Below are 70,065 nucleotides of genomic sequence, written 5' to 3'. Positions count from 1 at the left end.
TACACTCAAGACCCTGATACGCTCTGATAGCGGCAAACATAGCACTCATAGCATGGTTGTCGCTAGCCTGTCCCTCAGCTGGACCTCTGACCAAAGCACTTCCCTAAGGCTGAACCCAAATAGCATCACGAGGATCATCCCTAGGAAAGGTGCCAGCTAGAGCTAGTGCAAGCTCACTAGGAAATCTGCTCATGATGTCCCTGATGACGTGGAAAGCTGCTCCCTCTGCACCCTCAACAGGAGTGTGACCCTCAAACTCCAAGTGCCAACCATCCCACTCTGGAGCATCACCAAGAGTAGGAACTGTGATCTCTACCACTGCAAGTCCATCCTCTGCTAACTAGCTCCCATTCCAAGAGTACACCGGCTCTTGACCCTCTAGGTACCCCACATCATGGAGCACTCTCCAAAGCAAGGTTGGCATGCCAAACTCGCTCAAGAAGGTGTCCATGGTGCGGTGCTCCCTTAGGGCCAACTGACGTTGAGGTGCTCTTCCTTCGGTGGACTTACGGGCAGTCTGCCTCGTGCGGGCCATCTATAGCAAAATTTCTTTTATTACCCCATGAGAACATATTTTAGGTGATACAACTTTTATTAAAATGAGATAATCAATTTATAAGGGGAGGAATGCATGACATGAATGAAATGCACAAGTAATATGATGTATGTACGTGCCGTACGTTCTCATAAACTTATGAAATAAATAATTTCTAGTGACAAATTCGGTGGCATACAAACGATCTCTCAAATACGTATCTAATACGTTCTACACGATAACGTTGTTATGTACCTGTAGAAGATTCATTTCAGCTCAATTCCCAATGAATGCATAAAAGTAGTCAATTTTATCTACACGCTCTACACGAATCCCCAGATACGCGTACAACGGTAGTAACTACCCGAACCATCGTTCTATTGACGGCATCGCCTCAACAGACGGAATACCCACACATGAGATACCTTTGTAAAACATGTAATTACTCCAGCATCATATAAGCATTCACCCTAGATCGGCGGTGTATCCAATCATGCTCTCACAACTCACACTTACCGAGGCATAGAGGCAAATGATCCATACACTACCACTCAAACAAGTGGCACTCATACAATAGCACGCCGTATGAGCAACGAAAGAGAAATATGATGCAAGAACCCCAAGTCAGTACTTAATTAAGCCACCTAGAGTTCTTAACTGGGCATAAAGGATATGACCACTGGCACACTTTTTAGTTTGGAACTCACATTTTTCAAACGCCTTTTTATTTTAAATACACTTGTGAACAGTAACACGCTAAACCATGCTCTCATGCCAGCTGTAACAGAACCGACCAATTATACGAAATTAAGTAAGAAAATCACCTACCAGAGCAGACAATTTAGCAAACTTAAGCCCGTATAACCTGGTAGTCCATAAAATCACGAAGGATTTCAAACCAACTCACATACCAGCCAAGATCATAATAAGTTTAGCGGTCACCATCACATATTACATAAAAGTTCACATCACAGGTACATCAGAGTTTCAACATAGTTATTACAACACGAGTTTAAATAGAAGTAGCGGAAGCCATTTGTTCAAAACCACACACACTCACATGGAGTTCAAATACAGTGCCAGCTGATGATCATCTCCAACAAAAGCATTAGATGAGATGTAAGGAATGACCACTCCCATGGTCCTAAGCATCACCCATTGCAGGATAAAGGCAGTTGATACAGTAGCCATAATACATCTGCCCATCTGTAATAAGTGGGAACAAAACCCTGAGTACGAGAAGGTACTCAGCTAGACTTACCCGACATAACCGAAAATAAAGTGACACCAAGGATTATGAAGGGATTTATAGTAGGGTAGCTGACTCATTTGTAAAAAGGCATTTTTAGCATTTCAAGAACCTTTCCAAAAGCATTATTGTCAAGTTAATTATTATTAACCCGTCGACTACATTTGCACCTATACTAGAGCAAGCATGTGATTAAGCAAATAATGATAACCAATGATCACTAACAACTTCCATAATGTCATATCCATTATAACTGTCCAAGTGTTCCATCAACATTACTACGATGAAGTAACTCAAGTCAAGTGTTCACTATCCAGTGAACGATGGCGATTCGAATCGATTATTAACCAGCTAGTAATTTATTCCTTACACAAACCTCACTCACCCCCTAAAGTGAGGTATCGGTCACCGAGTCAACTATCCAGGAAAAATCTCGAGTTTGCTAGGAACCACATGTACCCGGGGGCTGACCGACTGCCTTTCGGTCTTATCATCGCGCCCTCGTGTCCTACCACACCTACTCCGGTATAGTGCGCTGCGGGCAATCCACTCGGCCCGAATAATCTCCCAGCTTTATGGTCGAAAGGTACGTTATTCGGCCAGCTAAATGTAAGGCATGCGTTCAACATGACCCGAGGCCCAACAACGGTCGGTCCTTAATCGACACAGATGGAAAGCACTACAGTCCAAAACCCTGTAAGTCTCCGTCCAGTCTCAACTTCAAATTAACACTTAGTTATACCATGACTACATAGTTATCCGAGCAGATCCAGGTAACCACCTATAGCTCGCAAGTGACAGGAAATCACTCGACTTCTACCGGTCTAAGCCAGCTAAGCATTGACTCGACTGTGGATACCAGGGTAACAAGGATATAGTATAACAAAGGTAAACAAGGTATAATGCAGCAACGGTTGCAAACAACTTTTGAACGTAATGCATCAATTAAAGTAAAGCGTTAATTAATATTCGCAAACTGAGGAGAAAAATGTTCTGGGGCTTGCCTCTCTCGAAGGAGCTCGGGCAGTGATCGGGGCACTCCAGAAGTTCCTCAACGTCCTCCTCGTCTGCTTCGGTCACTTCTTGCGGCTGCACCTCGAGCTGCTCCTCGGGCTCCTCGGGTATGATGACCAGGCTCTCGATTTGCGATCCTGTATGATGCAGGTGCGTAAGTGCTTATGCAAAAGGTGCATCGGATGAAATGAACACAATGAATATGCTTGCATGCAAGGTAATCAACATCATCCAAGAACATGTACTATAAGCACATGTCATCTACTGCATTCTCTTCTACTACTAATATGCTAAGTCAACACATCTCATTAAATGCTTCAAAGATACACCAAAGGTTCACTAATTTCTTAATCATGCATAAAGCAACATTTGATTAAACCCTAATTAATAATAGGTTTGAATAGCAACATCTATTTTTATAGCATAGAAAAATCTTAGAAAATTACCATAGCACAATACTACCCTAAGTAGTCTACCATCAAATTTTTTTATGGCATTTGGATAAGTGGAATAGCCTACACAAAAATGACAAGCTTGGACCTAAATATGAGCATGAAAATACTTTGTATTATCAAAAGTGTCAAACAATAGATTTAGTATTTTTCCCATGATCTTCATAGCATACAATCACTGTACAAAAATTATCACATGCATGTTTTATATAATTTTTGCTCTCTAGCAAAAATAACAAAAATCAGCCATTAAAGGAACTCGAACTACACCTCATAATTTTTCTACAGGACAAGCATGTCAAATATTTTTCCTAGAAAGTACATTACACAAGAAGAGTAACAAACTTGGAATCATATTTTTCTAATACATATAGGATTTACTAAATATTTCACAAGATATCAGCAATATCAAGAATTAAATAAAGCCCTACATTAAAGTATCTCAAAAATGATATGCAATATTTTTATCATGTAGATTTGGTGACAAGAAACACAACAAAATTTGTTTCATCAATTTTGGAGCAATATAACTCGAGATATACATTTTACAAGCTTTTTAAATCAATTTTTGAAATCATTTTCTTTAAAACTGAAATTCCACCGACCCAAAACTGCTAGGTGCACCCGGTGCAGTGCACCCGGAGGTGCTGCCAGGCGGGACCCATGGTCAATCCGGGCCCACGCGTCAGCCGGAGCTGAGCAGGGGCCGTCGCTAACCGACCGGCTTTCGCCGCTGGTGAGCTCACTGGCGGTGCGGTCACCACCAGGGGCTCCCCGCAACGAGGCGGACTCGATGCGCCAAGAATGGGCACTGGAGGAGCTCGAAAGGGAGCTCGACGGTGCGCATGGCAAAGCGGTGGCGCGGCTCATCGGCGGTACGCCGACTCCGGCCACGGCAGGGCACGGGGAGGCGCGCACAAGGTTCGCGGGGACAAGGCGGTGCTAATGCGCGCGAAAATGGAAAGAGAAAGGGAGCGAGAAGGGGAGATCCGTGGAGCCGTGCTGCTCCGGCGAGAATGGTCGTGCTCCGGCGAGCAATAGCGGCCGACTTGAGCCTTACCATGTCGAACGGAGACGAGCACAAGCTGCGCGGGGTGGAGGCGGAGCTGCTGGCGAGATGGAGCGGCCTACGGCGAGCAGTGGTGGCCGGGTGAGCCGATTCCGGCGAGGCAGCGCGGCGGTGGCAGAGGCGAGCGTGCGCTGCTGCCGTTGCTACTGCTGACCGAGCGAGAGAGCAAATGAAATGGAGGAGGGGTGGCAGACGCGGCGCGGTGGGTGTAGGCGTGACAGAAGGGGCGCGGGGCAGGCCGGCGGTGCCGCGCGGCGTGCTCGCTGGCGCATGGCGGCCACGCGGCGTGCGCGCTCTGTCGTGGTCGGGCGAGCGTGCGAGAGCAGGAGCGCGGCGCGGAGGTAGGCCGGGCCGGCCTGTGCGGCTGGGCCGAAAGCGAGGCGACGGCCCATTCAAGGTGAAAATGATTTTTTTTTCAATTTCTTTTCTCTCCCAAATTCATTCAAATGAATTTTTGAACTTTTTCAAAGTAGTTTCAAACTTTGGCCTAAAAATAAAAGTTGCTTAGAATTTAATCCTCTACAACTTTGCTTTAGGGACCAACTAAAAATTTTGAATAGATTTTGAATTGGGAAGTAAAAGCTAAATAGGGAGGATTTTTTACCATTTTCAATAATAATTTCAAAAGCATATTTTGTCAAAAGTTTGAATACAAACTTTGCTCCAAAAATTATGCTAAATATTTCTAGATGATTTACAATTATAGCCAAACATGTTTTATTAGCCTAGCAAACATAATTAGGGCAAAAATAACTCTAAACAAGTGTATGCAACATTCATGTTTCACGAGCATGTTTCATATGTTTCAAAGCATTGTTTTAGTTATTATTTACATGATCAGGCATGTATGATTAGGATGCTTGATGATGCATAATATGCATGATTTGCAGTGCCTAAATGCTTGCATAACTTCGGTGTGTTACATACTATATGCACTAACCGCATACTAGTAAGGGATGAAATGATCATGTACATTATAATGATGCATTTGCTATGTTGGAGTAGAGGATAGTCACATAGATTCCAATTCATTACTCCAATAGCAATGTGAAGTCCAATTATAAGCTTGGTGAAGACCAATAGATACCATGTTGAATTCCATTCTTCACCCATATAAAATGAATACCATTTATGATCAAGTGCACTTTCTTGTTGTGGTTGGTTTGTTTTATCTTTTGATCAATGCTTGCATGAGAGCTTTGACGTGAGAATGCCACTTGAAATATTAGACTAGCTCTCTTTTGGGTGTTGCTTCATTTTCTTGATCAACTCTTTTGATTGCTTCAACTAAGCATCTCAAATGTTCCTTGGATCACCACTTCCATGTTAGCCTTCCAAGTACCATACTTGGTTCACCTACACATAGGCGGTAAGCCCCTACACTAGGGAGAAGTGACCTCTCTCCAAAAACCAATCTTGACACTTACTTGAAATAACTTAATTTATTGATCCAAGTGATGGACTTAACTTGATGAGTAACCTTGATTCCTTCTTTAAGTCCTTTTTCTATCTACCAAATGGTCTCCAATCATATCTAGAACTTAAATTTCATCTTTAACTTGAGTTTGATCTTGATCTTCATCTTGAGTACCAAAAATGTGCAAAGTACACTTCACAATCAAATGGCCTTGTAATCTTTGCTTGTCATGCTTTTCACCGTTGCCTTCGTCCATCGGCGCCAAGTCTTGCTTAAGCTTCACCGCCACGCGGTCCATCGCTCCAAAGCCTCCAATTTGCCATTCACGCTTGCAACCGGTCCATCAAGCCAAGTCATGTCTTGATCTTCTCCACCTTGATCACATGACTCAATGTCATGTCTCATTTGCAATGAGCTCCTTCATCATCACACGTGTGAGCTTTGCAACATCTTCAATCCATTTTCACCTTCATGGCATATGTTGCTCACACACATGTTCCTGTGGACTAATCACCTGTGTATCTCACATAAACACAATTAGTCCCCCTAGATTGTCACTCAATTACCAAAACTACACGGACCTTTCAGTACCTACCGGGTAGTCATAATTTTTGTAATACCTCTAGATCTAAACCATTCAATACAACCTAGCCTAATGAAACGCTAGAATCTCAAGCCCCCCTCCACACACACTCAATTGCTCCCTAACCTTATCCCTTGTGGAACAACACACCACACCACACCACACATATGTTGCTTTTGACGCTTCGTGGCCTCTCTTGTTGCCTCCCTTCCCACCCTCCTCCCGACGCTCGGCCGACCCTCGCTCTCACCGGACCTCCTAATTCCACCCACAAGCAACATCTAGATGACCCTCTAAGGACCATGCCTGAGCGCAGGCCGTCTTGGTTATCTTCATGTATGGGGCCTTGCTGCCTCCTTCCCGACCGATGCCTGCATGGCCGGTGGAGCCAGTGATCATGCCCACAAGTGCCACATACTCAGCTCCCACTCACAGAGTTTCATATGTTATATTCCTATGTAATTCACTTTGCACTCTACCGCGCGGAGCCTCCGCGCATTTGTCCAAAACCTCCACGAGGATACTAATCAGCTTCAAATTAGCTATGAATTTTTAGAACCAAACATATTCACTCCCCTCTAGGTATTGCTAGATCCTTTCAATGTGGGGAAGACCCGTGGGCTATCCGTGAAGTTACCCGACTGTAGAGCTTGGCCCTTGCGAAGGCTTCAACAAGTATACTAGTGAAAAGCACGAGCTTTTCAATTCCTTGGGAAAAATCCTTGTGCACGAATTTGCATCCTCCAACTCAATTTACATTTCTGCATTTACTTTTGTATTCCTTGATGCGTGTGCACGTGCTTTACCTTCCTATTCTAGCTTGTTAGGTTAGTTGATAGGATTTAAACCTAGGGTGCATAATTTTTTTTTGTGTGGGAGATAGCAACACTTAGAAAAGTCTACTACACATCTAGATAGAACTTGTATAGGTTTTTATAAGAGGTTTTTTTAAAGTCTTAGTTTTAAGTAAGTAAATAACCTAATTCACCCCATCTTAGACGTCTCAATCCCTTCAAGATCAACAAATGCTCACCCGAAAAGGGAACTTACCAAGGCAAGCACACTTTGGATTGTCCTAGCATCCGCAAAAACCGTTAGGACACCTTCAAAAATCGTAGAGACGAAGGAAGAATAACATACTCTATGTATACTTGCATACTTACAAACATACTGCTCCAAATGGTCTAATATGATCACATGCTCCGTATACATATACTTCATCAGGTCATATCCACCTTAATCTTGAGATACGCACATGAGAGCAACTACACTCTAAAAGCAAAGAGTAAAAAGTATTTTCCATATATAAATAAATAAATAAAATAAGTAAAAAAATAAAACAAGAATAGAAGAGAAAAAGAAAGCGGGCTTATTCCTTCCCACGAGCTGGGTTGTTTTCATCCATAGGCCCGTTGCTTTTCTGCTGGGCCTATATAGGCTAGATCTCTCCCATAGGGAACATCCTCCCATTCGCCTCCACTGGCCACCACCGGTTACCTATAATTATACCTCTCTGCTCTCTCCCTCTCACGTGGCTTTTCTCCTGGCGGCGACAGCAGGCCGAGCGGTGCCGCCCTCTTCGCCGAGCCCTTCGCCGGTGACGAGTATGCACCTGGTACGCCATTCCCTTCCCTTCCCGCTGCACAAAACCGAGCACCCCAAACCCTAATATAAGTAATATGTATCTGGTTCTGTCCCAATTACATTACATTCATATGCATAATACCCAGTAACTTCGATTTTCCTTTTGTGCAAAAAAAAAAAAATCGGGTGTAGACATGTACACCCATGTTCTATACTTTATCCGCCCCTGAATCCATCTATTTGTTGGTCATTTTGATGTGGTTCAGTTAGTGCCTTATTTAGGGGAGCAAGTTTGATCTCAGTTAAGTTTTCAAAAAAGTTTGATCTCAGTTGAGGTATATATACGACTGGACCTGAGGTGTTGGTCCAGTTGGTCTGCCAAACCTGGGGTTTAACCTAATCAGTGCTCCCCATTCCTTGCGTTAAGACTAAAGTCTGCACCCAAATACATGATCGGCTGGATGCTTGCTACTGTATTGTTTTTAAACTGCAGTATATGTAAATGTGATGGAAGAAATGTCGCCTTGCTGTGGCTGTGTTACCATATCATTGTGTACACTATCTGCATATATGCTGATATGCCCCATGGTCACACGTCCATCACAAATTTTCTGTATTTTCTTATAGAGACACAAATAGATGTCTAATGCACTTCACCGATGAGATGGAACCGTTACGCTCCTCTCCTCCGCTCCCACCCCCGCCCCTGCCCCCGTACGCCGCCCACCAGCCCAGATCCGCCGCCGCCGGCCGCGGCCCCCGGTCCCCGCATGTTTCTACGCGCTCCCCTACCCGCGGCCGTCCTCCCCATCCCGCTAGCGCTGCTCGCGGTGGCTCATGGCCACAGATCGAACATCCCTCCCGCCGCTGCTCGTCCCGTACGCCATCTCCCCACCACCCAGGCCCCGGCGCGTCCGCCGCTGCATCCGCTGCGCCTCACGGGGAGTCCTCTGCCCCCTTTCCGAGGCCACACCTCCGCCTCAGCGCCACCACCGCCGGGTCTGCTGCTGTTGCTGTCGGGTCGGAAAGGACGGAAGGCACGTCGTCCAGACGTGTTAGGTTCGCCTCTACCCTCTTCTGCCGTCCGGTGAGGCGTTACTACCCCACCAGCGCCGCGCCTACAAGATCCTGCCTCAGATCCGCTTCGGGGAGGCGCAGCGCTCTTTCCGCCGGGCCGTCATCTCCAACTCTCCAGTCTCCGCCCGGCTTTGGGGGAGATTTCCCTTCCCGAGGGGGAAGACCCAGACCTGTCACCGGGGCGTGGCAGAGGGCCGGTGCGGCGCATTCAAGCGAAGGTGAGGAGGGCTGGTCAATGGTGCGCCCGCGATACTGGTGGCGTCTCCCCGGGTTCAAGACCAAGGCGCATTCAACACCCTCAACCACCCAGGTCATATCAGCGCGTCATCACCTCAGTGTGGAGCTGCTGCGGCGCTTGCGAGGTAAATGCTTCCGCTGCCTCTCCCCTAGCCACACCGCGGCGAGCTGCAGGGACCCTGTGCGCTGTTTCTCGTGCGGCCGCTGGGGACATAAAAGCAATGTGTGCGCTGCAAGATCTTCACCCGCCAGGCAGCAACCCACACCGCCCAAGGCTGCTCCTCCTCCCCTCGACGAAACAAACTTCCCACCTCTGCAAGTGAGCGGCATGGCCAGGCCTGGGGACCCCTCCGTTCGTCCCCTGGACACCTGTGCAGTGGCTCTCTCCGTAGACTCAATGGACCAGGAGCTCGACCGCCTCTCCATGCATGGCATGGTGGCCTGGCTAGGGGGGAACCGCCCGGTGGTCGAGCCGGAGCTCATCAAGCGGGCCATCTGCCACTAGTTTCCGGTTCGTCCGGAAGATGTCTCCATCGTCAGACACGCGCCCGAGGACTTCTTCGTCGACTTCAAGCACCGGCACCACCGCGACGAGGCGGTGTCGCGAGGGACCTTCCCCTATCGCAACCTCGACATCCACACAAGGCCATGGCAGCTGGTGACACACGGAGACATCTGCGACCTCAAGTTCCGCGTCCGCCTATGCCTTGATGGCATCCCCCTCCACGCCTGGAACGAGAGCATTGCCAAGAGGGCGGTCGCCAGAGCTTGCGACATCGACTACGTTGAGAAGACCTCGCTGGACCATGCCGACACCAGGGCACTCTGCGTCTGGGCCTAGACGCACAACCCGTCCGACATCCCAAAGGTAACCTGGCTGACTTTGTCATGCAGAAAGATGGAGGCCCACAGTTCGCAGGATGCCCGCGGCCACCGGGGACTCACCTTCAGGGTGCTGGTGCACCTAGACTTGGTGGAGGACACTCCGGGCAGAGATGGCCGGGCCGCTGCTCCCCGAGTCTTCACGTGGGACTACGGGATCGTGGATGGAGAAAGGATGCCGCGCGACCGCCACGACCCTCCACCGGCTGACACCCAAGGCGCCAACCGCGACGACGACAGCGACCATCGTGGGCGCCGTGAACGCCACGGGGACAGGTGGTACTCACGGCTCACCCGCAGCCTGTCGTGGGCGCCAAAGGAACGAGAGCGGGAACGCTCGGCGTCCAGGCACGGTGGACGCCGACACCACAGTCCGGAACGTGGGGGCCGCCGACGCCCACTGCACAACGACGGGGATCGCCAGACGACCACTGGTGGTGACGCGGCTCGCAAGGGTGCACGGCAACCGACCCAAGGCGATGCTACAGATGATGGCACGGGGGCTCGGCAGCAGCTCGTCATCCACCCGGCTGATGCCCACCGCAGAACCAGGGGACGAAGCAGGGAAAGGGCGACCCACCGAAGGCCGCACAGGCGCGCGCGCTCGGAGCCGAGGAACACGACGTCGCGCTCAAAATCACCGTCGCCGCGCCTGCGCTGCAAGTCACCGGACTTCAACGGAGACAACGGCAACAACCACCACCCGTCGCCAAGTCCCCCCAAGGTGCGTGGGGTCTGGTGGCGGCGAGAAGCGCGGTGAACTGGCTGGCGGTGACGAGGATGAGGGAGTACAGTATGAACCTTCGGTAGCGGTGGCTGATCCGCTGCAGCTGGACGCGTATGCGCCGGTGCTGCCTCAGCACGGCGGCGACGTCGGCGCACTGGCCGAAGTCCCGCGCGAACCCCGTCATGCGAAGGATCTGCAGGTAGCAGATGGTGCGGAACAGCACGCAGGCCATGAAGAACATGGCGGTGCGGTACATCCACGACGCCATCTCCAGCGCGCACGCCGCGGCCGACCACCAGAGCGGGAAGAGGCGGGCTGCGCAGTACCAGAAGACCTTGTACGCGGCGTCGGCGAGGAAGCAGGGGAGCACGAAGCAGGCGAGGAGGCGGAAGGACCCGGCGAGCTGGACGATGGACCCGGCGCGGACGTCCTGCGAGTCGTGGCGGAGGCGGTCGAGGTACAGCAGCCGGTGCAGGCCCCGGCGGTGGACGAGGGAGTAGAGGGTGGCGTAGGCGAGCGCGGCGGAGAGCGTGAGCGACACCTGCACCTGAGTGTCGTAGGCGCGCCGCGGCGTGGCCGCGTGCGCGGCGGCAGGGACGGCCACGCCGAGCGCGGCGAAGACGAGCCAGGAGACCGAGGGGCTGGCGCCGGCGTCCTAGTGGTCGACGCACATCCACCGCAGGCCGGAGCGGAAGCTGCTGAGCTCGTCGCGCGCGTGCGACATGGACCGCGCGTACGAGCCCCGCCGCCGCAGCAGCGGCGTCGACGTGGACCCCGGCTCCGCAGCGGCGGCCGCCGTCGGCGACGGAGACGGCGCGTCCGCCATCGCTAGCCGCAGTTTCTTGGACCTCGCGTTCCTTCTTGCCGCTGCCTCCTCCTATCCTCGAATGGCTCCTCGCGTTTCGATGGTCGCCCTGGTGTTTCGGGGGGAAGGAATTGCTAATGCTAGCGCATTCCTGTGATTTGGGTGATTTATGGAGGGCGAGAGATTTCGTAAGCCATGACGATGAATCTTGCTGGCTGTTGCTAGCTGCGATCGACGAGCTGATGAGCACCTGGAGGCCCTAACTGGAATCTCAAAATTTTGGAAATATTTCTAGCTGTCAATTTGGCATGCGTTGTACGCCTGTGATATATTTTTTTTCTTAAATGTTTCCATGATCTAACTCCCATTAATGTCGGGCAGCAGCACAGCACAGCTAGGAGCTTGCCTCAACCATGCATCCGCCCGTATCATGGCTACTAGTACATCACGCGCGCCCTCGCGCGCGCCGGCCAGTCACTCGGTTAAGGCGTAGGTAAAAAATATGTTTAACAAATCTTGGAATCAGCGTTACGTGGAGGTAATCAACAATAAAATTATAGCAGGCACCTTTTTTCACCACCCTGGAAGAAAACTCGGGCACTTGGAAGTCAAGGGCTCCAGAGTTATTCCGAGGCCGGACCAACAAATAGGAAGCTACATTAGAGAAAGCTGAATCAACAAGGGAACATTAGGAATCTACCATCTCGTCTTGCAATTCGCTAGGGGCAATGAGGGCCGGAATGGCAAGCATCCGTTGGCGCTCCCGTTCTCTTTGGGCGGCAGCCTCTTCCGCGTATAGATCCTTGTTATCCTGAAATCACAAGACAAGCAACCGCAAATGTGAATCACAAGACAATTTGCACAAAATCACTTGTGTAAACAAAAAGGAAATAGGATCGAAATTCATCGCTAATGTGCTGGTGGAACTAAGGGCCTATCCGGTCCACAAGCACATAAAAACAATAGTATATGGTAAGCAAGAAATGCATCCTTATTCCTAGAGCCTAATTGTGGTAGTCTATCACATCCCTATTTATCTGTTTTGGTTTTGCGTCAAATGCATATAATTAGGATAAAGGTTATGGTAAGCCAAACTGAGGAGGTTACCTGAGCTGAGAACTCCTTCAACTGCACCAGGAAGTCTCTAATATGGTTTTTGAAACTTGAAAGATCATGTTTTGAACTAAGAAGGCCATCTACAAAGTTGGTCACCTGTCCAATGAATCTCGTTAGGTCTGTGGTGACTCATGGCACAACCCAAGAAGTGTGGCTGCAATCGTACCTGGGTTACCGTCATGTTAGGGAATGATGTTCCTAATAGTTTTATGGCGTAATCTCGAACAAACATGGCACTATCTGTATATTGATATGCTACTGAAGAATCATCCCATAGAGGCTTCGTTAGACCATCAATCTACATATTAGCAAATCCAATAATTAGATGAACAAATAAAATGATTGGTTACAGGGAGGATGAATATAAGCATACCACACAAAATAAGTGTTGTAGCACCAAAACATGAAGCTTGAAACCAGGTTTGTGGAATGTGTCTATGAGAACTGCAAAAATCTCTTGCTCAATTGTGAAAAAGTAGGTTTTGTAGAATTGTTTTTGGAATCCTGAAGCCTGCAAACAGATCACATGGGATAGTTAGCTTCCATATAGCTATATGATGGCAACATTGGATGGAATATGTTTTCCTACCTGGATTTTTTTGAAAATGTCCAACAATAGACTAAGGCCAGTCTCTGCAATATTTCTCTCTGTACGTCTGAATGCCCAATTAATCGAATCGATCACAAGCTTCAATTGCTAAAATAGAAAGTCAAATGATAACCATAAATAAAATAAGAGTTGAAGTTGACAATATGTCACATCATAAATTCACATCAAGGCCTCAAAACAAAAGGGGTTACTACTAACCGGACTTGAAAGCTGGATTAATGCTTGGAAGCAATCGGTACCAATTGCACGAAGCAAAGAACAAAATTTGAGGCGTCACAGTAGGCGGGCGGCGCTGGCTGCAGCGCCACAACAGAGCAGAGGGAAGTGGAGCAGCGGGACAAGACGCGCAGGAGGCAGTGGGTAGCGGCGTGAGACAGATCCGGCCATGGAGGCACCGGATCTGCCAGATCCGCCAGTTTGGGGGCGCAGGGAAAAAACTATTTAATCTTTGCACAGATACAACATTAACAGTTCAATGTAGATATTTCATGTATAGACAACTGAAAGCTTTGTCACTTCGTTGACAGTATTTAGAAACAACCCCATTTAAAATGCATACGTAGGTAGGAGTTAATCAAGCTGATAGCAGACGACACCGTTGTCTTCATAGGGCACGTGGATCAGCTCTTGACATCATCATCATATCAACCTGCCAAGATTAATAATAGACTGAGACATCATGTGTTAATCAGTATAGCATGAATAAATTCTTATAAGTTAGGGAGCATTGTACTCTGTTGCTTCCCAATCTATTAGCCACACAGAAGGTAATGCAATCCCAAAACCTCATACAACTCCCATAGAAATAACCCCTAATAAATAAACTCTGAATAATTTGGCCTGAGAAGTAAGTATTACTAAATGGTATTTTCATATTGGGCAATATGTCAGTTTGGCTGGACAACTGTTAGGTTGTATGTATGGCTAAGATAAATATAAATACCTAGAGCACTGAAATACTTATTACTCCCCCCCTCTCGCATTCCTTTTTTATTTGCACCTATTTTCTTTCACTACAAAGGTCATTTTCATACGCATATTGGGAAACAGTAGAAGTATAATCAAAGATTGAAGATTAAGTACTTTGCGTACTATTTTGCTCATCATGGTTGCAGAACCTAAGTATAGTATATGTATGTTTTCACGTTGGTACAAAGACAAATCATATACCAAAATAATCCTAAGGTACCTTTTTTTTCTTATGTCGGTACAGAGCAGCAGGTAGGTTGCAATGACCTGACTGATCTGCACTTTATGTTCTGAAAAGTTTAGCGACATATCATAGTAAGCATGAGAAGAAGAAGTAGTATTGCTTTTATACATAAATCGCAGGGGAGGGGGGGTTAGGGAGAAAGCTGACCCTAAAGAGTAGAATCATCATTGTTATATATATGTACCAACAACAGTTTCGTATTCGTTAAAAAAACATATAAAGGCCAGCAAGCATGTATAGGTAAGAAATCAACATGAAAGGAGAGGAGGTTTAAGCAGCCCACACCCTACAGAATGGCAAGGCAATCACAGTGACCATGTAGATCGTTGAAAGAAAAGTTGCAAATGTTTACCTTGGTCTCACTTTCAGCTGGTTCAATTATGAGTATGGCAGGAATATGTCATGGAAATACAACTGCAACGTGTATATAATTCGGAGGAAAGGGTGAGCCAAATTATAGTAATTCATAGTGACATCTCTCTTTGCAAACAAACATGTTGTTTTAAAGGGCTGTAAAGTTTCCGCTGGCACAACGAAAAAGGTCAGGGTTTTTTTCCGAATGAAGACAGGATTCTTAGAGGCTTCAGAAACATACCAATCATCCTTTGGTCTTCAACTTCAAGCTTGAAGGCATGGTGACAACCGGGTTATTGTCACAAATTGCATAATATAAATAACAGGGCATGGCCAATACCTCACAAGAGAACGAACATCAGATAATATGCTTGAGCAATGGGTACGTATTTTTTCGTCACAGGCTTAAGAAGGAAAAAATGGCAGGTGCCAAAACCTCAAAGTAGTGTACCTACGCAGAATATTACTAGGGCTGAACATCGCTGTGGCAATCAAAATGTACATATCAATTTGTGCTCTGTTGACAAGGGAACTAAGCGAGCACCACTGTGGAAACGTGGTGAGGTAAGATGGCGAGAAGTAGTGATGAGAAGTACACTCTCTGTTGTGGCCTCTGATGCAAATCGACCAACATTCAAAATTGCAGGCACTCATATGGAGCAAAGGCGAGAGAGATTACATAACCTTTGTAGCAGCGGTAGTGAGGTGGCCACTGGCAATTGGTGCTGTCCTCCTAGAGATGAACATGGAGAAGACAAACATTAGAGCTGCAGGTACTATAGGTCAAGCAATAGAACACGATTCATAGTCAACGTAGGGACAAATTAGAGAGACAAAAGCAAAATCACAAAATAAGATGAAACGGGAGCACCTGAGACTGGGCTGTACCAAACGCGGCACTGTCAAGGCCCACCCGCACTGGGTGCGGCCACCATATGCAGCCACAGTGGGAGAAAGGGAGAGGGGGGAAGATGAGGACGAGCATGGCACCATCCAGGCGGCGCACCGGCCTTCTGTGGAGCCCATGCAGCCAGATCTAGCGGCGATGGGGAGGCCTAGCGCTGGATCCGCTTGCTCGCCGTAGATCCAGCGCCTCCTTTGCCGACGCGAGCCCCAAGCCGTGGTGCAGCCTCAGATCCGCCGCCGGGAGGGGCCCCGTGAGCGGCCGGTCCAGATCCACCGCCGACCTTACCGACGTGACCTCCCCGTCGTCATCGAGGGGCAGCACGGAGGTTCCTCCGCCGGCAGAGCACGGGTCGCGTGCGGCCGTGGGGACGACCGATGACGGAGGGGCCAAACCCTAGGCGGCACGACCCGCTGGCTTGCGTCGCGAGGAGGAAGCGGCGTGGTGGTGGTGGTGTTGGAGGAGGAGGAGGAGGAGTGTGGTCGGCGACGCGCGGAGGGCCGGCCACCGCCGCGGCATCGCGCTGCAGTTCTGGCAGGGGCTCACGCGGTGAGCCGGCAGCGTTGACCCGGCCGGCCTGCTGCGACGCGAGGGGAGGAGGAGGAGGAGGGCGTGGCGGCGTCGGGAGAGCGAGAGGAAGGGGTGGAAGAAGGGGCGCCGAGCGTCGCGGAGAGGTCGAGGGAGGTTTCGAGAGGGAGCGGACACGGTGGGCGCAGATATTTCCAGGCGGACGCTGTAGACGGCGGTGGGAGGAAGCAGGACCGTCGATCGAACAATCCAGCGGCTGAAGTAATTTTGGCCGACGTGCAGTGGCGGATGCACGATGCAGGATAAGGGGGGCTAAAACAATGGAAATGTTGATTTGCATGAAGATTTAATGGTGAAATCACGTTTTTGCTACAGTGATTAGGCTTGAAATCAAGTCATTAGGGGGGCTGGAGCCCCCCCAGCCCCCCTTTGGATCCGCCGCTGCCGACGTGGATGGGCTGAGAGGCGGCCGAACCTCCTTGATTTGATAATAAGAAATTCCAGGCGGACGCTGTAGACGGCGGTGGGAGGAAGCAGAACCGTCGATCGAACAATCCAGCGGCTGAAGTAATTTCGACCGACGTGGACGGGCTGAGAGGCGGCCGAACCTCCCTGCTTTGATAATAAGAAATGCACGCAAACTGTTGAGTTCTGTTTGGACCAAGGAATTTCTTCAGATTTATGAGAATCGGACCGATTCCACCCCCGTGAAATCATGCCAAAAAAAAAGAGTTTCGAATTCAGCCCTGCTGCTTCTTCCGTTAGACCGTTCACCGTTACTAACTTCTCATCTGTGTTCATTTACTGAATCGATCATGAGACCAGCATGGTCTTGACTGTTCTCTGTTTCGATTATTTTCAGCATGGAACATGGAGTACACCATGCCGTTCGTTGCAGTTCTTATCGTGCAGTAGCAATATCATGCAGGGCACAATTCACGCGAAACTCACACGAGAGAGACCTGTGAGCACACGGCTGGTCCCGAAATTTGCAATGCGTCCAAAGCCATTCGCCTGGTGTAAACATGACGCAGGTATGCATTGAGCAGTGAGATACTTACATCCACGTTCACCTGTCCCTACTTTCTGCATTGTCACTTGCCAGTCGATCAATTACAAAAATGGAATTCGATTGTCTATTTGGAAGCGTGACAGCGAGGTCGATTCTACCTAGCTACTTGCAGCTAGGCTATATTTGGCACGACTCCACTTCAGAAGCCATTATTTTTTGGCTGCAGCTCCATAAACAACTCCATCGCACAATCGGTAAAGCTAGAGCCGTTTTGGCAACCGTTTGGAGATCCGCATAGAGCTCTTAAAACATGCTCTTACAGAACCCCGTACAGGGCCCAACAAAGTGAGATGAAGCTGGGTGAAGCTACTATTTTCGGCTCCACCCTCCACATATGCTAGTGAGAGCATATCGAAGCCCATGGTCGAAAAAACTAGAAAATCTCAAGGGTCATATGGTGACGGGGAGCCCGCTAACATCTCGGAGGTCAGATGGGTTGTCTATGACATAGCATTGGGACTCGGGGCCTATAGAACGTCTTCTAGAGATCGCACGAGGGTTATATGACGTGAAGAGTTAGGGCCGATGTACGACGGGGGAGATTGTTAGCTTTAGTCCCACGTTAAAAATTGATAGTGGAGGAGCACAACATATAAGACCTAGGTAATCCTCACCTATTAGGCTAGTTTTTTAGGTTGAGTTAGGCCCAAGACCTTTATATGTTGTGGCTCCGATGGACCTGGACCTAGAGGCGCTGGCTCGTGGGTATAATAAGCTAGGTCGAAATCCGTTGTGCACTCTAATAAGGGTCGCCTTGGGTGAAGCCATTTAGAATATTTCATTGCGCACTATAACAAGGGTCTCCTTGGGTTTAAAATATTTCTGAGTTTAACTAAATTTATTAAAAAAATATCAATATTTATTTCATGTCAATTAATTGGGGAGCCTGGGACTCAACAAACATTAAGAACTTTTCATATTGGTGGAGTATTCATAGGGGTATTGTCGACCTTATACGACCCCCCTCGAATGAAAAAATCCAATTCAATGAGGATCAAGTCATGATATTCTACATAGTGCGAATAATCTGTTAAAAAGCTTGATCAAATCGATACCAACATGAAAGAGAGGATAAAGCTAAAAAGAGAAAAAGCAGGGCTTAGGGGAGGAATCCATTTATTATTTATTTATTAGCCTTAGCCTAGGTCCAACTACATACAAAATTCTATCTATTATTGCCTGCATCGACAGCAAAGTAAACTCTATCTGGTATCATAGATGCTATTACTCTTTTTTATAATGTTGATCAAACTTAAAATAGTTTGACTTATGGTGATTCTGTGAAATGATTTATTTTGAGATGGAGGTAGTAGTTCATAACTAATATTAGCTAGCTAACTATTAGTTCATTGCCTATTACCTTGATACTGTTTGGATTCACTAGCTAAAAGGTGGATCCATTTGCAGTTTTGTCCGTAAGTCTCTTCATTTTCTATTTGTTATTGGTAGCGTACAATGATACATGTAGGTAGGGTGACAAAATTGTCTTTTTACAATTTATTAGCTGAGTTGAGATAGCTAGTGAGATAGTTATTAGCTAGGGACTCAGTCACTACTAGATTAACTTTTTTAGAGGCGGTTAGTGTGGCAGAACTGCTTAATCTAATACCTCACAGGAGTGCTTGTCTTCTATTAGACACTAAGCACTTGAGAGAGAACACTAAATTACTCGGTTTCGTCGGGCACACCACAGGGGAGAACCCAAAAATCCACATTTTTGCTATCAGGATCACAAATGAGAGAATAAAACTTACAACATTCTTAACCATTTTTTACATCACTTTTAGTACAACATCAGAGTATAATATTTATTTACTATAACAGCGGAATATAATTATATTATCAGAGTTATAAACAATTTAATTGAACAACGAAATATAAGTATGTGATCAGAATTACAGCGGAAATGAATATCTAATCATGACATGATGAAGTATTGATAAATAAACTACGACAACAGATTATGAAACTTTCATTTATAAAAGAGAGTTATAAATAACAACTACGATCGCAGCATAAAGGAATCATCGCTGAGCCCACCAGAAGGTATCCACACACAAGAGTCAGCTCTAGCATCCAACTATCACCTGCAACAGGGGGAATAAAACCCTAAGTACTCAATTGTACTCAGCAAGACTTACCCGGCAGGAGTAAAGAAAAGATTCCAAGGATATGCAAGGCTATTTGGCTTGTGGGTTTATTGTATTTGCAGAAAGCATTACTAAATGTGCGTCCTTATATTCGATTTTTATTAATAGCCGCATTGGTTCATTAACTAACCATTCTATGTAAGCACCTGTGCTACTTTCAAACAGATGGTAAGTAATCAGATTTTCTTTGTCCATCTTCCATCTTTCAGTTCTTACTACGATGCTAAACCGTAGACAAGCCATACCGGATTGCCCGACGATTCACGAATCCATGCCCCCAGCTGGGTACCTCGAAAACACACGCCCCGCTTGTACCCAAGGCACAAGCAGAACCAACCCATCACTCTCCTGTCCCGGGTGTCCATGTCTCAGTCCAAACTGGGACTCCAAGCCTCCGCCCCTGAGTCCCGGACTTAGTGCGGTGCAAGGACCTCCTCCACCAAAATAAAACCCTAACAGTCGATCCAGAAAGAGCTGGATCCGCGATAAGAGAGCAACAAGTCTTCCAAGCACCCATACATAAGTATGTGCTTAGGATAATAAGTCTGTGACTTGCCTAGAATCTTATGCAACGATCGGTCCTTAACCGACCAGACAAAAAAAACAGTGTAACCAAGCTATGCCCCGCGTCCACGGCAACACAACCTCTTACACCCACCAATATCCAAACCATATCCCTGTCCGATCACCATTTTTCATCTCCACCATTTATATTTTCCAAGTGATACTGATATAGTAACATATTTCGTATAGCTCGCGAGTGACAGGCAATCACCTGATTTCTACCGGAGTTCTGTAGCATAGCAATCTACACGATCCTGTCATACTAGTAAGACTCATAGGATAAAGATATATATGCAAGTGGGTTTCATTCAACTCCTTAAAACTTAATGCATAAATATAATTTAAACTGCAGAAAAGTAGGGGTTATGCACCGGGGCTTGCCTGGGTAAGATATATTAAAAGTTAGTATCTGCATCTTCAGATCATCCACCAGCAACTGAATAGCGAGCCCATTGCATTATCTCCTGGAGAGAATACCATTACACCATCTTCGGATTCCTAATCATCCTTCAATTGATCCATTGATCCATCATCGTACCTATATGATATGCAATGCGATGCAATGCAAAGACATAATTAATCGACTGCAATCGTGACTCGTGAAATACGACGTACGCCTCTCGAGTTAATGGGCTAGTTCTAACGATGACCGTACTCACGCTACCTATCCATGTTGTCGAACAAGACGTTATTTCCCAATAATTATTTTAGTTACATAAACCAAGGTTGTTTCTTTATTTTATTCTATCGATTCAAGCATTATTCGAAATAGAGCATCATTATCTATTTAGCAACTAATTATTCTGGAGCTACAAAAATTACAGTGAGTACCCAATATTGCTAGAAGCCTACTGTACAAATTTTAGATTCAACAATATTACCGATTTATCGTGGAAATTCCTACAAGTTTATCTTTTCATAATATTAAGTACCCTAAATTAATTATATAGGTTCCAAGAATAATATTACCCTATGTGAACAAACTGAACTAACAGGTAGATCATGATTTTAGGAGCCTATTAAAATTAGTTTCATAATTTTTGGATCACTACACAGATTTATATTGATTTTACAGTTTTGCCTTATTAGCGAATTTAGAAATTGCTTAAGAAAAAATAAAGAGGCAAGCAATCACCTACTTGGCCCAGCAGAACGGTCGACGGCCCAGCGAGGCGCGGCCACAACGCGGGCGGCCCAAGCGTGCGGCGCGGCCCACAGGGGCGTGCGGCCCAGCGCCGAGCAAGGCAATCTAGCAGCACATCGCTCGCGGCCTAGCGCAGGCGGTGGCCCAACCGCGGCGAACGGCCCAGGCGCAAGGACAGGGCACGCGGCGAGCAGGCCGGCCCACGCGACCAGGGCCAGACGGCGGCGTTAAATCGATTCGGATCCTCTCTGCCTAGAAACAGAGCACCAGGGGAGGGCATGGCGGCCGGTGGCTGCCGCGGTCCGGCAGAAGGGCGCCCGGAGTAGCGGCTTGCGGAGGAGGCATGAGGAGGTGCGCGGACTGGCAGGGCTCCGGGTATGGCGACTGCGGGCGCCTAGGAGGAGCAGCGCCCAGGCTTAGGTCCAGCTCGGCAAAGGGTGCGGGTGCGCGATGCTGGCGAGACTGGACTCCCAGACCGGCGGACATGGCTCGCGGGGCAGCGCAGCGGAACCGCCGGGTCACGCGCGCAGGCACGCGAGGGAAACAGCGGCGTGGAGCTACAGTGGCTCCGGCGCGGGACTCGGGCTCGGCGACTGCGGACGCTGCAGCTGTGGTCCAGCATGGAACCGCGGGCGGTGCTTTAGTCTCGGGCGGCTGCGGCAGCAGCGCAGGACCATGGGGCATGGCAGCGCTGAAAGGTCCTAATATGGCTAGAGGGGGGGTGAATAGCCTATTTAAAAATCTACAAATCAACTAGAGCAATTTGATTAGTATGACAAATAGCGTAATGCAAACTGCTCTAGCTCTACAAGGGTTGTAAGCCACCTATCCAACAATTCTAGTTGCAATGATTACTTAGGCACACAAACTTGCTATGTAATTACTCACTAAGAGCTCTCAACCTTGCTACTCTAAAGAGCTCAACTAGATGAATATAAATAATAAAGCAAGCTCTCAATTCTAATTACACTAAAGAGCTTGTGTCAACTAGTTTGCAAGAATGTAAATAAGTGAGTAGAGTGATTATACCGACGTGTAGGGGATGAACCAATCACAAGATGAATATATAGCCAATCACCGGGAGAATGCCAAAGATAAGAGACAATCGATTTTCTTCCGAGGTTCACGTGCTTGCCAACACGCTACGTCCCCGTTGTGTCGACCAACACTTGGTGGTTCGACGGCTAAGAGGTGTTTCACAAACCTCGTCCACATGATTGGACACCGCAAAAACCGACCCACAAGTGAGGTAACTCAATGACACGAGCAATTTACTAGAGTTACCTTTCAACGCTCCGTCAGGGAAGGTACAACTCCCCTCACAATCACCGAAGGCGGCCACGAACAATCACCAACTCGTGCCGATCCTTCACCGCTGCTCCAACCGTCTAGGTGGTGGCAACCACCAAGAGAAACAAGCGAAATCCGCAGCGCAACACGAATACCAAGTGCCACTAGATGAAATCACTCAAGCAATGCACTTGGATTCTCTCCCAATCTCACAAAGATGATGAATCAATGATGGAGATGAGTGGGAGGGCTTTGGCTAAGCTCACAAGGTTGTTATGTCAATGAAAATGAGCAAGAGTTGTCCCTTGAGCCGGCCATGGGGCTATAAATAGAGCCCCCATCAAATAGAGCCATTGTACCCCTTCACTGGGCAAAACACGCTCTGACCGGACGCTCCGGTCATACCGACCGGACGATGGCCCTCAGCGTCCGGTCGCCCGATGGACGCCATGCGTCACCAGCTTCAAACGCTGTTCGTCAGATTTCAACGGCTACGAAGCTGACCGGACGCTCCGGTCAAAACTGACCGGACGCTGAAGCCCCAGCGTCCAGTCGTTTCCAGTAAGCTCCCCAAGGCATGTTTTTTCGACCGGATGCGTCCGGTCCACCTTGACCGGACGCAGCCAGCGTCCGGTGCTCAACCCTTAGCCACTGTGCAGACCCGTCAGTTTGACCGGACGTAGAAACCAGCGTCCGGTGCATCTCAGGTCCAGCATCCGGTGCAACACCGAAACTGGCGACCTCTCTACCAGCTCGACCGGACGCAGCCTTTCAGCGTCCGGTCGCTGAGTGACCCAGCGTCCGGTCAGTAGACCGACGCCAGCATCATTTCGACCAACTCCATTTCAACTCTAACTTCTTCACCCTTACTCAAATGTGCCAACCACCAAGAATTTTGCATCCGGCGCAATAGAAAATAGACATTTCATTTTTCCAAAAGCGCCTTGTGCACATGTGTTAGCATATTTTCACAAATGTTATCAAGGGTGTTAGCACTCCACTAGATCCTAAATGCATATGCAATGAGTTAGAGCATCTAGTGGTACTTTGATAACCGCATTCCGATACGAGTTTCACTCCTCTTAATAGTACGGCTATCTATCCTAAATGTGATCACACTCACTAAGTGTCTTGATCACTAAAACAAAATGGCTCCTACATTTTATACCTTTGCCTTGAGCCTTTTGTTTTTCTCTTTCTTCTTTTCCAAGTTCAAGCATTTGATCATCACCATGTTATCACCTTTGTCATGATCTTTGTCATTGCTTCATCACTTAGAGTAGTGCTACCTATCTCATAATCACTTTGATAAACTAGGTTAGCACTTAGGGTTTCATCAATTAACCAAAACCAAACTAGAGCTTTCAAGCACGGCCTAGGTGCGTGCTGCGGGCAGTGGACCGGCGCGGGCCGGAGCGGGCGCGGCGATGGTGGCTGGCCAGCCTTGGTGAGAGCTCGGGCGAGCCAAGCAGATGAGGGGGGCGCTGGTGCTACGGTGGCGAGGAGTAGCAGGGCGCGAGGCAGCTGTGGTGGTGGTGGGCTCGTGCTCGCGACGGATGGCAGGGGCGAACCGGCTCGGCAGCGGGGCGCTTCGGAGCGCAGCACGGAAGTGGAGACGCGCGCGGCGCCATTGAGCTACGACGGCAGGGCCACACAGCGGGGGAGACCGGCTCAGCACGATGGGAGCAGTGCAGGTCGCCCGGAGCAGCTTGGTTCACCGGGGCACGCGGGGTGGAAGAGCCAGTGGAAAGGACGAGCAGGAACTGAGCTCCTCGGCTGTAGAAAAAGAAAGGGAGAGGGAGAAACAATGCTGCCAACACGGAGATGACCCGGTTTGACTTTGCCCTGGCGCGACGTGGTCTAAAACGGATGCGACGGTGGTGTGGTGCCCGTGTCTTCTGCGGCGGCGCTGCTGAGTGTTGACTCGCGTGCACGCGCAGTGGGGGACACTTGGACTCCTCAACACGCCACGCCACGACACGGGCCACATGCACATGGAATCTGACGGAACCCACTTCATGCACAGGTGCATCTCTACTGTCTTGTCCACGCTATTTCCTTCTGTTCATACGGAAGAGTGAACGCATTCAGCATCACGGATGGGTTTAAGAGTATACTATATACCTAATATATATATATATATATATATATATATATATATATATATATATATATATATATATATATATATATATATATATATATCTAACGGTTTACTAATTTACACTAATGTCTAGGCACAGGAAAATTTCAGCAAAGCTCGAATTTAAATTTGATTCAACCGCTATATATATGTATATCGTTCTATTTATTAATGGATTTTATTTTATTTATAAAAGTTGTTTTTCCTGCTTAATCTAACCGAACAAACCGTTTGCTAGAATCGTCGTCGGACATTCCTAAATATTTCTACGCACTGAGTAATTTAACTTGGCGTTTATTCGAGTCCACAAAACTGGGTCACCGGATTCGCTTATCGCCTCAAGTACATTTTAAACTAAAAGCACGAGAAACTCGTTTTGAAAATTTTACTTAGGCCTAAATCACGATACTAAACGAGATTGTAACACCAGGGGTGTTACAGTTAGAATGGGTTTGTCTAGGCGGCTGCTTGGCTCACCTAGATATATGTCTATAGAAATCAATGATTTTTAGGGACATGTATTCAACCGTCTCTAAAAACTGTTTTATAGAATTTGCAAATAGGAGGAAAAAATACCAAAAAGAAAGTATTAATTTCAGGAGAAGCACATCAACCAATGTCCTGAGCTGCGTTTCACAAGTCATGTGATTTTCATGCACGTGCGGTCACAGGGGATTAAACTAGAGACCACTAGCCACGAATATTGCTTCCTACCACTGTACCTCAGAGTCACTTATTGATATAGTCCTTTTGTATTACTTTACTGAATATTACAATGCATATTTGAGACTCTAAACGAATTTAAATAAAAAAAGTTTAAACTAGAAAGTTCTATATCTCTTGGAGTACTACAACTTTGGTGTAGGTTGTTTCTCCGTCTGAGGCCATTTGAAAAATTATCGAAAAATATGAACTTTGAATTTTTTTTCATTATTTTTTTTGGCTCTAAATGATTTTAAATAGAAAAGTGGTCAACTATAAAGTTGTTGATCTCTTCGAGTACTATAACTTTGATATAATATTTTTCTTCATCCGACTTGATTTGAAGAGGTTATGGATTTTACTGTGTTGCATCTTGTTTACAGGCAGACCAAATTGCAACCGTCTCAAGAAATCTATTTTAGAGACGGGTAGGATTTTGAGCCATCTCTACAAATAGCCTCAATTTCATTTTTAGAGGCGGTTCGACTTTCGAATAGCCTCTAAAAATAGGAGGTATTTCTACATGTGGTTGGACATTTTAGCTTCCTCTAAAAACCGATTTCTAGTGGCGCAGATCGGCTCAAAAGCATTTTTAGAGTCGGTTCTCAAAAGGGGCATTTTTAGAAATCGTTTATGTATTAGTGAGTTAACAGTTAGCTTGGTCCGTTTACATCCACCCGAGGAGCAGCTAACTATTAACTAGGTGCGTCTAAACATAGCTTGAGTTTGTGCATTGTCGCACTTGAAAAATCTACACGAAATCATAGATCCAGAGCATGTGAGGACATGTGTAGTACACAGAAGATATAAGGGCCGAGGTTCTTCGTTTAAAAGAAAACATGCACTTATAGTAAAAGAAAGAGGACTCAAACCTAGTTACAACTCCCCCCCCCCCCCCCCCCCGTCACTCAGTTACTGAACATGAAATTGATAAACCTCTTTGGAACGCATGATTCTAGAAACACAGGAATAGGAAAAATGTAGGAATAGAATGCCTTGACATCTTGAATCCTGTGGATTGAGAAAACACACGAAATTGCAAGATTAAGGGCTCCTTTGGAACACAGGATTGGAAGAACACATGAATAGAAAAACATAGGAATAGGAAGGATTACATATGCAAAACAGATGATTGTAAAACAAAGGAGAATCACACGAATTAGAGTTTGGATGGTCCATAGGAAAAACACAAGAATGAAAAACATGAGTTTGCAGTAGATGTTACGAATCCTACAAAGTTCTTGTGAAGTAGCACCCAAAGGAAAGTTTCCTGTATTTTTCCTATGGCACAATCCTATGTTCCAAAAGATGCTACAGTAACAAATCCTATAGGATGAAGAATCCTATGAAAATCCTTTGTTCCAAAGGAGCCATTAATGGGCCTGTTTGGAACACGGTTTTTTCAAAGGAAAAGTGAAGGAAAACGAAATGGAGGAAAAGAAGATGGTCATAGCGTTTGGAACAAAGGAAAGGAGCGAATCCTTTCCTCTGGAACACTATAGCAACGATATGATTTCACGGGAAAAAAACATTTGCTCCTGCCTCTGGTTTTTCGATCCTTCGCGGAAGCCCGATGCAGCCGCGCAGTTATCGTCTGCTGGGTGGAGAAGATTCCTGTGTTATAAATTCCTGTATTCCAAACGGCCTAAATTTTCTATTCCTGTGTTTTAAAATTTCGTAGTTTTTCACTTTTTATCATACCTTATTCATGCATTTTTTCCTATTCCTGTGTTTTGGATTCCTTCGTTCCAAACAGGTCCTAAACGTTTGGATGGAGTGCAGGAACAAGAATTCGATTAGCGAGAGTGACCAATTTTTTTCCCATGAGGTTCAACCTCTTGCCCTCTTGGTAAAATTCCTCCAAAATTATTCCTATGAAACAAGCCATTCCATAGGAATTTTATAAGGTTCGTAGGAACCAATTCCTTTGCTCCAGAATTCCTCTATTTTTCCTTTGTTCCAAAGAGGACCTAACAGATATACAGAAAGTTTACCATCCTTTTTGTTTCCCATAACATTTTCCCTTTTCACAATAAATACGCAATGTACAGGCCTGTTTGGAATGGAGTATTTTCATGGGAAAAGTAAAGGAAACAAAAACAGAGGAAAGTTTCCTGAGATTAGCGTTTGGATTAAAGGATTCTCTGGTTCCTTTCCTATGGAACACTGTTGCAGGCTTCTCGTTTCAAAGGAAAACAAAAATCCAATCAGAACTTAGGTTTTCTCTTCCTTCACGAAGTACGAGACAACCACGCTGCTTAGATGTTGGCTAGCTTGAGCACGTCACTGTCCAATCTCTGCTACTTTGAAGCTTGCACTGATAAGTACCTATATTTACCTAACATGTTACAATTCCTATGTTATAAATTCTTGTGTTCCAAACAGCCTAAATTTTCTGTTCCTGTGTTTTGAAATCCCGTAGTTTTTCACTATTCATCGTACCTTATTCCTGTGTTTTTTTTCCTATTCCTGTGTTTTGGATTCCTTCATTCCAAACAGACCCATATTAGCGCAGGGTGCCCATGGTTCATATAGGCATGGGCTATCTTCTGTGCCTCTACTTCCTAAGTGAATACTTTCTACATGAAACACATATATGCGAAATGATCGTAGATCAATTGGTTGGGACATATCCTTGTGGTGGAACCTGTCCACTCGGGTTTAAGTCATTGACTTGGTATGGGTGCTCGTATTTTCTTGGATTTATTTTAGAATTTAACGGCGGTATGCTTTCAGTGGTAGGCGACGTCCCCATCGACAGTGAGGCGCTTATGGTGACTTCATGAATCTCGAGATCTAGAGATCTGCCGGATCAGTCCTTCGGAGGTGCTCTAGGGGCAGGGTTTGCGTACGTGTATTCATAAGGTTGAGTGTGCGTGTGTATTGTGAGTGTCTACGTTGTACTGTGTAATTCTAAAAAATAACATGAAACACATATATGATTTTGAATAGTCCATTCGTTTCATAATATATATCACTTTAATTTTGTTTAAACTGATTTCATTAATCACGTATCCCATGTCTTATCGGTGCATTTATTTGATATTTTAGATGTTTCTATAATTTTATAATTGTAATTAAAACTAGAGAAGTTTGACTTAGAATAAACTAAACCTACATTTTGAAACGGAGGAAGTAGAATTTTTGAAAGTTTGGGCACAAAGGCAGTACATTTTCATTTGGCATGGTTGGCGACACACAACCAACAAACTTGCCAAAAAAGGAAACAGGAAAAGAAATGCTAAGAACACGATAAGAAAAGGGGAGACGAGAGCTTGCTAAAGCTGTTGACCATGGTTAAGCTTGATGATAGCCACATGACGGCCACTACACCAGCTGGAATCCTGTCCTTACTTTTTGATTCTTTAGGCTTCTTTGTCTCCCCTTTTGGGATTGATTTGGTGAACCTTTTTTTTTTCTCATGGACACTTCGCTAATGCATTGCAGAGTTGAGCGAACTAGCTACACATTGTCAGCAACACCAGAAATTAGTTGGGCAGATTTGAAAGATTTCCCAACTGCCCATGCTGTTTTGAGGAAACCTGAATTCTGAAGCAGGGTTAAGCACTTCGCAGGTCGGCATGATGGCATTTGAGCTGATAAGAGCCTAATAACAGATTATCCAGTCCTGTAAACAGCTGGTTGTTGGTTGGATGGATCCAGCACTAAATCATCTCTTCACCGAAAAGCTCAGCTCTGAATTCATCCGATTAAAAGAACCCAACCGCGTGTCACCGTAATTATGATGTGTTGGCACTAAGCAATGGCGACTACGAAACATGATTGACGCCTGGGATTTTTAATATGCAGCCAATCACGTTTTTAATTAACTTGACAAGCTAGCTAATCCGAATTGAGAATTGGGCATCAAAGGCGATGGCAGCATACTGGAGATACCCCAAGTTGCTGCTAGCAAGGGGACAGCATGATCCGGCTACATCCTAAAGCGAGCTACGTAGCTATTCTTTCCCATGACTTGAAAATTTGCTCAATCAGAGAACCAAAAGGCGGCGCCCGCCCGCCTTTGATCGCTTTACAATGGCGCACTGTCCTCTTCTAGTGCACCCCGCGCGAGCTGCTCTGCAACAACTCGCCAGTTGCTTGCCGCCACTGTCCCTCTCCCAGTCCCACTCGATCGCGTGCCGCAGCCGCAGCCGTAGCAGAGCCGCCTGACCAGCAGGGGCGGCGGCGCGAGATCAGCCATGCAGCTTTTCTCTGCCCGGAGCAAGCAGGAGCACAAGGCCGGCGGAGGCGGCAAGTGCCATGTCGTGTCGGGGACGACGCGGCACAGCAAGGGGGGTGGCAAGTGCCGCGCGCTGTGCTGCGGCGCGTCCCGGCTCAGCGTGTCCTCGTCGGCGTCGTGCTCGTCCGCCGACGCGGCGCCGGAGCCGCCGCTTCCCCTGCCGCGGCCGACACAGCCGCGCGGCCTGTCCAGGCTCGCGCACGGGATGGTGCAGGCTCGGCTGCAGTCCATGATCGACGCAGCCACCGAGGCCGGTCGTCGGCCGCCGGCTGCGCGCCGCCCGGATGCTGAGCTCGCCGAGCGGCTTAGCCGCGGCCTCCCGCGGGCGTGGGCCTGCGGCGGCGGCGGCTGCTACGAGAAGGGCGTCCGGGAGCAGGCGGCGGCCACCAGGCGGACGACGTGCGTCGTGCTGCTCGCGGAGGACCGGAGGACGCACGACCCGCGGGAGGAGTTCCGGCGGTCCATCGCGGAGGTGATCGCGGCGAAGCGGATGGCCGAGCCCGCGGAGCTGCGGGCGCTGCTCAACTGCTACGTCTCGGTGAACGCGCGCGAGCACCGCGCCGCCATCCTCCAGGCCTTCCACGAGGTTTGCTCGGCCCTCTTCTCTTGCAAGCAGCTGGGTTGAACTTGAACGAGCAAGTAGGTCGAAGTGCGTGGCTTTGTGATTTGGCTCCCATGCATGCGTGTAAATGTGTAATTAACCAGCCATCTATCCTAAAGCACCAAACGGGGAAGCATGCGTGACTGTATTATTGTAGAGTGTAATAAAGTGTGTTCCTTTCCCCTGTGCTTTGTTCAAAGAATGTTGGTGCAATAGTGAGCACATTGCACAAAGATGATCTGTATGTTTTCAGTAATTTGCTGTGTACATATTGGGCTGTTTTCATCTCAATCGTTCGCTTGGTACTTGATTGCAATGTAGTTAAGATGTTCATGCTCCTTCCGTCCTAAAATACAGAACATTATGACTTTTAAAATACAGAAATATAAAATATTCTATGTTGTGTTGTACTTAGATTTAGCAGAGTTTATTGAAAGTGAAGCTATAATCTGACGAGAAACTTTTTAGTTGGGGTTCAATCCATGAGTAAAAGTGTTATTTGAGTATTTTTTTTAAGTTGTCTTATTTTTTAAATATATTATATTACAAAACAGAGGAAGTAGAAAGAATAGGCTCTACATCATCTTTTTTTCTTCTTCCTCGTAAATGGAATATAGAAATAACCCGCGCACACAACGTTCATACAGATCCTACAATCATGTCAGTCCCGTTATTGTATAGTTGAGCATGCATGTACGGTATCATTTAGTACAATTTAAAAATGAGAATTCCAACTAAATTAACTAACACACCTAGGGTCCAGGGAAACAAGTGGGACTGTCTAAGGACCCACAAATATGCTAGTATGATACCACCTCCGGTCCATTTTATCTGGGGCACACGCATATCAAGGTTTAAACTTTAAAAACTAGTAATTAGGCTAATAATTTTTAACTATTATAATACAAACTTTATATGATTAGATTTATAAGGAATTATACTATCCAATGATTATAAGTTTATAAGCATAAATAATATAATATAATATAAAAGCAAATGAATGGTCAAAGTGTAATTTAGGGGGACTGTGTCATTCTAACTTTCACCAAATAAAATAGGACCGGAGGGAGTATTTTTGGGTTTTGCATAATCCGCCAAAAAATATCATATTTGCATGCATGCAAACTCTAATTTTTTTAGGGATATCCAACCTCTAGTAGGTAGCACATGGACCATGCTCACCGGTTTTTTAGACGAAAGAAGAATTATATTAGATTATAGCTGAGCACATCGTTACAAGCATTCTAGGAATACACTACGTAAATCTAGAAATTGGTCTTTATCTATATTGTGCACACGCTTTGTGTAGCTCCAAATCTAAAATCCAAACCTGTATGATGCTTTGTATGGATAACCTGCACAGACAAACACTCGACAAAATGCCTAATAACAGATGAATGACGACAAACATTCGTGTAGGCGGGGTTAAGAAACTTCTTTCTTGTGTCTTCTTTCTTCTTTTTTCTGCCATCGAAGAATAAAGAAGGCTGATCTGAAACTTATTCTCCCTAGTCCTTCATCGTGGTCAGATTTAACCACAACGAAATGGAGAAGAGGCCGGAAGAAAGTTATTCCATGGCGGTGACATCATCTTCGCCGTGATGTCGCTGTTTGGAAAACTAAGTCTCCATGTTGTCATGCCGAGGAAGTTGCCGACGCCATAGTTGTCGCCCTAATCTTCAACAGAGCTGCCATGGAGAAAATGAATCCATCCTGCCTCCTCGCCGTCACCGGGAAGGAGGTGGAGGAGATAAATCCCCAATACTAAAAAAATTTGGTATGGAGAGACCCTGACCCTAAAGGACTCGATCTACTAGAAAACTTATTAAAAGCGATGGAACCCCACTCCCTTCGGCCTCCGGCGAGGTGTCGGAGGGGGACCACCGGACCAGTGTTGGTGGAGACGGGGGCGGCAGCGGCGGCTGCTCTCGCTAGGTCACGGGATAGGACTTGGCCAACGCGGGTGGACCATGCTCATGGATTGTAGTAGAATGAGAGACCATAATGTTGTTCTTGCCTTAAGGGCATATGGCCCATATACATTCAATGGTGAATACACATGAGGGTATACGTCTTTAAAGGTAAATTCGTGTTCGATGAGACACTTCCTAACTAAATCTCCCACTCCCTCTTTTTTATGTACGTGTGTATTTGTTTTGTTGTAAGTGGAAACATTTGTATCTTTGATCATCAATTTCTTAAGAAATATGTAGGTTCATGACATAAGATTTATGTTTTTCGATTTACTATAAGAAATACTTTCTTAATACATAATCCCTATGTTGTAAAACTATAAAGATTTTTTGAAATGGATGATCTAATATAGTAATGTTTAACTTTGGACAAAGTTAATGTGACATGTAAGAACGAAAGGAGTACAAAATATTAATCCTCCGCCCTGAAATATAACATATATAAGCAATTTTTAGACACAATAAAAAACCTAACAAAAGACCACTTGCCCCTCACTAATTAGGATTGCGGGAGTAGTTCAATTGTTATCTCCTTATTTACTGGTTGTCTGTTTTGGTTGAGACCAAGTTTAAGCACCTAAAATACCTCATATTTTGGTACAAAATTTGAACTCCGAATCCCTTATATTTCAGGATAGATGTGTTTATTTTTGTGAGTTACTCCATGCACTTATGCAGGTTTAGTTTCCTTTCCAAGGACAGCTTTGGCATGGTAAAAATTCAGACACTTTATGCAAACAATCATTTCGAGTTAATTAGTTTACGAGAGGAAATGAAAAGAAGTTTTTTAACAGAATACAAAAATAAGGAAAGAGCTCACAAGAGTTTGGCACGTATCATTTCCATGATATTTATTTGTGTTTATAGGATCTGATCGTAAAGGAATGAAGGACCATATGAATAAACTAATTAATCTGTTCGTCATTGCGATCGACATGCTTTATTCCTTGCTTTTGTACCGGTAGACGCTAGTTGCTGTGCTACGGGCAGTTGCTTTGCGCTCAAGATTGTCGGCCTCGTGAAGCTATCCAAGCAAGGGGTGTGCTTTGCGGCCATCATACAGTAATTAATCCCACAGCTGCGCTGTCATTCACCCCCACCTTCGGTTCAAGCTCATTAACTCAAGTAAACACTGCTTTCCCCGCACGCAAGTCGAGGATGAGCAGTTGAGCACTAGTACTAGATTGCACGCAATACTCAATTTGGACGGGCGAGGTGGATGTCGTTATCCCGCACGATTATCTTCTGCCTGGCCCGAATCGTCCGCCCGTCTGTGTAGATGGGCCGGGATTTTTTTTTTTTTTTTGAATTGCTTGCCTTTCATAAATCAGCCGGCCGAAGCCTCAACCATGATCAAGTCATACACACATGCTGGAGTAACATGCCACACCTCCGAGCAATGTGAACTAGAAACCTGACGAGCTAACAAATGTGCAACCTTATTAGAACTTCTACTAATAAAAGACAAAGAAAACTCTTGAAAGGCAAGGCTAATTTCCTCCATCTTCAGAATAGGATCAATGATGGATCTTTGTGACTCCTTCTTCCACAATTGCACAACCTGGAGACAGTAGGTTTCCAAGGCCACCCGACGTAAACCCATCTATGCAGCAAGCTTCATGCCATCCCTGCACGCCAAGGCCTCCATGGAGCAAACATCAAGACCACGCTCATACCAGATTGCTTGTGCCGAATAGAATGTGCCTTGATCATCTCTGATAATGGACGAGGTTGCTCCTTGCTTGCTTTCTTCAGAGAACGCATCATCCGTATTAATCTTCGATCATCCCACCTCCGGCTTTCTCCATTATCCCTATTGTATGCTGGAGCTGGTTTGTCAAATTGGTGGCTCAGCTGCCATAAATCATAAGCTGTATCTTTGGCCCAGATCACCGCCTGCTGAACCGGCATCGTCAGCTCTCCATGGCGTCGCCGGTTCCTCAGCATCCAAAGCACCCACATTCCAATCATAATCAGAGCACGATCTCGTCTTGGGCAAAGCTGTGACATCAAATCAGCAGCCCACGTCTCAGCATTCAGGCTTGGTAATTTGACCCCTGTTGCCCATCTTGTATATTGCCAGAACTACCTCGCCACTGTACAGTCCAAGAGTACATGCCTGATGGATTCTTCTGGCTCCCCACAGACCTCATAGAAGGCCTCCGGTTATGTGCCTTCTGAATAAAATTTGCTTCGTCGGTAGGAATTCGTGCAAAACACGCCACCAGAACACTTTAACTTTGGGAGGGACCTCCAGCTTCCAAATTTTTTTCCATATAGCATCATCAGAAGAGCTAGGTAAATGGCCAAAGGATTCTTCCCATTTCCTCCTGTATATAATCTTGTATGTCGAGCGGACAGAATAAATCCCAGAACGCTCTAGTTCCCACGCCCAAAAATCACCATCTCCTTGACCCAGCGACTGTCGCAATATAGCTGCTGCATCAATTGGCAACACCAGCGCTCTCACTGCCTCAACATTCCAGGATCCGCTAGTTGTCAGCAGTTTAGAAACCAGATTCAGATGCCCGACAACTCTTGGTGTGATTGGCCTAGCATCAAAGTGGTCTGCTATCCATCGATCACCCCAAATAGCAGTAGAATCTCCATCGACCACCCTTTTGATCAGACCCCGCTGTAGTACGTCTCGGCCTGCTAGGATCGCCCTCCACGTACTGCTCGCGTGCTTTTTCCGGGTAGTCCTCAAGAACTCCGTGTCATGATAATAGCACCCTTTAAGAACTCTAGCACAAAGTGAGTTTGGTCTCGTGATGAGGCGCCAACCTTGCTTTCCAAGCATTGCCAAGTTGAAACTCCTCATGTCCCGAAAACCCATGCCTCCTTTGTGTTTCGGTTGATTAAGACGCTCCCAACTCATCCAATGCATGTGCCGGTTATCAGCAGAGCTACCCCACCAATAATTGGCCACAGCACTTCTCATCTTGTTGCATATATTGAGAGGTAGAAGAAAGCAACTCATAGAATAAGTGGGTATCCGCCTGAGCAATTGATTTAATCAAAACCTCTCTACCTGCACAACTTGCCTCACGTCCGCACCAACTTTCAATTCTACCTTTCACCTGGGATGGCAGGTATTCAAAACAGTCGCTCAACTTTCTTCCTGCCTCCGTGGGTAGTCCCAGATAGCGTTCAGCCAGGGCTTCCTTTTGGATATCAAGCCTCTGACTGACCACTTGCTTCATCTCCGCAGGACAGTTTTTGCTGAAGAATATGGCTGATTTATCCCGATTTACCAACTGTCCGGATCCACGATGATATCTGTCCAGAATCTCTACCAGTCTGTCAGCCCCTCCTTGCGATGCTTCAGAAAATACTATGCAGTCATCCGCAAAGAGCAGGTGCGATATCCAGGGGGAGTGAACTCCAACTCTTATACCCCTTGATATGTACACTGGACCAACAAGCTTTCAGCATACAAGATAAACCCTCAGAGCATAGCAAGAATAGGTATGGGGAAATGGGGTCCCCTTGCCTGATTCCTCTAGATGGTCTGAAGGTATCAGTCAATACGCCATTGATTTTGATAGTCAAACAAACTGTTGTTACACACCTCATAATACGGCTCACAAAATCAGCATGAAAACCAAGTTTTAGCATGATCCTTCTAAGATACTCCCACTCTACACGATCATACGCCTTGGCCATGTCCAATTTCACAGCACACGCTCCAGATTTCCCTTTCTTCCTTTACAGATAATGGATGCACTCATAAGCTATGAGTACATTGTCTGTTATCAAGCGTCCTAGGCACAAAGGCGCTCTGCTCTTCTACAATAATATCATCTAAGAATTCACGCATTCTCATAGCCAGAACCTTTGAGCATAACTTGTACAGAACATTACATAAAGAAATAGGTCTAAATTCTTTCATAACCTGAGGATTTCTTGTCTTGGGAATTAAAATAATGGTAGTAAGGTTAATATCATCCGGCATACCTCCACCATTGAGAAAATCCAACACCTGCTGTTGTGATCTCGTTGCCCATCAAATCCCTAGTGTAACTGGTAAAAGCCAGCTGCTAAATCCATCTGGCCCCGGGGCTTTGCTCGGCTTCATAAGTTGCAAAGCTTGCTCAACCTCCGCAGCCTGAGTAGGGCCGTAGCAGCCGGTCATTCATCTCAGTCGAGACCTTGGGAAGCACGTGATCAAGCACCAAGGTCCGGCAACAACTCTTCCTGGGCCGAGAAGAGCTGGCGGTAGTAGTTAGTAGCGATCTCCTCTATTTCCGCCTGCTCCGTTGCCATCGACCCATCTTCTCTTCGCAGAGCCATAATTTTATTCCTCTTGGCCCGTGCTCGTGACTTGGCTTGAAACATCGCCGTATTGCGATCTCCATCCTTAAGCCAATCAAGACGCGCTCTCTGTCTTTCCATAATTTCTTCTCTTGATAGCATTTCAGACATCCACGCCATAATTTGTCGCTCGTGTCTAGAAGGTCCCGAGCCCAGCGATTGCCCTCGGACTTCCTCCAGCTCACGCCTAAGAGTTGCCAACGCCTTCCGCACCGAGCCAAAGACGTCCTGCTCCCAGGTCTGTAGCGAGGACTGCACACCTTTCAGCTTTGTGTGCATGTCTCCCAATCCAGTAGCTCCTCCATTCGATGACCAAGCATCACGAATAAGAGCCATGTAAGAAGGGTCACGCTGCCACATGTTTTCATAGCGAAAATTTCGCTTTCGTCTTCTCCTGTTCAAGGAGTGTTCCAAGCATTCTACCACCAGTGCACAGTGGTCTGATATTGTCGTTTGAACATGCCAGACCTTAACTTCGCGGAACAAGTCAAGAAAGTCATCATTTGCCAACCCCCGGTCCAACCTAACCTTTATGTTGTGAGCATCATCTTGCCGGTTGTCCCTAGGTGTACGGTAGACCAATGAAGCCTAGGTCCGTGAAGCCACACACTGCTACTGCTTCTCGGAAACCCTCCATCTGCCGTTCACTTCTTCCAGCACCCCCAAATTGCTCGTTGGCATGCAAAGTCTCATTGAAATCCCCTACATAGAGCCATGGCAGTGAGCTGCGACCCTTGAGCATCTTAAGACAATCCCAACTCCTATATCTTAACTCTCTCCTCGCCTCACCATAGAAACCAGTGAAGCGCCACTTTTCCCCGTTTGTCATTGGATCAAGCACCGCCACATCTATATGAAGCTTGTCAAGACTTTGGAGCTTTACACAAACTTCATCTTTCCACAACAGTGCAAGTCCGCCACCTCTTCCATTGGTTCCCACGCCTAAACCATGCGCAAAACCAAGTGATCTTAACAAAACATCCACCCTATCCGAGAAGAAACGAGTCTCAGACAAGAAAACCACCACCGGGCGATGTAGCTCACAAAGGCTACGGAGGTCGCGAACTGCCTCGGGTTGCCCTAAACCCCGGCAGTTCAAGCTTAATATTTTCATTGTGCCCGGCGGGACTGCCACTTGCAGCCGCCGCCGATCGTGCATTTTGTGAAGTTGTGCCTCTCTTCTGCTTCTTCAGCATTTCCACCATACTCTCACCGCTTTTTTCGGAACCTCCATCTAGCTGGTTCAATCTTGAACTCACAAGGCCTACCAGAACAATGGCATTAGAAGCCTCAGCCGGTACATTAAGGTCTGGGGTCTGCAGGTTTTGGCCAGCCCCCTTCGACTTGCGTTTCGGGGTAGCCTGGTATTTGTTTCCTCCATGACCGGCTGGCCTTTCCCTGCAGTTCCCTCTGTATTCCTCTTCTTCAACGGTGACTGAACTTCTCTTTCTTCTAGATTTTCCACTGGTTCTGAAGCTGAGAACCGGGATTCGTCTCCCAGAGACGATCGGTCATCACTAGAACGACAATGATCTTTGGATGGCCTGTACGTCGAGGAGCCGCTACCAAAGGACTCAGCTGCAGCTCCCGCTGAAGGACTGTACTCTTCTCCTACGTTCCTCCGGTGCTCTCAGAGGGACATCATAAGGTAGTTTGCCGAACTCATTACGTGGTGCCGGGTGTGGGCAATCGATCTCTGAGTGACCCATTAGACCACATGAGAAGCAGTAATAAGGAAGACGTTCATACTGCGCCTCAAACCACTTTGGCTCCTCCGTCTTGCTCATTCTCAGGAGCACACCCCGACGAAGGGGCTTGTCTAACTCAATAGCAACACGAGCCCGCAGGAAGGCCCCGCTCGCCTTCCCATCTCCATCGACGTCCATTTTCACAACATGGCCGATCAGGCTCATGGCCCGTGTTCCCCGCTGCTGGTTCATCCAACCTAGCGGGAGCTTGAGGATGCACACCCAAATCTCCATGCGATCAAAGATGATTTCATCAGCACTAAGTCTTTCATCATAAGGCTTGAGAACTACCGCATGCCTTCCTACCATCCACGGGGTCCCCGCAAGGATCCTCTCCATATCGGCCTTTGAACCAACCTCAGCGACGAACATGTTGTCCGCCTTCTCTCCTATAGCTCGGATCTTCAGGCCAAAAGGATTGCCCCTAGGCTGGCTTCATCGCCGCCCGGATCGTATTGATGTGTACTGCCATGGGTGAGAGAACCTTCCCCACCACTGCCCACTCCGTCGGAGGGAGATCATCAATCTCCTCATCATCACTGAAATCTACTACCGCTCCTTCTTCCTCTGTTAGATTAAGGCGCTTTAGAAGATCAGAAACACTCGGACTAGGGTTTCCATCCCCGCCGAAAGGAGCCTTCCCGGTCCCCTTACTTCCACCCCCGTCCGACGCCATCAAGGCACTAGGATCAGAGAGGAAAAAACAGTAGCGATCAGTACGCCAGCGAGTACCGACGCGATCGCAAAGCCCAGCGAAGCCCTAAGCGGCGCTTACTACGGAACTATGTGGTCGGCGGCACCAGGACGGCTAACCGACGATTTGCGGAGGCCGGCAACGACCAGCGATCGTTGGCGGGGCGTGGACACCAGCAATCGAAGGGAACACCGGTGGAGTAGTCCAGATCGTCGAGGAGACGGTCTAGAACGGGGCTGGGCGAGAGTTCGCTCTCAGAATCGCCAAAGGAGGGGACCGGGAATTACGGATCTCCATTCCCATATTCCCTCCAAATTTCCAATAGGTAACGCTGGCAAGTGGACGTCCGTATGTCCGGCGTTCGTGGGCCACGACGTTGCCCAACTACCATCCTTCTATCCGTTTGGGAGTTTCTCATAAAAAATCATCTCATCCAGTTGCACGTACCTATCCGCTCGTCCACTCACTCTTATCCGCTAGCGCTCGGCCGCTGGCCCTACCGAGCGCGGTGCACGGCCGTGCTCAGAGTCGCGACGCTCGGCCGCCGGCCTGGCCAGGCGCGCCGTGCGGCTACCCTCTCCTAGTCGTGCGACCGCTGTCTCCCCGCCGCCGTCGGGCTGTTGCCTCTAGTGAACTCTAACACGCCGACGAGCCTCCATTCTCCCGAGCAGCAAGGAGATTTTGCGTTCAAAGCGCATGTTGCAAGCGTATGTTTTAAGTATTTTAGATGTTTCATAGGTATGTTGCAATTGTTTCATACGGATGTTGCAAAAGTAGACCGGGATCATGCAATGGTTGTACACGTATGTTGCAAAAGTCTGTTCCTAATGTTTTATCTGTTTCTCAGACGTATGTTGCAAGTGTGTTTATCTGGATATTGCATATGTTTCATACATATGTAATATGTTGTATATGCTTCATCTGGATATTGTGTATGTTTGCAACGTTTTTCAATTATTTTTAGATATTTTTGCAAGTATTCAGACTCATGTTTCAAGTGTTTCGTCTGTCTTGTTTTGTATATTGCAAGTGTTGTATCTGTATGTTTCAAAAATAGATCGGGTGTTATGTATGAGATGCGCGGAGGAAGTGGGAGGGGGCACGAGCTGTCCCCGCATGGGCGATGTATAGACGGTGCGGGCTCCTATGTGGGCGTGCGAAACACAGACGCGAGCAGACGATGTCCGGATAGCGTGTGCCCTGCGTGGACGCAGGAAGCGGGGGGCACAGAAACAGACTGCAGCCCTGTGCATCCGTCCGAATGTCCGGGCCTTAGCATTGCCCCGCGTGGACGCACGAAATGGGGCACTGCAGCTGCGGACGTCCGTCCGATTGTCAGGGCACTAACAGTGCCGAATTTCCAATCCATCCGAGTTTTTACATATGTTTTAGCTTTGTATCACGGGGTGCCTTTTGTCGATACAACTGTTTATTCAGCATTCCATACCACTACGCGGAGAGTTCTAGTCGTCGATCGGCCGCTCTAGCAGACGCCCTTGGTCTTCCCGCCGGCGAGCGACACGCTGCGGTGCACCGGCATGACGGCCTGTCGGCCTCCCTCTTGTCGACCCTGGCGGACGCCTCCTCGCCAGAGCCCCTGGCGGGAGGTCCCAGCTCGATGGTGACCCGCATCCTGGGCACGGGCCCGCCCTTGGCCGCGTCGTCGAGCGCCTCCAGCGCCATCCGCACGTGGGACAGGAACCGCTCGGCCAGCGGCCGGCCGAAGTCCTCCCGGACCACGACGCGGAGCACGGCCATGTGCTCCAGGTTCGCCGGCATCGTGTACGCGGGGACGATCCACCTGAACCGGCGCAGCTCCGACGACAGCTTGAACGCCAGCGAGGTCTCGTCCTTGCTCTTGAACGTGAAGGCCACCAGCGGCACGCCCTGCTCCTTGGAGATGATGGTGAAGCGGCCCATGCGCTCCAGCCCCTCCCGCAGCGTCTGAGCGCTCTCCATGCAGTTCTCCATCACGTTGCGGTACCCCTGCAGTAACAGAGTAGCTAATTTTTCCGGGAATCGATTCGTAAAACCATGGTGCAAAGCATGAAAGTGGTGCGTACCTCGAAGCCTAATCGAAGAAGCTGGTAGTATTGCGCGATGATTTGACTAGACCCTGCGCATAGAGTTAACATGTCAGAGGTCAGCATATTATCGTGTTAGTGACAGGGCAGTGTCAGACTGGCAGGCATGAGCATGATCTCCATGGCCGTGCCTTTGGAGAAGTTGAGTGTGAAGGTGGGCTGGTCGGCGCCGAGGTAGTTGATGTGGAAGATGAGGTCCTCGGGCAGGTCCTCCTTGTTGCGCCAGATCACCCAGCCGATGCCGGCGTAGACGAGGCCGTACTTGTGGCCGCTGACGTTGATGCTCTTCACCAGCGGCAGCCGGAAGTCCCACTCCAGGTCCGGGTACAGGAACGGCGCGATGAAACCACCGCTCGCCGTGTCCACGTGGATCGGGGTGTCCTACCTGCGTGCCAGCATGCATCACATCACGCAGCCAGATCAGTCCACGGTTGCTCACTTGCTCTGACTCCTCTGAGGAGGAATTTATGACATGCGTCGCATGCGAAGCTACTGACCCTGTCCGCTTGTTGTTCACCCTGTTCGTCGGTTGATTTCAGTTTATTCAACTAGTTAATAGTGTTTTTTTTCATAACAAACCAGCACCAGCACCAGCCAGCCCAAACCAGCCCAGAAACCAAACAGCGAACACGCTGGTTGGCGGCGAGGAGGTCGTTGAGGCGCTTGACGTCCTCGAACTCGCCAGTGAGCGTGGAGCCGAGGATGGCGGCGACGCAGATGGTGTTCTCATCGACCATCCGCACGGCCTCGTCTGGGTCCATGACGTAGCAGCCTTCCCGCAGCTTCACCTCCTTGAGCTGCACCTCGAAGTAGCGCGCGAACTTCTCCCAGCACACCTGCACGTTGGCGCCTGTCACGATGTTGGGCCTGTCGCAGGGCTTCCCCGCCGCCTCCCGCCGGTTCTGCCACCGCCGCTTGAAGGCCAGCCCCGCGAGCATGATCGCCTCCGAGGACCCCACCGTGCCCACCCCGACGGCCTTCTCGCTTGCGCCCACCGGCGCGTGGAACAGCCGCGCGATGATGTTCACGCACCGGTTCTGCAGCTCCGTGGTGTCTGGGTACTCGTCCATGTCGGCGTAGTTCTTGTTGATGCCCTCCAGGATGAGCTTGTCGCACTCGGGCTCCATCCACGTGGTGACGAACGACGCCAGGTTCAGCCGCGGGCTGCTGTCCAGCAGCAGCTCGTCGTGGATGATCTGGTACGCCGCGTCCTTGGCGATGGACTTCTCCCCCAGCTCATACCTTGGAAGCGGGTCCTGCACGTATCTCGAGGCGAATACGACGGCGGCTGCGTCGTCGAGGTCGTGAACGTGTGTCAGAACCATGTCTCAGCCAGCGCGTTCCTTCCTTGCTCTTCTTATTTTTCTCCTTGCAAGAGGAACAGGAGATATTGCTCTTCTGTTCTCTTCGTGCTACGGTCTACGAACAAGACTATATAGACTGCGAGAGGTCGGAAAGCTTGCGCGTGTTTTGTGCGTTGCTTGCCCATGTCCTATGCTATTGCTGCGGGGCGACTCTGCTTCGCTTCCACGTCTTGCCCTTGCTTGCTTGCCTGCTGCCGCTTTACTTGCTGGCCTCACTTGCTTCCGGGAGCTGCTTAATTGTTCGAATGGTATTGCGCCAGATCCCCGAGAGAATCTACATATGCCCGGTGCATCATGCATAAGATGGCTTTCCACCTAGCTTTCGCTTTCTAGGAAATCATAAAAGATGACTTGATCGCACTGAAACTTTACTTCTCCATGGTTTAACCATCCGGTGGACTACCATGATGTTACCAAAAAGCAGAGATGCAAAATAAAGAGAACAAGGAAATGGGAGCAATGGCATAACGATCAGAAACAACATGCATGATTTAGTAGTAGGAGGTACTGGTTGGTTTCTCTCAGCCGAACTTTGGAGTTAGAGGGTTTTTTTTTAGAAAAAAAATCTTATTGAACCGTTAGGTGAGCCTCCCAATTGATAGGGACAGAGTTAGACCAAATTTGAAGGGGGTGTGTTTGTCTCATGGTTGCACAAAATTTTGCTATATAGGTGCATGTATAATGAAAATGTGATAATAATTGTTGTTTCTCAATTTTGGTGTGGGTGTGCCTGCACCCCCTAGTCTCTATCTAGATCCGCCCCTGCAACTATATTAAGAAAAAAAACCCATATATACTACAAATAAGGCCTAAGCATACACCCACAAATACTTAGCACCCCCCTAGAGAAAAAATAAAGATGATAACTAGGAAATTAGAGAAGCAACCAAATGAGTCAAAATAACAAGACGAAGGTGAGCTCATGATTAGAGACATTCCAATTCTGTGGCACCGATAGAGCACCAAAGATCAACATCTTCTCTAATTCATTGGATAAGAAGTGGGACACTAGGGCTCCTACACACTCATTGCGATGTTTCCAGATGAACTATATATGCTGCCAGCATGACAACGAATGGAAACCCCTGCTGTGCCATTAGGCTCAATCAAGAGTGATGCATTAGACCACACAATTTGAAAATAGACGGTGTCGACCCACCAACACTGACCGCAATAGGCCAACAAATCGAAGTATCTATAACATCCAAATTTGTTTGTCGAAGACACAGTATATCAAAAATAAGTGTAATGATTTCCTCCACCTTATCATATAGAGGACATTTGTGGGATGAGGGTGAGGTAGGCATTGTTGCGTAAGGCGATCAGCAATCCAACAATGTTATGGCAGGCCATACAAATGAAATACTTCACTCTAGGAGGCACCCAAGATTTCCAAAGTCTTTATTACTTAGGCTTGAACTTGGTGCTGCCCTCAAAGGAAGCCCTGTAAGCTAATCTAGAAGAGAAAGTACCTAATATAGCACCAATACAAATGTGTCTGTCCTCAACATCGGTATGGGTGTTTTAGTTGGTTTATTCAATTGTCACAGTTTGTATTTGCCATGCACATTGCTAGGGCCATAACTTGCTATAAGTGGTTATAGCAGGCCAACCAAATGAAACACTATACTATAGGAGGCGCCAAGGTTTAAGTCTTTGCTAATATACTTGAACTTGGTGCTACCCTAAAAAAAAGCCCCGTAGGTTGATCTAGAAGATAAGGTACATGCATCAGTAGTACAAATGTTTCTGTCGTCAACGAGTCAACGTCTAGGTAGTGTTGTTCTAGTCGGTTTATTCCGTCATGAAACGGTCTCGATTTCCACAAAGAGAAATCCACATATTCGAAGTATAACATGATAGTCCCAGGTGATCATCCCATTACATTATCAAATAACAGTCGATATCACAGTCATACATTGAATACCTGTCTTAAAGAGAGTACAAATAGCAAGGTTTACTCATTATTGCATCGCCACTTGGTGGAATCACTCAGAGCATGCAGCAACTGGAACAACATCAAGTAGAACGGCGGTGGGCGTCGACTCCATCTTCGCGAACCAAACTTGAGCGCGGAAACAAGACCTCTAATCCACCCAACCATCTCCCTGGTAGTCGTACTCAGACTCAAAACTTGCCAAACAATTATAAGTACGATTTGTACTGGCCACTGGCTCCCACCCTATGCTTTGCGTTTGTTTTGTGGTAGTGGAATATAAGGATAGAGCAAAAGACCTATTTGTGGCTGTAGTTTTCCCTATGCGAGTATATCAAGTTTTAATAATAATTCATCAAGTTTTAACCCATCTCATTCACACGTTCTCCCATCCCATCACACACATCTCACCACTCTCACACTCACTAGGTGACAAGGACGACTCCCTCTCGTGCGTTGCCCCATCGGCCAAAGTCGAAATCCAACACATGAACCCAGGGGGAGAGAAGAAAGGACTCCACTCACTAATCAAGGGAAGCATAGGTTATAGGAATGTCCATATTCATGGACACGGCTATACGTATAGATCGATCAACTCTGCAGAGCATGTACACCTAGAACCACAAGTTCACCATCATCATTAGGGGTGGCATCCTACGCTTCGGCAACCTTGGCGGCGTTCTGGTGGCTCTGGTGCTGCTTCTTCCTCCTCCCTTCTCCTCCCTTCTCCCTTCTCCTGCTTGGCATGGTGTGGTTCGTGGGTTGCCACAGAGTGGCGGTGGGGGTATGGGAGTGGAGCCAGGGCACCGGCTCGGGGCATTTATAGCCCGAGCTCGGCCATGGCTGGTGACGGATGGTGGAGGCATGCTCGAGGACACGTGTAGGGTGATCAAGCCCCCTAGGCTAGGGTTCGGGGCTCGGCGGGGTGGTTGCGTGGCACTGGCGCTCCCAAATCGAATCTCCAGCAGTCAAAAGGTGGACAGGGCGGCATCAGCAGTGCGGGGCCACGGTGGCGATGTCAGCAGCGGCGTGGCGTGGGTAGGGGCTGGTGCGTACGTCGTGGATCATGGACATGGCGTCCATCCGTGCATCGGCGCCCAACAGCTCAAGGGCGAGCGACTATGATGCGAGGGCGCGACCTCGGATGCCCGCACTAGCTAGGTGCTTTGCTTCGGCGGTGGGAAAAGCAGAGGAAGGGGAGAGCGAGGGGGATGACAAGGGGGTCCCACGGGGCCTGCCTGTCGGTCACCCGATGAGAGGGGAAGCAGGGGCGCGGGTGAGCGGGAACTGGGCCACGGCCTTGCTGGGTCGGCTGGCGGTGCGCACGTGGGAGCGAGCGCGGGTATGGAGCTGGGCCACATCAGCTAGGCCGTCAACGACCTTTCTATTTCTTTCCCCTTTTCTGATTCCTTTTCTATTTCATATTTCCATTCTATGCTATACCTTGGGCTCCTATGCATGTATATATATGTTGTCAAGCATGTACACATCCTTATGGGCTCCACTAGGGGTCAACTAGGGTATTAGGGTCAAAGCCAAGGGTTGGCAACACACACACAACAAGTTATTTATAAAAGTTAAGTTGATTTTATTTCATCACATAAAATCATGAAGAAGCAACTCACAAGTTATTTAATATGCAAATGCACAACCATACTAACTTGTGATCTACTTGTGCAACTACGGGGGTGATTTTCTAGTATGCACACTCATCAAGCATGGGTTTTGTTAGAATTTTTTTTAAGTTCAGATTTTTGGTTCTAGGAAAAACCCAGGTTGTTACAAGTCATCACAGTATGTGATGCTTATGTCTAGATGTCGGTGTTTCGAGTAAACACCAACGAGTAAATTTGTATTATTGCGTGTCTGGCTCAGATGGTGTGCTAAGAAGACACAAGGTTTATACTGGTTCGGTCAGAATGTCCCTACGTCCAGTTCATAGCTGCTGCTCGTGTTACTAGCACTGAAAGTTCGTAGTAGGGGTTACAAACGGGCGAGAGAGAGACAGGTCCCAAGTCTCTGGTGGTGTGTGTTGTGATGAGTTCGAGCTCGGACGTGTTCGGATGTTGCTCCATGGTCCGATCTGATGTGCGATGGGTCGCTTGTTCGATGCCCCTCTAAGGGACGCCCTGCTTTTTCTTTTATAGACGAAGGGAAAGCACGGGTTACAATGGGAGAAAAGAGAAGAAAGAGAGGGAGAGGAAGTCCTTCAGGATCGCCGGGCCTTTTCTTTCCTTCGTGTGGGCCCCACTGACATGGCCAGTGGTGACAGCGATAGCCCCCACGCCGGGCGCCTGTCCGCTTGATGATGCCATGCCCTAGCGTTGTCAGTGGGTTGTGACGTCCCATCCTGCCTCGGCGGGCGGCGCGGCGACCTAGCGTGCTGATCGGCGGCCGTACAGGGAGTAGGCAGCACAGTGACCACACGTTCGTCGCTGTGGGCGATGTGAGTCCCCTGGAATGACATATCACGGGGACGTGTCATGTTGAGACATGACCGCTCCCTGCACGATACCAGAAGTTTGACCTTGGGTTGTACTTTCTGGCCCGTAGTGGTTGGCGACGGTGTGGACTCCCGTTGGGAGCCGTGCCTGAGGGATCGGGCGAGATGGAGCCAGCCCTCAGACATCGGGCGAGGCGGAGACAACCCTCAGACATCGGGCGTGGCGGAGCCCACCCTCAGATGTCGGGCAAGGCAGAGCCCGCCCTCAGACGTCGGGCGAGGCGGAGCCAACCCTCAGGAGTCGTACGAGGCGGAGCTTGCAGCCTCGGTGGTTGGACGAGGCTGAGCCTGCAGCCTCAGTGGTCGGACGAGGTCGAGCCCGTAGCCTCGGTGGTCGGACGAGGTGGAGCCCACAGCCTCGGTGGTCAGCAAGAGCTGTAGTCACGCTCTTGACCGCTCGGATGAATCAACGCTGATGGTTATTAGCTCCTCTTCGGGTACCCTAGTATTGGTCCCCGACATTAGAGCAATAGTAATAACTTTGTGATAAGTGGTCAGATGTCTCGACTCTCGAGTTTAGATGACACCAGATTTTTCTCTATCATCTAGAAAAAAGGATTTAAGTATTTGACTTAGCACGGTTGCTCACATTTTAACTAGTTATTATTTCTTTTGTCTCTAAACAGCCTTCTTACCCATCATACCGTGGCTTTAACAGGATCTGTTTAGGTCTGCTCCACTCTCCAAAACCAATTGTACTCCATCAATTTCATCGTAGAGTAGCTACATAAAAAATCTAGAGTTTCTGGAGCACCCCTTTAGAAGATTCACAAAACACCTGGAGTTGGCTCTTAACTTCACTTTTTTCTGGAGTAGAGTTTGTAAAGTTGTCCCTATTTGACTTGCGAAGTTGAGCGGGCTGAAAAAGGTAGAGCCGAACAGTCCTTAAAAAGGCTCTTAATCTTGTCCAGTTTTGAGATCCTATGATTTGTGACCGGTCAGTTCCCATAGTCATTTATAGGCAACCATAAGTATGCATCGTAGACGTATATGTAGAGGTGTAACCCGTAAACATGGATCAGTTACTGACATGTATCTATGGATATGGATACAAATACACATATATAGCTACAACATTCCTCAGATTTGGGTTCAATTACGAGTAGTTCAAATAAGATATGAATCGACATCGATACCATATATATCTAAATTTGAGTATGCGAAGACATGGTACGAATACTAAATTCCTAGATTTAAATATAGTATGTTTCATATGGATACTAAAGCCATTCGACGTTATGTCGAAAAATATACGTATCATTTATACCCCTCGTACGTATACTAGTCCCTAGTTTTGGTTTACACTTCTAAGAGCATCTTCAGGAGTTTTGTAGAACAACTCTCTATTTTGATTTTTTAGCAAAAAGGAAAAAAGTTCTCTCCAACAGTTTGGTAAAAGAGCTCCTTAAAATTAAAAAAATATCAAATATCCTCTTCAGCTAAGAGCTCCTTAATTTAAAATAAAAAAATGTCAAATGTCCTCTCCACTCCTAAGTTTCTGTAGCCAAAACGAACTTTGTATTCACTTTCCATTCGAAGTTTTTTCTCGGCTGATCGGAATATATTGGACACATGAGTAAATTAAGAAAATAAAAGGTTCTAGGTGAGAAAAAGAAACTATTACAAGATGTTTGATTGATTAGAAATAGTTTGGGCTTGCCAATGCAAAATTGTTTAGGAAGCTAATATAGAAAATTATTAGAAAGAGAAACAAATTAAGGTTGCTATTTATGTTGTTAACTCGCTAAATTTATTGGTTTAGCAAGTTAATTATAGCTCTACGCAACTTACATTTTTTGCTCGTGAAAAAACCCATATCAGGCTAGATCGGTATAACTAGCCCAAATTGGTTGTGCTGGTTTTGAGCCTCGGCTAAAATAGTGCTTCAGATTTAAGCAGAGGGTTCGAGCTGCTGCTGCATGGCAGCTGCTAGCCTGCTAGATGGATGCTGCGAGCTTGCGCGTGCATCCCCGAACACCCCTGAAAGCTGCGCATCCCCTGCCAAAGGAAGTCAGTAGAAGAGTCCCACCCATTGTGACGTGTTTGTTTCAGAAATGATACAACACATGTGACAACTGAGAAAGACAAGAATTGCATCAGTAGCACTGATGGCCACAGATCATTTGTGCTATGCGAAATTATGATAACCTCGATTGGACTTCGAGCATGCGACATTTGAATGTTATGATTGCAATCTTTATTGAACTGAACGGGGGGATGGAAAACATCATCAACACACAGAAACAGCGAGGGTGAACACTGCCTTATTCATATGTGCTAGTACCAAAAAGACCTTATTTTGTACTAGTACGGGATACTCCTCTATGCAGCGACACCGAAGAGGGCCATTTCTCAGTTCCTATTCCTCTACAATATTCAGTTCTGCAGGATCAACAGACATGAACTCACCCTCTTCCGAGAACAAGCCACTAGTAGCCTTGATGACCTTCTTCTGCGGGATCTGACTGATCTTGAGCCGGTCCTCCTCGGTCAGCTCCCAGTCGAATATCTCAAGGTTTTGCTTCAGCCTCTCCTTGTTGTAGCTCTTGACGATGCACGTCACTCCCTGCTCATGTATCCATCGCAACGCCACCTAATAAGAGAAGACGAGACAACATTGAATATAGTTGAAGAGAGCAGAGACTAGACGTCAGGCAGTCACGAGTTGACCACCACTGGTCTCAGTAGTGACATAGCGAGACCAAGAGAAACCAAGGCAAAGACGACGACGAATACGTGATGAACCAAACCTCATCGGCCAGGCCAACGTCCACGACACTACCGCACGTCACAAAACGTCGATCGAAAGCGCGCTAGACTCCAGACGCGGTGGGTGGAAATTGGAAAAGCAAGTAAAAACCCAGCCGGGACAGCGTACCTGCGCGACGGTTTTCCCTCTGGCCTTGGCTATCTCGGCGAGCACCACGGAGTCCAGCACGGCGTTGCCCTGCCCGTCCCAGTTCTGCCCTCCCAGCGGCGAGTATGCCGCGACGTGGATGCCCCTGTCGGCGCAGTACGCCCTCAGCGTCCGCTGCTGCCACGCCGGGTTCAGCTCCACCTGGTTCACCGCGGGCGGGATCGTGGCGACGGCCAGGATCCTGTCGAGGTGCTTGGTGGTGAAGTTGCTGACGCCGATGGCTTTAGCGAGGCCCAGCCGTTGGCACTCCTCCATGGCGCGCCACACGTCCTCGAAGTCCAGCGGCACGGCGTCCTCCTTCTTGTTCGGGAACCTGGGCGGCCCGTTGACGCACACCGGCCAGTGGATCAGGTACAGGTCCACGTACTCCATCTCCAGGTTCCTGCTCCCACGGCACGCGATAGGAATCGTCTTTTATTTGAGAAAAATTCATTTACAATGGTAATTGCGGAGCAGTACAGCAATAGGGACTTACTTGAGAGTTTCCCGGAGGGACGGCAGCACGAGGTCCGGGTGGTTCTGCGAGCACCACAGCTTGGACGTCACGAACAGCTCCTCCCGGGACTGCAGGAGCCCGCGCCGGAGCGCCTCGGCCGCGGCCTCGCCGAGCGGCTTCTCGGTGCCGTACATGAAGGCCGTGTCGAAGTGGCGGAACCCCGCCTCGATGGCCGCCAGCACGGCGTTCTTGGTGGCCTCGTGCACCAGGGGGAACTGCGCCGTGCCCATGCCGACCATTGGCATCGGCCTCGCGTCGCCCGACTGCAGGGTCACCTGTGGCGCCGCCGCTGCCGCCGTCCCCGTGGATGCCATGCTAATGCGCCTGCAGGTCTGATGTGGTGCGCTGTAGTTACAACTCTCTGGTGCGGAATAGGGACAGGATGCGCGTGCCGTGAGCCCGTGCCGGTCGCTTTATTATGTATTGCAAACGTGGTGGTGGACAGGTGACGTGGGCTCTTGTCCCTTTATTGCGTTGGGATTCAGATTCGACGTGGACTCTTGTCCCTTTAGTGCGACCGGACGAGTTACGCTTCCACTTGTTGGAAGCTTTCGTTTTTTTTTCACTTGCCTATCAACCTATACGTTGAACATGAGAGCGATAACTATGGTATAAGCATCCTCACCGGTACGATGATACGAAGACTTTTATTTTTGGATGGTAACATTAAGACTGAGATAGTGTCGTCATCATAGAATAATTTTTTTCGGTCTCTTCTTCGTTTTATTGTGGTTAGATCTGGCCATGATAAAGGACTAGAGAGAATAAGTTTTTAGATCAGTCTTCCTCATTCTTCGGCTGCAGAAAAAAGAACAAGGAAGACATCAGAAAGAAGACGTTTCTCAACTCCACCTACATGAATGTTAGCCGTCGTTTATTGGACATTTGTTCTCAGGCCTTTTGCCAAGTATTTGCCTGTGCGGTCATCCATACTGCAAAGCATCATACATGTTTGATTTTGAGATTTGGAGCTATTCAAAGTGTGGGTATAATTTAGATTAAATCAATTTCTGGATATTTGTAGTGTAATCCAGAGTGCTTGTAACGTGTTGATGTACCCAGCTATTATCTAATATAATTATTCTTTCATCGAAAAAAGAACCTATATCTCTTGTCTATTATATATAAAACTATAATCCATACAACAAGTCTATCTCAAGATAAGTCATCCACATCATCCCACTAACTATCCACACACTACAAGTTTATCTCAACGTACATGTCATTCACATTATCTCTCACTAACTATCCACATCATGTTCCACATACGGTCTGTTCGGGAGGCCGTAAACGATCGTGGATTATTTACTGCTGGCTGGTTTGGTGTGAAAGAAAAACACTGTTTCTGGCTAGAAATTTACGATCGTTTACGAGCAAGCGAACAGGCTGTATATTATCACACTAACTTCCAACCACTTAATTGCAAGATATCCATATCATCTTCACTTAATTTCACTCAAATTCTTCACAATCCCCGCAGCAACACATGAAGTATCTTCTAGTTATTATTCATCTCGAATCTATTGCATGGGTCCTTGGACTAGGTTGGCTAAGTAGAATTGAGTGCAAAAATGTTTGGGTGGGTTTGAAAACACCTCGATATGGCATGAGATGAAAGCATACCAAAATCTTTAGGCCTTGTTTGATACAAATGTATCCACCTCAATCCATATGTGTTGGAGTGGATCATGGTGGAAATTAAAATTAAATTCCACTACAGTCCAGATGAATATATATGCATCCAACAAGACCTTAGTTGGGTATATAGGGCTAGTAGTGGAGGTTTCATGAGAGTTTCATCACATTAAATAAGCTAACATGGTATAATAAGAATGAAGAGAGATGATAAAAAATTAATGGGATTGAAACTTGTCTACACTGTTATGATAAGAGTACGTGGGTAATTAGATGCAAATTTAGGTATACTTTAGATCATGTTTAAATGTAGAGTCATGTGCGACTTTATGTTGTTTTACACATTACCAGAAGGTGAGTAATTGTTTAGAAAGAGTTTAGGTCCTTGTATTATTGTTTTCCACATGTTGATTATGTTGAAACTCATATGGACCTTGGTACTGAACTTGTTGAATTTGTTATATCACATAATTATATGTGTGTACTATTGTTTTATGTATCATAGAGTGTGTAAAATTAAATTAACAATACTGATATGACATAGTGTTTCAATTAAAACATATAAACTTATTTAAAACAACAACTTATCAAATTGACTATCTTGTAGTATTAATATAATTTAAAGTGAATCATGTGTGTTATGTTATTGCTATGTGATTTATCAATTAAACATTTTCCATATGCTTCATGAGCTGTTAAAATAATGAATCATACTTTAGGTTTCGAATTTAATCAAGTTGTGTATTTTTTCACATGTTAAGTAGAAACACTAGTGTTTTCCATCTTTTATTAAAAATATATTTTTATCAAAAGATTTGAAGTCCTAGTAGCATTGTTCTCCACACGTTGATTAGTTGAAACTTATATTGCACCAACTGAATTTGTTGAATTTGTTATATCACATGATTATATGCTTATAGTATTGTTTTATATATCATAGAGTGCTTAAAAATAAAATTACCATACTGATATGACATAGTGCTTCAGTTAAATTATAATAACTTATTTAAAATAACAACTTATCAAATTAATTATCATGCAGTATTAATATATTTTAAAGTGAATCGTCAGATATTGCTATGTGGTTTGTCATTTAAATATTTTTCCATACTTGATAAGCTATTGAGATAAATATATACACTAATGTATATATATTTACTTGGTATACATGGTGAAACATAGCATTATGGTTATTTAATTTCACAGTTGTAGAAGTTTACAATTTAGAAATATATATGTCTTGTATATTATGTGGTTTGTCGATTTATTTTTTTAATAGTGTATACAAGTATTTACATATAAATTTGAGAGATTTTTTTGGTTATGTTTATAATGGCTAAGGTAGATACAAATACAAAATTAGTACTTTATATTACATTTCATAACGACATATATGGGTAGGTTGAATGCAAATTTAGGAGGTTATTTTGCATTGTCTTTCATAATTAGAAAGGTAGGTAATCTTTAAAATCATTATGGTGTATTTTATGTTATCTTTTATAAAAGCACATTAATTTTCAACAGCCATGAATGAGAAACCGTCACAAAGCCAAGAGACATGATTAGGGATTACTTTAGTGACATCATCAACATGCATGAACGGAAGAAGTCTGATAGGAGTACACATTGTTCTTTGTCTGTCTATGTACAATTTTTTTTGAAGATTTATATAAGGATCCTTGATCGTTGCTTCACAAGTCATATACATGTTTTATGTGAATCAGAATTTATGCTTGGACTCCACTCCCACCTCATAAGTAATCAAGCTTGAAACTAAGGTTACTTTATATTATCTTTCATAATAGCAAAGGTAGATAATTTAGATGCAAAGCGAGGGGCTTATTTCAAATTATGTTTCATAATGGCAAAGTAGGTAATCTAGATGCAAATTTATGGGGTTATTTTGATTTGTTTTCATACCAACATATATGGGTAATTTATATACATATTTAGGGGTTAATTTGAATTATTTTACATAATGGCAGATGTGGGTAATTTAGATGCAAATTTGGGGGGTTAATTTATGTATTTTTCATAATAGCAAAGGTGGGTAATTTTTTTTTATAAATTATAATAAATCCAATGATTATTATCGATGATGATGATGATTAGAGTCTATCAAATTAAAGGCCAGATGTTTCTGATTATTGTGAATTTCTAGGATTTATCTTTTTTTTTCTAGAGCGTCCGGTAAGAATTAATGTAGTGCCTCCGTTGGGGCCTCAACCAGAGCAGTAGAGCACCAAAGATCAACATATTCTCTAAACCATTGAATAATAAGTGGGACACTAGGGCTCCTACACACTCGTTGCGATGTTTTCAAATGAATTATGCTACCAGCGGCCCTGTTCGCTTCTCTTATAATCCGTCTTTTTCAGCTTGTTTTTTCAACCGGAACAGTGTTTTTCTCTCACAACAAATCAGTCGGAACAGTGTTTCAGCTTGTTTTTTCAGCGAAACGAATGGGGCCAACATGACAACGAATGGAAACCCCTGTGCCGTCGGGCTCAATCAAGAGTGATGCATTAGACCACAAAATTTGAAACAATAGAGATGGTGTCGACTCACGAGTACTGACCACAACAGGCTAACAAATCAGAGGATCTATATCCAAATTTGTTTGGCAAAGACACAATAATCAAGAATACGTGTAATGATTTCCTCCACCTTATCATATAGAGGACACTTGTGGGGTGAGGCAGGCCTTGGCGCGTAAGCGATCAACAACCCAGCGATGCTAATGGCAGGCTATACCAATGATATACTTCACTCTAGGAGGCACCCAAGATTTCCAAAGTCTTTACTAAGGCATAAAGGAAGCCATGTAAACTAATTTGGAAGAGAAAGTACCCAATACAACACCAATACGAATATGTGTCTGTCCTCAACATTGAGGTAGTGGTGTTTTAGTTGGTTTATTCAATTTTCATAGTTTGTGTTTGTGATGTTCATGGCTAGAGACACAACTTGCTGTAAGTGGTTATAGAAGGCCAACCAAATAAAACACTATACTCTAGGAGGCACCAAGATTTTTGAAGTCTTTGCTAATACTTGAACTTGGTGCTACCCTCAAAGAAAGCCCCGTAGGTTGATCTAGAAGAGAAAGTACACGCAGCAGCAACACAAATGTTTCTGTCCACCAGACATGAACAAGTCAACATCTAGCCATCTAGGTAGTGCTATTTTATATTTGGTTTATTCAGTCATCACAGTTTGTGATGCTCACGTCTAGAGAAATAGTAACTTGTGATAAGTGGTCATATGTCTCGAGTTTAGATGAGGCCAAATTTTTCTCTCATCTAGAAAAAAAGATTTAAGCATTTGACTTAGCAGGGTTGCTCACATTTCAACTACTCTCGATGTTCCAAATTATAAGTCGTTTTGGCTTTTCTATACATAGTGTAGTATCTAGGTGAATAACAAAAGGTATGTATCCAGAAAAGCCAAAACGACTTATAATTTGGAATAGAGGGAGTAGTTATTATTTCTTTCATCTATAAACAATCTTCTTACCCATCCTATTGTAGTTTTGTTAGGGTCAGTTTGGGACTGCTCCACTCCACCAAACCAATTGTGCCCCCACTAATTCCACCATAGAGCAGCTCCATAAAAACCTATGGTTTTTGGAGTACCACCTTTACCCCTTTTTTAGATCATAGTTTGTGGAGATGTCTGTTTGACTAGCGAAGTTGAAAGCGGAGACGAAAAAGGTAGAGCGAAGCGGTTCCAAACAAGCCCTTAATCTTGTCCAGTTTTTGGATCCTATGATGACTTTGTGACCGGCTAGTTTCCCTTAGTCATTTTTGTAGGCAGCGGTAAGTATGCATCATAGACGTATATGTTGAGGTGTAGACAGATCGGATAGAGACAGATATCTATGGATACAGATACAAATACATATATATATAGCTATATAGTATTCCTCAGTTTTGGATTCAATCATAGATAGTTCAATTCGGATAAGATATGAATAGATATCAATATCAAATATAACCAAATTTGAGTATATAGATACGGATATGGTACGAATACTAAATCCCCAAATTTAAATACACAGTATGTTCCATTGAAGCCCTTTGATCAGACGGTAGCATTTATACCCCTCCTACTATATGAGTCCCTAGTTTTGGTTAAAAAACACTCCCAAGTCAACTTACACTTTTTGCATGAGAAACAGTCCATATCAGGCCTAGATCGGTATAACTAGCCCAAAATGGTTGGGCTGGCCTGGGCATCGGCTAAAATAGTGTTAGTTTTTTATTTAAGCAGACACCACTGAAAGTTGAGCATATTTTGCCAAAGGAAGTAGTTGAAGTCACCATCAATTGTGATGTCAAATGATACTCCCTCACTCCATCCAGGAAAGAATGCAACTATGAGATTCATGTCGGTCAAACTAGTTCTAAATTTGACCAAATTTATAGTAAATAGTATTAATATTTATGTCTCTAAATAAATTTATTATAAAAATATATCTTATAATGAAATCAATGATACTTATTTTGTATCATGAATGATAGTACTTTTTTATATAAATTTAGTTAAAGTTCAAACTGTTTAACTTCTCAAAAAATAAGAATTACATTCTTACGTGGAAGGAGGGGTACAACACATGACAACTGAAAAAGACAACAAGGGCATCAGTAGCACTGATGGCCACATATCATTTGTCCTATGCGAAATTACGATAACCTCGCATTGGACTTCGAGTATGGAACATCTGAATGTTATGATTACAATCTTTCTTATCTTTATTGAACTGAATAGGGATGGGAAACATCATCAACGCACAGAAACACTGAGGGTGAACGTTGCCTTATTCATATGAACTAGTACGAGATACTCCTCTATATGCAGCAACACCGAGGCATGCCATTTTTCAGTTCCTATTTCTGAGTATTTATTAACTTGTCACTTATTTTATTAGCCACCTATTATAAACTTATATCTCCTAATATTATTTTACTAGCACTACCCCAGATCTTGACATCACTATCGGTTCAAAAACCCCCTTCACCGCCAGTGGCATACCGGCAGTGATGAGATTGATATCACTATCGGTTCTTATAAACCAACACTGATGTGAAACCGGAAAAAAAGTCACAAGTCACGCGATTTTTCGCGCGAAAAAAGCACGCTTCGCGATCACTTGCGCTCGAACCACTAACCTCCTGCTTCACATCTTCGGCCCCTAACCACTCCACCTGCAAGCTGTTTGTGTCTAAATGAGATTTTCGTTCTAACTATTTTATATTCATCTGATTTTGAAATGAGTATTTGGGACCCTAAACGAATTCAAATGAAAAAGTTGTCAACTACAAAGTTTTATAACTTTTCGAGATCTACAACTTTCATTTTAGTAGTTTCTCCATCTGAGGCCGTTTACAAAATTTGAATTTCAAATTTGAGAAATTCAACGTAGTTTTCCATGACAAGATGATTTCAAATGAAAAGGTTGTCAACTACAAAGTTTATAACTTTTCGAGATCTACAACTTTTGTTTTTGCTGTTTGTCCATCCAAGATCGTTTAAAAAATTCAAATTTTAATTTTTTGGAAATTCAAACATAGTTTTTCTTGACAAGATGATTTCAAATCAAAAAGTTGTCAACTACAATGTTTCATAACTTTTTGGGATCTACAACTTTTATTTTGGTAGTTTCTCCATCCGAGGTCATTTACAAAATTTGAATTTCAAATTTTAGAAATTCAAACATAGTTTTTCTTGACAAGATGATTTCAAATCAAAAAGTTGTCAACTACAAAGTTTTATAACTTTCCAAGATCTACAACTTCTATTTTGGTCATTTACTGATCCAACATAGTGGTAGTAACATGGTTCACAAATGTTACATATCCCTCTTATCGTTTATGAAACTATAATAGAGATATATAAATTTTGTGAATAATGTTACTACCACTTTATCGGATGAAGAAATGATTAAAATAAAAGTTATAGATCTTGATAAGTTCTACAACTTCTATGTTCATGACTTTTTCGGTTGAGGTCATTTAGTGTTCCAAAATGACATTTGAAGTTGTCATTTTTTGAAATTCAAAACTCAAATATATAAAACACAGTCACATGAAAAGATGGATAAAATAATAGCTATAACAAAATAATAAATTGATAGAGCATGATTCTAGAAATTTTTAGGAAAAAAATCATCAAATTTGAAGTTAGTATGAGGGAGAAAGATTAGTTACAAGTTTTAGCCAAAGATTAATAGAGAAATCAGAGTTCTTTAGCAATTTCAAAATTTAATTTCAATCAATATTTTTAAGAAGTAAATGATTTCAAATAAAAAAGTTGTCAACTATAAAGTTGCATAACTTTTTGAGAACTACAACTTTTGTTTTGAGAGTTTTCCCATCCGAGGTCGTTTAAAAATTCAAATTTTTTATTTTAGAAATCAAACGTAATTTTCGTTAGATAGATGATTTTAAATGAAAATATTTGGACATACAAATGATCTTAAATTTAAAAAGTTTGAACTACAAAATTGAAGATCTCATCGAGTACTAGAACTTTGATATAAAGTTCATCTTCATCGGATATCATATGAGAAACTAATAAAGTTTTCTTGCAGCATATCACTGTCAGTTCAAGCCACGAACTGACAGTGATAGTATCAGTATCGGTTTTTGGTTAAAATCGGCAGTGATGACCAAATATCACTGTTAGTTCTTGGCTAAAACCGACAGTGATATGAACTGACAGTGAAGACCCGAATATCAGTGTCGGTTGGGCTATCAGTGTCCTATCACTACCTGTTTTAGCCAAAAACTGACAATGATAGGCTATCACTGTCGGTTTCTGAAAATTCGGCAGTGATGTCCAATTCTGTAGTAGTGTAGGTTGTCATCCTTAGTGATGATGCCATAGATACTTGTTGGTATTACACAGCATTACTGCTAGAATAATACTAAGCAGTTCTTTATTAATTTATGTGATTAGGAAGAATAGATTGAATATATATGAAAGGAATCTACAAGCGTACATATAATATACTATTGTAGCACTTCACCCGAGAGTATTTTAGGTATCGTTATTTATATTTTTACCACAGGAAAGGTCTAGCACCGACATGTATTGATAACTTATACTATTGATAGAGAAATAAACCATAACCAATGTTCTACTCATAACAGGGGTAAGTTATAGGATAAGATATATGATAAATATTGATTAATAATATGATAAATCACTAAGAGTACTCCTTTCTATGGTATTAGCATGGTCATGAAGAATATTAGAGGAATAATTCCTAAGTCATTCTTAATTACAAGTCAAAGCATACATTGATTAGTGTAATTATACCTAGTAATCATTGTTAAGATCATTGTAATATCTACACATAAGGAATATTACTAAGAAAGATTAAGAACAGAGCTTGTTCTTCCTTCATAACCGGACCCTACGTACACCTATATTCGGAGAGTGGACTACAAATGACTCAATGGGAGTGTCACATCTACGAACTACCACATGACCCAGAATATAGGGTGTATCCGCAGGTAAACAACGTATAAGCACTACGCTTACACAATGTCGACCACCCACTCATGGATCATTAGAGTGGGCGCTATTTCAACTTATGCATGAACATGATGATAATCCAACTATACTAAGCATATAATCAAAGTAGACCATGAACATTATAATGAAGAACATGAATAAGATGAATACTAATATTGTCATAACAATTGTAGCTAGCATATAAAAGTAATGGAGATACAAAAGAGAGGGGGTATAAAGATTATACCAAACCATGCTCTTGACACGATCAGGAATCCAAGCGAAGCCTGCTTGCCTCCCTCTAGACCTAGCCTAACTAGCTATGCCCTAAAATATGATGGAGTTCTGAGGATGATTAGGGTTTTTGTCTTCTCAAATGACTTGATGATTAGGGTTATACCTAGGGGGTGGCAGGGGCTGTTATATATAGGCTGGAGTGTCCAACGTGAGCCCTTGGATCAAACCAACTTAAAGGACTAGGAGTCGGTGGAGAACCGACATTGCAACACGGAGGCTGACAGTGGGCCCTAGGGGCCGACTGGCCTGTAGGTGGGGTCGGCCAGCCCCACTTGGCAGCCTCTGCCTCTCTGCCTTGGTGTGGAGTCCTCTCGAGTCTTCTAGAGTCTTCTGGTGTCTATTTTGCTATGGATAAGCATGATTTAATCTGACATGTAGGTCCACCTTGACGGTTTTCTGAATAAAGCCTGCAAAAAATGCAGATTCACCAAAACTCGTAGAATTTGTTAGTTTAAACCCCTAGACCTTTGTTGGTGATTATATTTATGCCCTTATGCATGTTATATTGATGATTTATAATGGTTGTTAACTACCATCAATAAACTCCTCCAAGCTTAACCTTTTCTAGTCCTTTAGCAAAGCTAAACTTAATAAAAAGGATCAGGAGTTACGTTGATGCTTTCACTCCTCAAAAGTACACATGCGTTCAAATAAGAATTCTCCTCTAGATTAGAATAAACCAATCTGACTTTCAAACTTATCCATATTACTTTCAACCATGGGGCTTCTTAGCCTTCACTTGGTGTCGGTATTTTCAGACCATCGATGAGTAAATTTGTATTTGCGCGTCTGGCTCGGATGGTGTGCTCAGAGGACACAAGGGTTTATACTGGTTCGGGCAAAACATCATTACGTCCAGTTCGCTGCTGCTTGTGTTACCATCACTTGGTTTGTAGTAGGGGTTACAAATATGCGAGAGAGGGAGAGGATCCCAAGTCTCTAGTGGAAAGAGTGAACGGGTGCTGAGAGCTCACTTGCCGCTCAGCCATGTGCTCATGTCGTGCTCTTGTGTCAAGATCCCCCTTCATGGGGTGCCCCTATTTCCCCTTTCATAGGCCAAGGGAAAGCATGGGTTACAGAGAAGGAAAAGGAGAAAAACTAGAGAGAGAGAAGAAGGTTTCCAGGGTTGCTAGGTCCTTCTCTCCGTCATGTGGGTCCCACCGATCTTGCAGATGTCAACAGGGATGGTTCCATGTCGCGGCCCTACTCGTCATTGGTGCCATGCGCAAGCGTCATCTACCTGTCATGGCGTTCCACTCCATCTCAGCGGAAGTCATGGTGAACTGACGTGCCTGTCAGTGTCCGTACGAGGATTAGGTAGAACAGCACTAGCACGCCCGACACTGTTCTTGATGTGAATCCCCAGGTATGGCCCATCATGGCCACGGGTTACATTGAGGTGTGCCAGCCTCTTCCCTAGCGTCAGAGTTTTGACCTAGGCCCATACGCTTAGACCTAGAGTGGTTGGCGGTGGTATGGGTCCCTGTCGGACGAGACAGAACCCGCATCCTCGAGGTCAGGCGAGATGGAGCTCGTGACCTTGGGTGAGACAAAATTGTGTCCTTAGGGTCGGGCGAGACGGAGTCCGCACCCAAGGGGTCGGGCGAGATGGAGCTCGTGGCCTTGAGGTCGGGCGAGATGGAGCCCGTGACCATGAGGTCGGGCGAGACGGAGCCCACGACCTTGGGCGAGATGAAACCCACATCCTTTGGGTCGGGCGAGACAGAGCCGCACCCAAGGGGTCAGATGAGATAGAGCCTATGGCCTCGAGGTCATGCGAGATAGAGTCCGTGGCCTTGGGGTCGGGCTAGACTTTTTAATATGTCTTAAGCCATCCGGGGAATTCAGTGTGGGTGCTAACTTCCTTGCTTCGGGTATCCCTAATATCGACACTCGACAGTAGCCCCCAAGCCTATGGAGCAGTAGAAAACTCCTTTGGAGGCTTTTTTGGATGGGAGGACTCTAAGGGCATTGGCCTTCTTTTTGTAGCCCGCGGTGTGTCCTAGTAGGATGGCGATTCTCTTTTATCGCGATCGGTCTTCTTGGGGGCATGTAACCATAGGATTCAGGAGGTCAGAAAGATTTTTCTTGATTTTGGTCGCCTAGGATCCAATCGGTCCGCCGTCGTACTTCCCTCAAGCCCGCACGCGTAGTAGGAGTCCGGTCGAGGGTTAGCTCGTCATTGTGATCATCATCCCTAAAGCGTTTTTTTCAATAAAACGGAGGGGCAAAGCCCTGTCACATTTTTCCTTGATGGACAAAACATGGTGCTCAGTGAGTTGTTAATGGGCTAGTCCATGTGGGGCCCCTGGCTTCCCATTCACAGGGGTCCGGCATGGGTTAGCTGGTGACCAACTCTAGATTCTCAGTGGCCAATCCATATAGTTCTCTGGTCTATTCGACCAGTCCCTAAGGGCTCGTTGCCTTTCTTCGAGGAAAAACCATGGACCGAGAACCGACCTAAGACTCGAACATGGGCTAGGATGCCTATGACGCTCGTGCGCTCGGGTACTGGCTGCTAGTGGGCCCATCGCTTTCCACCCTTCACTCAAAGGGCATCCCGTAGTGGCTATGAACCCATCGGAGGGCCAACCTTCGAACTCCTAGGCCTGAATGGGTCCATAGGAGTGTTTTCAGCTTCATATCCCTTCTTACCTGTGATGGTTCTCGCGCCTATCTACATCAACGCCGAGCTAGACAACATCGAGAAGGAGGTGGCCCCTCTAGGATAGGACTTACCCTTCCCTAGGATCTAAGACATTGTCCTACGAACACGCATTCGGTGTCCTTGCGAGTCCAACTTCCCTCGAGCCCCTGCACATTGCAGGGGTCCGATTAAGGGGTCAGCTCATCTTTGTGATCGTCATCCCTCAAGCATTTTTTCGATAAAATGGAGGGGCTGAGCCGTGTCATGTTTTTCCTCAATGGACGAAACATGGTGCTCAATGAGCTATTAACGGGCTAGTCTGAGTAGGGCCCTTGCTTCCTGTTCATGGGGGTCCAGCATGGGTTAGCTGGTGACTGACTCCAGATTTTCAGTGGCCAATCCATATAGTTCTTGGGTCCATTCGACTGGTCCTAAGGGATCGTTGCCTTTCTACGAGAAAAAACCATGGACTGGTAACCGACCAAGACTCGAATGTGGGCCAGGATGCTTGTGGCGCTCGTGCGCCTGGGTACTGGCCACTAGTAGGCTCATCCCTTTCAACCCCTCACTCTAAGGGTGCCTCGAAGTGGCTATGAACCCATCGGAGGGCCAGCCTTCGAACTCCTAGGCCTGAATGGGCCGTAGGAGCATTTTTAGCTCCGTATCCCTCCTTACCTATGATAGTTCTCACGTCTGTCTACACCGATGCCAAGCTAGACGACATTGAGAAGGAGGTGGCCCCTCTGGCATAGAACTTACCTATCGAGATAGAGGATGAGATCATCCTCCTAAGAAATTAGTTAGGTAGATAAGCCAGGCGGCGAACTTGTAATAAGTGGACATGCTCTTAAATTTCGTTATGACCAAACATATTTTTAGCTCTTGTCCCCTTTTTGTATAAAAAGGTTAATGCATTCCGACCATTTCCGTTGTTATGGTTGTAAAGCTCGGGGTGCCGGTGAAAAAACTCTGATCACGTTGGTGAGCAAAAACGCCATAGCCGCTGGGGCGTAGGTTTCTTGCAGTCTTACAAGTTTTACTCAGCGTTCATTTCCGCAACCCTTGCTTCTAGATCTTAACGTGAGAAAGGGTCAGGCATAGAGAATGTTTACCAGGTAGATATTCTCTTTAATGCATTTCGACTCTTTCATAGTTAAGGCTAAAAAGCTCAGGGTGCAAGCAAAAAACTCTGATCATGCTAGTGAGCAAAAATGCCATAGCCGTTGGGGCATAGGTTTCTTATGGTTCGACCAATTTTACTCAGTATTTGTTTCCGCAACCCTTGCTTCTAGATTTTAACATGAGAAAGGGTCGGGCATAGAGAATGTCTACCGGATAGATATACTCTTTAATGCATTCTGACTCTTTCCGTAGTTAAGGCTAAAAAGCTCAGGGTGCGGGCAAAAATCTCTGATCATGCCGGTGAGCAAAAACGCCGTAGCCGCTAGGCATAGGTTTCTTGCAGTCCTGACCAGTTTTACTCAGCATTTATTTCTGCAACCCTTGCTTCTAGATCTTAACGTGAGAAAGGGTCAGGCATAGAGAATGTCTATCAGATAGATATGCTCTTATCATCCCTTGAGTGAGGCCCAACCCCTTGCCATTGCTGGGGTCGGGTGTCACTAAAGATCGAAGAGTCGATAGCAAAATCAATAAGAGAAAGCATGCATAGATTAAGGGTAAAAGCGATGTAGTTGTTCCATGTTCTAGGCATTGACGAAGACTTTGCCGTCGATGGTCTTGAGCTTATAGGTGCCTGGTCAGAGCACCTCCACGACGACATACAGTCCCTCCCACGACTAGAGAGAGCTTGTGGTGGTTCTTGTTGCTCTGGACGAGGCGGAGCACCAGGTCCCCGATGTTGAAGGCTCGACCCCACACTCGACTGGCTATGGTACATGCACAATGCTTGCTAGTACTTGGCTGAGCAGAGGAGGGCAATGTCACATGCTTCATCTAGCTGATCCATGGCATCCTTGAGGGATGCCTCAGCTCCCTATTCATCGTATGCCCTGACCCTCGAGCATGGCCCTTCGAGCAGCTTCTTCGAAGTGGTTCGGGGTACCCTCGATGGGCTTCTGACCCCCCTTATGGTCAGGCAGTGGCCACGAGCGAGCCCTCACACCATTACTAGTTCTTCTTCTTGTTGGGGCGGTTGGAGGCACCTTCGCTGGCATCCTTGTCCTGCTTTGCCTTGCCCTAGGGGCAGTCAAAAATCAGCCCCGACCGCCTCCTCACCCGAGGCGTGGCTAGTGGTGATGTCGAGGAGCTCCTTGGTGGTTCATGGGCCCTTATGTCCTAGCTTGTGAACTAGGGACTCATAGGTGGTCCTAGATAGGAAAGCTCCTATGATATCGGCGTCGGTGTCGACGACCTTGGGCAGCTCGTTGCACTGCTGGGAGAAGCGCCGGATGTACCCATGAAGAGTTTCCCCTGACTTCTATCGATAGTTTTTGAGATCCCATGGGTTCCCAGGATGCTCGTATCTGCCCTAGAAGTTTCCCATGAAGATCTCTTTTAGGTCCACCCAACTTTGGATTCAGTTGGGCGGAAGGTGTTCCAACCACATTCGCGTCGAATCGGCCAGGAACAATGGAAGGTTGCGGATAATGAAATTGTCACTATCTACTCCACTGGCTTGGCATGCAAGCCGATAATCCTTGAGCCATAGTCCTAGGGTTTGTTTCCCGAAAGTATTTTGGAATGTTGGTTGGCAGGTCGATACCGCTGGTGGGAAGACATTGTTGAGGATGTGTCGGCCAAAGGCCTGAGGTCCTGGCTTTGGTCCTCGCCGCTGTCGTAGCGTTTGCTACAACAAGGGTGGTAGCCGCTGCTAGCCTCCTCCCTCTCATCGCCGCGGGCATGCCTGCGGTAATCCAGGGTGTTGCGCACTGTCACGGTGGAGGCCAAGACGCTCATGCACCGGGGCTGCAGCATGCGGCCTGTCGCCTCGCTACACCTGGTGGATTGACACATCCCTAGTCGGGTTGCTCTGAGGGCGCACACTGGATGGCGTCAAGCTCACGTCATCAGGGATAGCGAGCTCTCAGGCCTGCTATGTCACCTGCACTGCTCGAGTAGCGTGCGAATCTCATGATGGGCCCAACGATCCTCGAGTGTCGCAGGCTCTGGAAGCCCTCAGAGCAATGCCAGTCGTGGCAGCGATGTTCTAGGCTTGCTCGGGTGAAGTGTGGGAGGGCTTTGTCATCCTCGATGATCCTTTGGTTCATGTCATGGGCCATGATGCGTGCATGCCCATTGTCTCCATGGCGCTCGATCTCTCGCTCGAGCTCCGCGCATTCCTGCTCGAGCTAGAGTCAGTGCTTCTTCAAGCTCTTGGTGCCACGCCCTCAGCTGCTCTACCCGCAGGCGAAGTGGGGCCCCTGCATCCCCCTCGACCTTGTCGTCGAGGTCATCTATTGGGGTAGCCCCTCCCTCGTAGATGCTTTTGATGTATCCCTCGGGGGTACCAACCATGAAACATTCTCGCGAGGGGTGATGGCCCCCCTGCTAGAGTCAGAGTCAGGAGGGCGACTCCGATTCTCCCGCGAGAAGGTTATGGAAAGATTCTGTGATGTATTCGGTCATACCCACAAACTCATCATTCATAGGGGATGGGGGCATGCGCTGCGCCACAAGGTAGCCAATGGTCTCTACGGTGTTGCGTAGACCAAATAGGAGCGCTGTCAGGGGTGCTTCGAAAGAGGTATTCCTAGGGAGAGCGGCTCTCCTCCAACAAGCTACGTTATGACGTTGGCAAACGAGAAGGTGAGGTGGCGTAGATCCTCCTAGGATGGTTGGGGTCCTAGGAAAGCGCTGAGCTGGCACTCTAGCCTCCAGGTAATCGAAGCCGAGGAGCTGGTTCGCTCCCAGGGGGCGTGGTCCTTCAATGCGTGCAGCTAGCAGCTCCTCAAGCGCCTCGGCAATCGTGTCAAGGCCAGTGGAGTGGAGAGGCTGGATGGCAGCTAGGAACCTGCGCCAACTCTCCCTCCATCGTAATGATGAAGTCCAAGTTCCCAAAGTGCACATGCGTGCCCGGGACCCAACTGACACCGTGACTAGCCATCCGAGGCCTGATGTGGACTGTCGAGATACTGCAAAAAGCCCCTACCTAGCGTGCCAACTATCGGTGTTTTTCAGACCATCGATGAGTAAATTTGTATTTGCGCATCTGGCTTGGATGGTGTGCTCGGAGGACACAAGGGTTTATACTGGTTCGGGCGGAATGTCCCTTACATCCAATTCACTACTGCTTGTGTTATCGGCACTTAGTTTGCAGTAGGGGTTACAAACAGGCGAGAGAGGGAGAGGATCCCTAGTCTCTAGGTGGAAGGAGTGAACGGGTGCTGAGAGCTCGCTTGCCGCTCAGCCGTGTGCTCATGTCATGCTCTTGTGTCAAGATCCCCCCTTCATGGGGTGCCCTACTTCCTTTTCATAGTCCAAGAGAAAGCATGGGTTATAGAGGAGGAAAAGGAGAAGAACCAGAGAGAGAAGAAGGCTTCCAGGGTTGCTAGGTCCTTCTTCTCCTTCATGCGGGTCCCACTGATCCTATAGATGTCAACTGGGATGGCTCCATGTCATGGCCCTGTTCATCACTGGTGCCATGCGCAGGCATCATCTGCCGGTCATGGCATTCCACTCCGTCCTAGCGGACGTCGTGGTGAGCTGACGCGCCTATCAGCGTCTGTACGAGGATTATGTAGAACAGCACCAGCACGCTCGACACTGTTCTTGATGTGAATCCCCTGGTATGGCCCCTCATAGCCATGGGTTACATCGAGGCATGCTAGCCTCTTCCCTAGCGTCAGAGTTTTGACCCAGACCCAAACGCTTGGACCTAGAGTGGTTGGCGACGGTATGGGTCCCCTGTCAGGACGAGACAGGAACCCACGTCGTCGAGGTTGGGCAAGACGGAGCCCTTGACCTTAGGCGAGATGGAAACCGTGTCCTTAGGGTTCAGGCATGATGGAGCCTGCACCCAAGGGGTTAGGCGAGATGGAGCCCGTGGCCTTGATGTCGGGCGAGACGAAGCCCTGTGGCCTTGAGGTTGGGCGAGACAGAGCCCGTGGCCTTGGGCGAGACAAAACCTACATCCTTGGGGTCAGGCGAGATGGAGCCCACACCCAATGGGTTGGGCAAGACAGAGCCTGTGGCCTTGATGTCGTGTGAGACAGAGCCCGCAGGCCTTAGGGTCGGACGAGACATTTTAATGTCTCGAGCCATCCGAGGAAGTCAGCATGGGCGCTAACTATCTTGCTTTGGGTATCCTTAATATCGATACCCGACACTTAGGTCTTGAGTAATTGAAAGACAAAACGATCAAGTCAAGCACTATGTCTCAAGTTCTTTTCTCAACCATTATTCTATAGTTTTTATAGATTTTCAAAATAAAACTCAGAGATTCTATTGTATGACACTCTCAAGTCTCTCAATATATATGGTATTTGTGGATCCTCACCAAATGCAGTAAAGATGGTATGCCTTTTTTCTCTTTCTATGACTAAAGCTTATGTGGAGTTCATAGGTAGGAGAGAAAGCATAAAAGAGCATACTTGCAATATATATATTGTAAAGTCAAACCTCGGATCCAAAGAGAGTTGAGTTATACAATCAAATCAAGATGTGCATGTGTGTGGATGAATGTGGTGGATATATATGGTGGATAACCTAATTCTACTATGCTCCTTGAAAACATATCTCTCTTTTGAAACTTAGAAACATTTGCTAGAGAACATGGGCTATCTTATTCATTTCTCTTTCTCTTTTTTTCTTCAGGCGGGCATCTAAGTACCCATTGTTTTCAATATCTCGGACACTTTTGTGTCCATTTTTTCAATTCTTTTTTTATTAATAACTTTTGCATAGCCCTATGCCTCTTTTATGCAACAAAACTTTTGAGAGATAGCAATAAGAACTTAGAGCATTTATTTGGTGGAAATTCCTATCAAGAATTTTTTTGGTGTTTACTCCTAGTGTAGGAGTAAAACCTTTTTGGGTGGATCTATATAGAATGGCATGTTGTTGCGCCTATCCCTAGTGTAGGAGTAGTGCATATTTGGGTAGGTGTGTACAGTGATCTTGATTTTAAGAGCATGATAAACCTCTCATAAGGGTCAACAAAGCTTGACAAAACTCAATGCAATGCAAGCAACATATATGTGGAAGTTTTCCTAATCTAAATATGATATAGGCTCTGGTAGGAATTCAAGCTTTGTTATATAGGAGCTCGTCATGTAGGATTTTCATATTTTTTTGGAAAGATAAATCTCCGGAACTTTAGTGTCACTTGAAACAAGATAAACAACAGCTTAGACCTTCTCATATCATATCTGTCAATTACCTAGACTTAGATCAAGCATATGCTACCCACAAGTTTCAAGTTCAGAGTAAATTCTTATATCAAAACAGTCGTATCCAAAACTCGGGAGAATTCAAAGCTAAAAACTAGGTACTTGAAAGAAATTACGACAGAGCAACTATTCATCATTTCCATTGCAAGAGATTATCCTTAGAGTCCATTTACTTGGCTTCTTAAAAACAGAAAACTAGACACACACTTTTTTATTTTGTTTTCATTTTTAAGATCACACCTTACTATTATATATATGTGGCTAATACAAATATAAATTTTTATTTTGCTTTTAGTTTGTTATGCATCTTTTTATTTCATTATTATTTTTAGCAACAATATAGCAAACTTAAAAATAGCAAATGAAAAGAAATACTTAGCTAGATACATGGGGATGCTCCTCCCATAAACTGGATGTTGGTGTGGTCTTTCTTAGAGTGAGTTTACCAACAGAAGTCTTTCTCATCCATCCAGAAGTAGGGTTCCTTGTGCAGCGGGTGTGACAGTGGCTCAGAAAAATATACTTCGGATGGATGGCTTTACTCTTGATCATCCTACAAAATACTCTAACAAGAACACCAAAACTCATGGCACGGATTAGGATAAGGGGTTAGCGGTCAGCCATTCAAAAATTTGTTGTCCTTGGGGGTTTAGACAGATTTTCTAATTGGCAAAGTTCTAGCAGGATGTCTATTTAATATTTTTGGATTTTGTTATTTATAGATTGTAGACAAAAAATATGCATGCATGATATATATATATATATATATATATATATATATATATATATATATATATATATATATATATATGCACCATAGTGAATATTCCCATGAGTGTTTATACACCGTAAAATTGCTCATGTGGGGCTTAGGATTTTTATAATGTGATGTTATACAATAATGAAACTTTTTACCTTCCTTTTCTAAATGCAATGCTAATGCAGACAAGTAAATATGCTAAAGTGAAAAGAATTCATGTAATGCTAGAAAGTAAATAGGGATAACTACCAATGTTACCTCACGGCCAGGGTTCAGATTTTTTAGTCCTCCGGACAGGACTTGGCTGGAGAAAAATCCTCTACACTTTGGGTGCATCATTCGGTCTCAGCGATGGAGACCCAGATGGCTGCACATCTTGTGATAGTGTCTCTGATGGTGATGTCACCTTCTCTTTCCATACCTGCTTGGTCTGTGGACTTGACTTAGGAAGAGTAGGTTCATCTTTCATAGGTTCTTCAGGTTCCTCATCTTCCTCCCAACTTTTCTTTGGGGATTGATTCTTTTGGTTTCAGGATGATCGACATCTCCTCCTAGAGCGAGACT

The 70,065-nt window shown here is 46.1% G+C and overlaps 4 protein-coding genes and 2 pseudogenes across 4 annotated transcripts; 1 reads left to right on the top strand and 5 right to left on the bottom strand.

Annotated features, from left to right (window-relative positions):
• Positions 1-10,211: 10,211 nt before the first annotated feature.
• LOC136498598 (uncharacterized) lies at positions 10,212-11,906 on the bottom strand (annotated as a pseudogene).
• Positions 11,907-12,319: 413 nt separating this feature from the next.
• On the bottom strand, positions 12,320-13,630 carry LOC136495830 (protein EXPORTIN 1A-like; the record flags this gene model as incomplete). Its single annotated transcript, XM_066491648.1, has 6 exons — positions 12,320-12,442; positions 12,739-12,843; positions 12,914-13,045; positions 13,121-13,258; positions 13,337-13,444; positions 13,556-13,630. Coding segments are annotated over 6 exons (681 nt in total), but the record flags the coding sequence as incomplete, so codon positions are not given.
• Positions 13,631-16,224: 2,594 nt separating this feature from the next.
• On the bottom strand, positions 16,225-21,970 carry LOC136495829 (uncharacterized). Its single transcript, XM_066491647.1, has 2 exons — positions 21,554-21,970; positions 16,225-16,668 (listed from the first exon to the last, which is right to left on the bottom strand). Exons 1-2 carry the CDS (start codon positions 21,968-21,970, stop codon positions 16,225-16,227), a joined length of 861 nt encoding a protein of 286 aa, XP_066347744.1.
• A 7,524-nt stretch (positions 21,971-29,494) lies between these two features.
• Positions 29,495-30,512, top strand: LOC136495303 (probable transcription repressor OFP9). The gene has a single exon (XM_066491263.1). It carries the CDS (start codon positions 29,624-29,626, stop codon positions 30,287-30,289), a length of 666 nt encoding a protein of 221 aa, XP_066347360.1. The 5' UTR covers positions 29,495-29,623; the 3' UTR covers positions 30,290-30,512.
• A 9,841-nt stretch (positions 30,513-40,353) lies between these two features.
• LOC136497051 (glutamate decarboxylase 2-like) lies at positions 40,354-42,459 on the bottom strand (annotated as a pseudogene).
• A 6,611-nt stretch (positions 42,460-49,070) lies between these two features.
• Positions 49,071-50,653, bottom strand: LOC136497169 (deoxymugineic acid synthase 1-D-like). The gene is made up of 3 exons (XM_066492958.1): positions 50,274-50,653; positions 49,760-50,180; positions 49,071-49,474 (listed from the first exon to the last, which is right to left on the bottom strand). Exons 1-3 carry the CDS (start codon positions 50,606-50,608, stop codon positions 49,241-49,243), a joined length of 990 nt encoding a protein of 329 aa, XP_066349055.1. The 5' UTR covers positions 50,609-50,653; the 3' UTR covers positions 49,071-49,240.
• Positions 50,654-70,065: the final 19,412 nt, after the last annotated feature.

The sequence above is a fragment of the Miscanthus floridulus genome, chromosome 12 (genome assembly GCF_019320115.1).
Source record: "Miscanthus floridulus cultivar M001 chromosome 12, ASM1932011v1, whole genome shotgun sequence".
NCBI classification, from domain to species: Eukaryota; Viridiplantae; Streptophyta; class Magnoliopsida; order Poales; family Poaceae; genus Miscanthus; species Miscanthus floridulus.
Note: the sequence above shows the minus strand (reverse complement) of the source record. Positions and strands in the feature narration are given on the sequence as shown.

What these genes read in the sequence shown, in the direction of transcription:
- LOC136495303 (XM_066491263.1), top strand. Translation starts at nt 29,624, where the DNA reads ATGCAGCTTTTCTCTGCCCGGAGCAAGCAGGAGCACAAGGCCGGCGGA.
- LOC136497169 (XM_066492958.1), bottom strand. Translation starts at nt 50,608, where the DNA reads ATGGCATCCACGGGGACGGCGGCAGCGGCGGCGCCACAGGTGACCCTG. An exon ending in TCCCTCCGGGAAACTCTCAA is followed by an intron (nt 50,181 to 50,273) that starts GTAAGTCCCTAT and finishes CCGTGGGAGCAG; the next exon opens with GAACCTGGAGATGGAGTACG. An exon ending in GAGGGAAAACCGTCGCGCAG is followed by an intron (nt 49,475 to 49,759) that starts GTACGCTGTCCC and finishes TTCTCTTATTAG; the next exon opens with GTGGCGTTGCGATGGATACA.
- LOC136495829 (XM_066491647.1), bottom strand. Translation starts at nt 21,970, where the DNA reads ATGCCCCATGGTCCTGCGCTGCTGCCGCAGCCGCCCGAGACTAAAGCA. An exon ending in GGCCGCCATGCCCTCCCCTG is followed by an intron (nt 16,669 to 21,553) that starts GTGCTCTGTTTC and finishes CCATTGTTTTAG; the next exon opens with CCCCCCTTATCCTGCATCGT.